General features: G+C 39.7%; 1 long non-coding RNA gene across 1 annotated transcript; it reads right to left on the reverse strand.

Annotated features, from left to right (window-relative positions):
• Window positions 1-13,368: 13,368 nt before the first annotated feature.
• Window positions 13,369-26,454, reverse strand: LOC140255169 (uncharacterized). Its single transcript, XR_011904414.1, has 4 exons — window positions 26,311-26,454; window positions 18,249-18,331; window positions 16,482-16,529; window positions 13,369-14,006 (listed from the first exon to the last, which is right to left on the reverse strand). It is a non-coding gene; the product is annotated as an uncharacterized lncRNA (long non-coding RNA).
• Between the last annotated feature and the right edge of the window lie 45,635 nt (window positions 26,455-72,089).

A 72,089-nucleotide genomic window follows, 5' to 3' on the forward strand; every position in this document is an offset into this window, starting at 1 on the left:
TGCCATTTAACAACCAATAAAATATGACAGGCATATACAATTCTGCCCGAGCAGGAAAGGAAATTTTATTGCTCAGGTTTTAGTCACACATGCCCTACATAAAGTTGTACAGTCAGATCAGTATTTTATTGTTACTTACCATATGTGTTACACCCTGTAGGCATGAAAGAACAAGTTAGGCAGAAAGCATTTGCCTTATCTGCAGAAGAAGGAATTGTTTCAAATGAGTTTATAGTCAAAACAGCCTTTAGAAACAAAACAAAACAAATCAACACCTGGAAACAATTATCCAAGATCTCAGAGAATAAAGTAGCCAATATGACAACCTCCAATTTAGAATCTTCTTTCTTGAACACATTTCCTCTCGCACACTGAAATCTGTAATGATGTACTACTGAAGACCTTTGAAATCAAGGAGTAAAATGCTATTTGCTAATCACCCATACCTAGACTAGACCAGATATTAGGAAGCAGTTCCTTACTGTAAGGCTGTTGAGACAGTGGAATGGGTTGCCCAGTGAATTTGTGAATGCCCTGTCCCTGGAAGCACTCAAGGTCAGGCTGGATGGAGCAACCTGGCCTGGAGGGAGGTGCCTACAGCAGGGGGTTAGAACTAGGAGATCTCACACGTCCCTCCTAACCCAAACCATTCTATGGTTATATAGCACCCACCACAACCCTGCAGAACTCCAGGCATTCTGGATCTTCTTAGCCTAACACAGAGAAAATATTCAGAACTCTATGTATCTACGTGCATAATTGTATGCGGGGATAGATCAGTGGTGAGCAGTGAACTCAGAAGAAAACATTTGCTCTCAGTTCACTGTTTTAAGGTTCCTTGTACTCCACCTGGTGAGAAGGCAAAATAGAACATAGTGATCTTGATGTACTTCTATAGCTAGAGGAGGATTTCCAAGCCAGTTCCACTGGCTCATTGTCTTGGAACATGCAGATTATACTTTCTTTAATACAATAAGAATTTGTTTTTATTGATGTGTTAACAATCTGCAATGCATTGGAAAGCTATGTGTATGAACCTATGTGGGACTGTGGGATGCGAATATATAGATACTGAAGGCACATAGTAGCAGCAATATCCAAGCCCCAAGTTCATAAAGCCTGGAAATATCATTCTTTGAACTGGCTGGTGCAGAATAGCAACGTATTTACTGCTTGGGGAAACAGCAAGGATATTGCAGGAATGGGCTGAAGAGTTAAGTGGCCTATGGCCACCCTTCCAGTAAGAATATGTTAATGATGGGAGTGAGGGAGAGGAAAGAAACTGTAAATCAGATTCAAGCATGTGACACACCAAAAACGCAGAGTAGTGTCTGAAAGCCAAGTAAGGAAGCTTTTCAAGAAGAGCTACAACGTCTTCCTGGATAGAGCTTCTAATCTCTATTTCAGATAAGCTGATATTGCCCTGGTCTAAGCAAAACTTCAGTACAAGTTCCTTAGGAAGCAGGGTAAAATCTGGTTTTCTTTGCAACCATGTAAGCATATAGAAATAATATATTTGTATATGTATTATTGCTTGGAGGATTTATGTCTGTCTATAGATGTATGAGGATTGCAGAACTCTTGAATATAGCAATATTAGTTGAATATTAATTTTTCTTCCTTTACTTATTTTCAATTCAATGTGATTTTGGATTTCTGAAAGGCTACACATAGTGGGAAACAATCTGTTTGGAAGGCTGGAGATTCTAAGTAGAATGTGGTAATTATAGCTAAACATCCAATTGCCCCTTCTCCCTCTGGGCCAAACACTCCAGTTTTAGGATGTTTTCATTTTAGTAACCATTTGATCTTCCTCAGGGGAGGATTTCATGCTATTTCTTTTAATCTTCTCTGCATACATCTCATAACTGACTCACTGAACTTGATTTTAAGGCCCTGTTTGTGTTTATGAACAAGAGACCATAGGATCTACAACACAACAAATACAAACAATGTTCTTAAATGCCAGTTAAAGAAAATAATATGAAGTGTCCTGGTTTTATCAGTATTCCATCACGCAACAGGCAAAAAACCTCAGGCATCTGATTTAATGATGCTTTTAGCCCCTGCTCACTATGATCTTTGGGAAAGCATAATTCAGAAACTTTAGACCTTTGTAAAGTACAATAGATATTCATCATAATGCCTTTTCAACTAGTGAACCATTTAGCAAGTAATAATAAATGCACGTTGAAAACAAAACAGACTGATGTTTCAATCCATGCATATGAGTATCACAGCAAATTCAATCAATTAACCAGAGAGAACAAAGTTAAACAAACACATAAATCTTTGAAGGGTGTACATTCTATGCAGTAAATAATGCAACACTTCCACAGTCATCAGATAGCTTGCATTGAGCTAAGTCAGTGAAATAATTTCCACTGAGCCAGATTTTGGCACAAGCTTTGGTGCCACATAGGTGTATTTTGCAGCTCTTAACTTGAATGGATTAAAAGTCTCCAGAAATCAAAACTCCTCTATTTGATCAAACTGGATAGGATTTGGGTTAAATGAAAAAAGGTCATGGCAGTCAGCTAAGAAACTGCAATACCCACCTCAAAATATTGCTCCATATCTTATTTTTTTGTAAGAATATAAATAAATGCCAAAACTTATTTTCCACATCCTCTGTTTTAAGTAAGTTCCAAAGAGACATTAATTTCCCAATCTCCTTCTAGCACTGCAATAGCAAAACATGCTGCTGGTGTTAGTCACAGCCACATCCACAGTCTGACCTCAGACAAAGTGGCAAACAAGCCATACATCTCACAGAGCAAAGTTACAGCAGTATCCTAAACTTGCTTACAACAGGGAAATATATTGCAAAAAATAATGAATAAGCATTTGGGAAATTAAGGAAAAAAATAAATAAAACAATAAATAAATAAAACAATAAATAAATAAAACAATAAATAAATAAAATTGGGGGAAAAAAAGAAAAAAAAAAAAAAAAGATGATAGAAGGAAACTAGCATAGAACTTACTGGTTTGGACCCAGTGTTCTGGCCCCATTAAAACCCACTAATTTCAGAGTTGTTGAATTTAAGAGCACTGCATCATATATCTGGAAGCCAAAGTTAATGTACTGAGTGTTGTTATACAAAATGAAATATGAATTCATGTTTATACTGAATATTGTTTTAATACCCTGAATTTAGCAACAGAAAATCAGATCTAATGAGTTGTTTCCATACACCACAAATAGCCCAGTTGCTCTTTTAACTGTAAATTCTGTGAATACTATTTCTTCCCTAGCAATTCAAACAATATAAAATTAAACCATTTTCCCAGCACCTGTAAAAATGTGCAAATGATAGAACTGGCAGTATGATGATTGCTTTACAGATAAGCAGTTTCTTCATCATCTTCAAGGACATTCAGATTTATGGTCTAATCACTCAGTCCTTTAACAGGATGCATTTGAGTTTGATTAAAAAAGAAACAAATAGCAGGGCAGATTTATTAATGAAATCTTCATGACCTTTCTACATAAGGAACTCTCTCAAAATAGCAAGTTTAAAGCAGAGTATGGCTGCCTTGGCTACTTTAGCTTTGCCTGTCTTGGCATGCAGAGTGTTTTTGGTGTGTTTTTTCACATTGGCAAGTGCAAATTTTGGACAGTTATCTCCCCTCCCCCTCCTTGAACTTTAATTGCTTAACCTACATCCTAATTCAAGTTGCTCATAAACCTTAGCCTTTGTTGTAGGTCCGACAGCTGCGTTATGTCAGTAGCAAGTAAAACCTTCACAAAGTTCCGGAATGCTGCAAGACATTTTATAGGTGCTGCAATAAAAGGCAAATTGAATTTACAAAAATGCATTTGTCACTGATTAAAAACTTACAAAGTTAATTGGAAACACCATGTAGGTGTTGCCACACAACTAGAGGTGTAACTGGAGGTTTTAATTCAACAGGAGCACAGGGGATAGTAGCTGTTGATGCTAAAGCCAGCAATCTTATTCATATTTCTTTTTTCCCTTGAACAAATAGAGTATCTACTGGAAGATATATGTGAGCGGACAACATTTAGCAACATTAAGATGTTAGCCAAGGAGTAGTGATCACTTCCTGGCTCAGTTTTCAAGGCCGTATCAAAGTAAAATTTACAAGTATCATTTGGTGTCTGTTAGTAATTGCTACGTCCCCCTGGGAAAGTTTTCTAGGCCTTTCCTCTCCCTCTTCTTTTACCTTGACAAAGTTTACATCACTGTTACAATTACTGCTTCAGCAAGTGAGTAGGGAGGTAACTAACAGCCATGGCAGTCAGCACCCTCCCCCCAGAGCTGAGTGAATTATCTCCACATAATCCACTTAACCTTTGCCATTGTGGAACCTGGGAAGCTGAAGGTATTTTTAAACTTGAGTCTTTTAATTGCCAGTTTATAGTGTCACTAGTCCAGCTCAGCTGGAAAGAGGATGATTGGAAAATAGTTCCATGAGGCAATAGCTTTTCACCTCAGCTAGGAGTCCTAATTATTATTAGTTCCGTGGCTCACTGTCCTCTAAGTCTGCGTGGACAGTGGTCTACAGTGAATCCACAGGTGGTGGAGTCTCTTTAACATAATATTACTCTTGCTTAATACAGCAAGAATGTCACAGGATTTAGATTAGTCACAGTGGAGAATTTGGGTGGCAGAAGTATTGCCATTAATTGTTGATGTGCAGAAAATTCCAAGCTAATGCATTGTGAGAGCAACAGTAGTGTTGAGCAACATAAAAACTGCTTTGCAGTTTCTACTATTAGTCATCTTCACTTGCTAAAGTAATTTTTAAAAATCTCACTGAATCCCTCTATCACATTTCACAAAAACAAAACAAAAAAAACCCAAACCAAAAGTTGCCTCTAGCAAATGCTGCAGGATGCTTGTTGATAATTTTCTAAATCCAAGCTATGGAAAACTTGATTAGAAAGTGTTAGTTCAGCACACTGCAATAATCTCTGATACATCTGCTTTCAACTTAAACAGAATAGTACTTATTACATTGATCAGTTCTCTAGTGTGTTGGATTGTGGGCATGCCCACATTCTGGTCATCTAGTCAAGGAAGTAACCTCGCATGAGGTCTTTCCAGAGATACCATGAAATGGAATTTGTATCTTTGAGAATTCCAGCTCAAGAAAAAGAGCCCCAGAAAATTAAACTTTAACAAACATTGGCTCCTTTGAAAACCTTGATCTTGATTCACTAAATCTTGGGTATTCACTAAAAATTCACTAAATCTTATACTCCTTTGAGATCTCTTGCAAAAAGTACAATGCCAATACCTTTTTACAAGTAATCAGTTAATCCACAAAACTAGGTGTTGTTGCTTTTGTTTTTGTTTTTTTACCCCCCACCTCTTCACAGTTTTAAGCTTCCAAATACCAAGAGAGATAAAGAGAGAACATAGAGTACATAGATGATGTCCTACAGAACATGTCCATTCTTTGCAGGCCTACAGCATTATTTTTCAGCAATGCTAGTAATCATTGTTCAAAGTACTTACATTGTATGCACTGATGCAAAACAAAAAAACAAACAAAATGGCACACTTTGCCAAAGACATTATGAAGCACAGGATGGTGATTCAGCCATCTGCTTGATCAAGGTTCTTTGGTGCATACTCAACCAAAAAGAAAGCTCCCTATGTGATACCTTAGCATCAATTCAGAGATAGAACTACTCTGAAAAATTGTTGGCAAAACAGTACTAGCATTTTTTTCATTACAGTACTTTGAATCTACTTGATTGCCTATTAAGAATATAAAAGTAAATAGGAGTAGTCAAGATTGAAAAGCAACAGCAAAGTTGATCCTTGATCCAAATACTTCATTCCTATTCCTGCTATTCAGTAATTCAGCATTACATAATAGAGACACTGTATTACATTATTTTTATACCAGTAAACTAAAGAGGGGAAAATAAAGATTTCCAAGCATGAATGTATATATCTAGAAAGAAATACTTCTATTCAGAAAGAAAGAGCACCTATTCCATTTTGTTGGGCATTCCTTCTCACCTTCGCTTGTATGTGCTCATGGCTCAATTCTATTCTTTCCAGAGACCTTACAAACTTAAAAGAAAGAGAGGGCATTTCGAAAGATTTTAGGAAGCATCACATCTGTGACTTAGCCCATCTAGCACATCTGGGCAGTTCTGGGCCACTATTTCAGCAGATTCTAATGTAAATTCATTCTTCTTTATCTACATAAGTTGACCAAGTATGTGTGACAGAGAAATAGTAAATGAAATTTTAAAAAGTGAAAATGTCTATGCTACTTTTAAGATTTCTCAGCTAATTTCTCTATTTAAGACTTGAATAAAATGATTAGCAGCAATATGAATGTAACAACTGGACAAATCAATGCAATAGGAAAGGAGATACAACAGAGGTGCAATGATGGAAGGACTGGCACAATAAAAAGGCACTGGAAAGAAAGGGAAGAACACTCACCTGTATCAGAAGATTCCAGGTTCTCAAAGGAAAAAATCCACCAAGAAGGGACTTCCAGAAAGCAAAACTTCCCTGGTGGCAGTCAGCCTTTAAATGAGGTCTAGGAGAGGTGCAGCCAGGCCCCATCCTTTCAGGTCACAATGCTGAATTGCCTTCACCTGTGCTTCCAGGGCTAACCAGGTCTGGTTCAGGCTGTAACTCAGCAGTTCCCATACAATGGCATTTAGCAATTAAAGAACAGGCAGAAAGAAGAGTTATGGCTCTGGTAGAAAAACAAAAGCATGAAGCATAGTAGCCAAAGCCTTTTTTTTTTTTTTTTTTTTTTTTTTTTTTTCCAGGACAGATCCCACATGGAAAACAGACTGTATTTATACTGAAGTTAGGAGCACTCAAAAACAATTTAAGGATCTACTTTGGTTTGGATGATGATGTAAATTTTCAGATGAGGTTTCTCACCTCTGCCACATCTGAGAGTGTATTACTGACTTCCAAGGTAAAAGATTTTGAATTTTTGATATGATTGAAAATAGCAAGCTGACATAGTACACTTTGGTGAACTATTTATCATAGAATCATTAAAGTGGGAAAAGACTGCTAAGATCATCTCATGCAACCATCAACCTATCACCACCACACACACTAAACCACGTCCCTCAGTGTCACAGTGCTTCCAGAATGATTCATCCGTATGTCCTTGTGATTATGACCCAAGGCATTACTGATGTTAGTTTAATAACTTGTCTATTTAAAGGTAGAATAATTCTCATCACTGATGTGTGAGATCAGATTGGGGAAAGCAGTTCACCCTTTTCTTACAGGAGTCTAATACTAAAATCAGGTGGCCAGAGGAAGCCTATATTTTGCAAGTTCCTACAGACATGAGCTCAGCCAGTTTTGATTAATGAATCTGTGTCATGAACTGCCATCCCCTTTATATTCCCACTGCCACTATAATTATTACAATTCATATGCTTCTCCTATGCTTGTAAATACATGTGTGCTTTGTTTGCTCATCTAGCTAGGCACAGCTTGTCTTATGCTAGCTATTTCTCTTGGGAGGAGAATTGTCAACTGCAAAAAACTTCACAGTGTAATTAAGAAATGAAATGTTTTTTTCCAAGTCATGATGCATTTTTTGTATCATAATTCATTTTCATCCGGAAAGTATTGCTGTAGTGGCAGAGGTAGATTGAAATTCTGATTGTATTTCAATGAGTAAAGGCAAATACCACATATTAATTTATTTTAATTTTACTTCAATATATGGAGTGATAAGGGATAGAAGCAAAGGAAATAGCTGAAAAACAAACCACCTTCCAGTGTTATTCTTCAAGGTGTAGATAAAAAAGTAGAGAAAAATGAGGAAGATGTCTGTAATAGGAATAGACATGTCATTAGGCCTATTTCTGAGGCAGAATGTTCAGTGTGGGATGTTTGAAAATGTGTTGACATACCAAAAAACCTCTCAACAACAACAACCAAAAAGAACAACAAAAAAACACCTGAGAAGTGGTAGCCTGCCTTTCCATAGGAATTTGGAGATCATGCTCCGCAGTTACCAACAAATGAAGAAGTTTGCTACTTATAAACCAGTTAAACCAGTGACACAGATGTAGGAAAAATGACTGGAAGAAAGACTGGAGGTCTTAGGGAGAGAAGAATGTACAAAGGGTACTTAAACACCAGAACTACTTTCCACATGACAGACTCATCTGCACCTTAATACCTCATACCACCCTCCATGTCAGTCTAAAGAAACAAAGTAGCCCACCAAGCATTTAGAGGCTGGTTTCATGGATTGCGAGGTGAATTTCTACTGCCCCCTTTCATTCAGGACCTGTGATACCTGATCAGTGTAGGGTTGCTGCAGATTGTGGTTATTGCTAAGCGTGAATTCCTAGGGGATTAACTGATGACTGTCCATCCATACTAAGATGAAAAATATTTTTAGAATGCCTATTGGCTTTTCTGAATGAGGGGTTGATCAGTTATAGCCAGTAACGCTTCTTTTTGAATCAGGGATTGAGAGATATTCTGATCTATTCTTAGCATCAGTGTGCAAGTCTATTGGCAGGAGATAACGTCCACAAATTGCACCATATGTCCATCAATACAATAATAAAACAAACAAACACCCCAAAAGAAGCATCATCATCAAAAACAACACAAATAATTACTTATTTATCTTCAAAATGTCACCTCCTTGCTGCTTTTCTTGTTTGGACAGAGTTTCTCCAGAGCCATCTCCTGTGACAGCTGCTTCCATATGCTGAGCTCCTAATAAATGAAAACTAAATGAGCAACATTCATTCTGGAAGCAAAGTGCACACTGTCAATTTCCAGACCTCCTTCAGTCATCTTTTAAGGCAATTTTAAAATCTCTTATAAAGAATTAAATGCTTTAGAAATGCCCCACAGTCTGTTACTTACGTGGAACTTCTCTGGATTTGACCATCCTGCTGTACTTCCTTTAGCTTCCAATTCTGCAGTAATTTTCTGTTGTACTCTAACCAGAGCGATCAGCTGCATCCAAATTGTGAGCACATCAGACGTCCAGTCCACTCACTGTTTTGTTTGAAATATCTTTATGAATTAATCTTGACAGTCCTTGCTTTATGGAATCAGAGGACAACCAGGTTCATGTTTTAATAAATATAACCAATCCAAATTCTCTTTCTAGAGTGGTAGTAGCTTGCTCAGAGCTGATTTTTCCATAAATTTCTTTCCATGGTGTTATTTTACCTCAGCAATGTGAATATCTGTTACAATTTTATTACCCAGGCAGTTATTTTGGGACTCATTGGCAATTTCTACTTATGGCTTCAGATTTGACTACCCTGCAAAATTTTATATCATCTTCAAACTTTGTCATTTGACACGATGCATCCTTTTTTCTAATTTTTCTAATGTTAGAAATGCACACATTTAAAACAATTTCATCTTCTACTTATCTTCTTTTCATTCCTCACAGATCTTTGCTGTTTTGTGTAATAAAAGTTTCTGTCTGCGGAGAAAATTAGTGACATTAGGAGTATTTCTTTAATCAAATTCAGAGCAATGGTAACACTATTTTCTAAGGTATATGCTATCTAACAAATCTTGCATTTTATTGGCTGTCTCATTTTGTTCTCCTTCATATTTCACATTTATGATATGCTCAGACATACTCCTGTTTTCTTGAGTAGGAATCTGTGTGGTCTTTGATGTAAGACATTATTTATTTGACAAGGAAATATGAGATGGTGCCCTGAATCTGCATTTAATTGATGGATAGAGAATTTTTAGCATTGCAACAAGACAGATTCTCATCCAGTGTGTCAAGGAAACAGCATTCTTTTAATCTGTCCTCCCATGAATTAAAATACACGTATATATATTTTGAGGAGTAATTTAAAATATTTTTTTAGGGTAGTTAGCAGGGTTTCCATGCACGCCTGACATCCAAATGCTAAAAGTGATTGATGCTATTATCTGTTTTTAAGGATATTTTCATACCTATGAGAAGTAAACACTTGATTCTGACAAGTCTTCAGTGAATATGACTTACACTATGAATGAATACTGGCTCTTGGTAGTGCACAAAGGCAAGGTATAAATACAACCCTTTTTCATCAGTGCCAACTTGCTTCAAATTTGCGATTGCAATTAAACCTCTTGCCATTTAAACGCCAGACAATCATCTCCATTTAAAAAACTCAAGAGGTAACTACATTATTCTTACGCAACGTTTTGCACAGGACAAATCACACCAAGAGCTTTCAGAGGCTTTAGCAAAGTGTAGAGCTGTCTTACTCCACCTTTTGCTTGCTAGTATTTCTGTCTATTACCTTCATAGATCTTCCAGCTTATGAAGCTACAGGATGCCCTCTGTCAGAGACAGCTTTCTTTCATCACTTGTTTATCTTCAAAATCCTACACAATACCTTCCTGCTGGTGGTCCTTGCAACATTTTCATATGGAAAATAAGGACACATTTTCAGTCGCCTTTTCTGCCAGAGTTTCTGCTTCTGAAGTCATATATTAAAAAGTTATGTTAGAGCTACAAGAATGTTGGCAAATAACCAAGTCTCTAAACAGTGCACCGAGAATTTGCCTTTGCCTGCTTATTTTCTTAGCAAAAGGAAGCACTAAGCATGGGAATTACACAAATGCCAGCATTTAACCTATACTTCTGCTCCCCTGGATGTCAGTAAAACTTTATCAACTTTACTGGCAGCTGGATTAGGCCACAAAACCAAAACAGAATTACTGGCAATGAGCCTAATCCTCCACCACTGAAATGACTGGGAACTGTGCCACTCAAGGCCATAGAAAACAGACTGAGATCTATTATCTTCAAGCTGATGCCCTTTCTGTTTCACAGAAATAATAAACCTAGATTATAAACAACGTAGGCAACTGTAACTTTTTTTTTTCCGCATCACAGCAACTTCAGTAAACACCATACTGCAGTCCACAGAGTCTATTTGTTCCCAAAGTATTCACACATCCATGCGTATATACATGTATTCATTTAGGAGTACTTTGATATCATTTAATCTTAAATCAGGAGATAAACTAATTTAATTTGTGCAATTCAAGTCACTGACCACACACTTTTGCTTTTGGATTTGATTGATTTACTACTAATAATATTGAGGTTTGGTTTTTTTTTTTCAATTTTTCCATGTTCAATAAAATAACTTCAGAATTCAGCTAAGTGCTATGATTTGTTTCTGAGAAAGGACTAAAAAACTGGCAAGCAACTGCTGATTTTTCACAGAATTTGAAATACTGGCAAATATCCTCAGACATACAAGAAAATATGGTAGTTACATTTACAAGGCATTCCCAACTTCATGGTCTAAGTATCTTCTTACCCTTTGTATCCATACTTGGGAGCTGAGAAAAACAAGGAAGACACTATGAATTCATATGTTTATAATGCTCAGAAAATTCTATTCATGGAAGGTTTGGATTTCTACATTCACACTATACACCTGGGAACAAGGTGTCATGGCTACAACAGCAAAGGCTTTAGAGGAGAGGTGGTATAAGGTTCCTATGAAATAAGAAAATAGTCCCCCAAAACTTTTGATTTCTTTCTCCCTCCAGTTCAGCCACTTTCTTTCCTTCAAGAATTCAGTATAACACTGACTGCAGTGGCTTCCATCATAGTTTTGTTTCTGTCTTCATCTTCACAGAATTAAGCAAATTGGATTTTTTCTAAGTAACAATATGGATTATCACACCATCCCAGCCACTCCTGTTTGCCTTTAATTCCTGTTCGGGTGGTACAGCAGGAAGGATGGTTTGGGAACTGTTTATCTGTTCCTAGGACAGAACCCAGAAGACACCTATACATGTAAGTCCCTGTAGAGGCATTGGTTAATTGTAATTACCTTCTTTTTTGGGCCCTTTAGCAATGTGGTGAAATAAAACACACTCTTTTTTTGCTCTGATGCTGATAAATGCCTCAGTAATTTGAATTTGTAGTATGTATATAATGACAAATTCTTTGACTCTGTCATTTTCCATAATTACAGCAAGACAAAAAACAGTGAAGAAACACAACCAACAGCAGTCATATTCCTCAGAGAGTACATCATACCAACACCTGTGTAAAACAGAACAGATAGTGCCACAGCAGCATCACAGCAGTCCTCACACAGCTCTGCCATGCTTTGTTCAATGCCTTGATGCTGCTTGTTGAGAAGGCAGTGCAGTGCCCAAGACTGACAATTTTGAACTTCATGGTGAACATACAGAATCTCCACAAGCCCAGCAGAACAGCAGCTACAGGATGGAATCCTTTTACATAGGGCCCATTGACTGATCATGAAATGGTTAAGGGCTTTTGCCCTGTACTGATTCCAGCTCCGGTAACCCATGGAGGAACACTGTCAATAGTCAACATCAAAAGGTGCTTACTGACCAAGTCCTGAAATGTTATCTCCCTCTTCCTCTGAGTTATCTGCTACTGAAACAAAGGTTAACAAACTCTTCCAATAACCCCTAACAAAGGTAACCTGCGTTACAACCAGTGTCAAGACTATGCTTGTACAACTATCTGAAAAGCAAATTCTATCCGTTTCTATGATATCTTAGAGAGCTTTCAGAGTCCAGACTGGAAAACCTGCTAGTCTTCACCTATGCAAAGGTTGCAAAATTACAGTCCTACTCCAAAATTAAAATAAAAACGAAGGAGAAGTAATACACAGCAACGGGCTCCTTCTGTTCTAAACAACCTCCCTCTCATTTTTACCTTGCTTGCAAATTTATGCAATAAAGTAATTTACATTTTTGATCCCCTACATCTTTATATCTTTCACAGGAGAACCACTTTCCTTGTTATCTTTATTCACTGCTGCAGAATAAAAAATAAAAAAGGAAAGAAAAAAGATAATGTCCGTTACTTCATAAAACAATGCTGTTTTAAAGCTTTCATTTTAGAGCTAGTGTTAGGCTGTGATGAATTGCTGAATGGTTGATTTCCTGACACTCTTTCTTACTAACCTTTCCTGACAGCTTCTGGATTGCTCTACCTGGTAATTTGTACTATAGTAATGGCTACAGTGAGATGTCTCTTAACTATTTCCCTTATTTTTAACAAGATTCTTAACACCCTCTGTAGGTGACAAAATGCAATTACAGACATGAAGTGTCCCCTCGAGGACGGCTGCTCGCAGATGCCACCAGTACTTTAGTAGTGCAACTGTTAAAAAAATATATATATGAAAACAAAGAATCAGATTCTCTAAACATCCACTTCAAATAAAAATTTAATTAAAAGTTATGAAGGCATTTTATTGATTAACAATCTTAGTAATTAAATAGTGTAGTTGACTTTTTTTTTTTTGGTTGGATTTGTTCTTCCTTGGAGATCTCTAATTGTTGTATGGCTTTACATTTATTGATAACTCTGTTTGATGAATACAGATGCCACCTTTTATGGTAGTCGTTGACAGAGTAATCATATTGTGAGAAACACCAGGCTTATGTAGTAACAGCTGTTGCAGTTATACATGCTGATATCCATTGGGAAAATGTGTTTGCTGCTATCATGGGTACACAATAAATGGAAGGTGCAATAAAGCACAAGCTAACATTTTGAAAATCCTTACAACTCTAGGAACTTTATTGCAGATTACAAGCACTTTGATCTCTGTCCAGTACTTAAGTCTTAATTATCAGACTAATTGCACAGACTATGTTCATTTTCAGTGGTAATCCTTTTGTGATTAGCTTCTGTGTTCAATAACTGACTTATCCTTTAATTAAAAGGACTATTAACCTTAAGGCTGCTGCTGTGGCTTGGGATTAAACCTATACAGAGTTAATATTTAATATCATTGTAAAAGCCTTTGGTGAAAGGTATAGAAAGAAAACATAAGTAATTCCCTCCTTTACTGTAACTTGCTTTAAGAGAGAGCTTCATTATATATCAGTATAACATATTTCACTTTGACATACTACTGGCTTAAATCCATTAAGGATATGCAGGAATATGTAAGCACTTTGAGCCCTTTCCTCATTTACAGGCAGGGCATACTCACATTGGACATTACACAGTCACAATCAGTGGCTGATCTGCAAAAGAAAGATGGGAACAAACATTTAAGGTTCTGCTTTTAGAAGCATTAAAGTATTACTGTATTACTGAAGTAGGCAGTTCTACTACTGCTTACATGACAGTAGGAAATCAGTTCAGGAAAAGAGAAATGCTACATGGAATGTGCTACGGGGGAAAGGGCTTTGTTGTTTTGTCCAGGGCTTCTGCAGTCCAACCATTTGAAAAACTAAGAAGCAAATCCAGAGTCATCAGTGCCCAAATGCACAGACTGCCAAAAAGCCAGGTGCTGCTAGGGGAAGCACTTTGAGTGTTTTCTGGTTTGGAATCTGGGTCCTGATATGAGCAGCCATGCCTAACGTCTGCCTGCAACTTAAGGTTTAACTGATGCAATTAATAACATCTTTCCTTTTGCCTCTATTTATTTATTCTCATAACATCCCCCTCGTACAGCTAGTAAAATATTGCACGCAGTTCAAAAGCAAGCTAGGTGCAAAGTCCTAACATCTGCTCTCCTCAGTACTCGCACTGTCTCATGTCATGGTGTGGAATCTTGTTACTAAGTGATCAAATTAGTAGCATTAGAGTCAGTTTTCACTAAAATTGTTTGCTTACTCTTTATACAGTTAATTTGGAGTTAAGATGTAACAACTGACTAGATGCTATTAATGAATGGTAAGAACTATTAACCAGCTGCTCAGACAAATTGAATGGGAAAATGCATCATCTCCCACTTATATTTAGGTCGGCAACAGTATCTCTATCATTTCAGTGGGACTTTGATTTAACTTTCTAGGAATATAAAGCAACGTTGCCTGCATACAAGCGTATTACTTCATATTACATATTCTTTCAGTGGGTTACTTTTCTTTTACTACTCAAATGATATAATATACAGTGAGGGTGAGCCAACCATACTCTTGCCTGAATGGAGATAAAATAAACACTGTATTTGATCAATAGAGGTGACTTCTGGCCTATGATGGGGAGCATCTGGCTCCAGAATAACTATCTGGTGTTAAGTGCTGACAATGCAGTAGGATCTTTACAAGACATAAATACAAGGGACCTCCAAGCCTAACATTAGCTGGAGAAGTGAGGCAGCCCAGGCTGCATGGATGGAGTGTGATGGCATGAGAAGCACATCCACCCTTTTCCTAAGACAGCTGAAGAATACAAACAGAAATGTCTCCCATTAGATAACAGAACTAGAAGCCAAAGTACTCTGCACTAGATTTCAACATATGCTGTTGTGAGTACCTTAACCGAGAGCAAATCTGACCAAGTTCAGAAAGGGAGGAGTGGAGTAGGGTCAGATTCATTTTCTGGAAGACATTAGCTTTTATATGCTGAGGGGATTTGGGAAGTACCTTGCGTTTAGCTAAGGTACTCTGGTGATTCATGATAAGTTTGTTTTTTCTTACTGTTCTTGTTAGTAATAAGACTACCAATAATAACATCCACTGTCTTTTACATAAGCACAGCTAGCTAGTTTTTAGCTTCATGCTCAGAAAAAAAAATAAAAATAATATAAAACTCAGGAGGGATTGAGACTCCTGGAACAGACACTTCACAACCTGAGAAACAGGAACTGAATTTGGAGGATAAACCTCCATTTTCACTGATTGGAGAGGAAAATAAAAATAAAAATAAAAAAGTGTCTGCCTATTTTAAAGCAGGTGCCTTTCCAAAAAATTTTTGCTCTGTTCCTCCTTGCATGTCTACACATTAGAGAAGCTACCTTCCAGGTAGATAACAGCCCAAGCAGGGTGTCTATGAATTTCTTCAGGTATCTGCAGCAAGACCCAGCAACAGTAGGAGAACCAAGGCATAGCACACTGGTATGAAGGCTGTCACCTACTCTATAGATTCCAAGACGTGTTTAAGGCTACTGCATTCCAGTAACTCAATTAGAGTTAAAGAATTGTGGATAGAAATGGACATGCCCACTTCACAGAGGAATCATAGGTACCATCATGGATACAAATTACTGCCAAAGGTACCTGGTGCTGGAATTAGCTAGCCACGAGAGCAAAGAGACCCAGTATAGTCTTCAGCTATGTACATAAAGATAAAACACCAGGATGCTTGCAGTCAGGGAAGCAGATTCTGTTCTTCCATCTTTTTGTGATGATAAAGACAGAGCATTAGGCTCCCCAAAATAACTCATTCAGTCTTGCTAATGCTGCATACACAATCCACAAGCAAAATGGGAACACAGATCAAAATAATGCTACAAAAGTTTCTAATGTACAGACAATTAGGATGGTCCCAAATAATTGCTCCCCTAAAGTTACAATACACATTGAAGGATATGCACTTTACTATTACTTCCCAAGGCAAAGTTCTGACTGTGTGCACAATTGTGCCCACACTCCATCCATCAGCATGAATCCTGAGGTTAACAACAACAAGCTATAATGTTCTCAAGTGTAAAGGAAAAATCTTATTTTATTATTATTATTTTTTTTAATTTAATTTACAGGGCTATTTACCTGTCCATGAATGGTAAAAATTCATCATTCTCAGCAGGTGTAAGACCCCTGGAAAAACAAACATACAAACCTTACGGTACTATTATTAAGAAAACCAAAATCTACTTTTTCACCTACAGTCATCACAACATCATGAAAACATCTGATGCAACTGACTGGTCCTCAATTAACTCAGCATATTCTTATCACTACCCAAGAAACACCTGATAATGGACAGAAAACAACTCTGCAAACAGAGATGTGTCCAATTTTGTTGTGAGTTGGGTGTTGTTTTTGTAAATTTGTTTTGTATGAATAGTTATATGAGAAACAACTCAAAATATCTTTTTCATTTCTATCATAGCCAATGATATTACATAAACATTCATTTGTATGTGACCTTTCATACCCCTAACCTACTTGACATCCATTCAACTATTTTTATCAATCTATTGCTTTGTCCTACTACATCACCATAGTTCTGTGGCCAAAATGCCATGGCAGCATGAAGAGCACCTTTAACATTAAACATGTATGTACCAACTAAGTAAGCCTTCTACAGGCCTAGCAGTATCACTAAAGTGAGTCACAAAGACTCAGGAATACCGATGTATTTCAGATGATAGCACAAAAGCCCTACATGCTTATTAGAAGTTTAAAAGCATTGTAGAATACAATTAGAGCATGTCAGGGCTTACTATAAATGTAAAACTGAATAAAAGAATTTAAACAAGTGGACAGGTTGTTATCTGGAAATCATTAAGTTCACACTAGAAAATACTGATGAGCTCTACATTTGAAACAGGAACTAGCTGTTGCAAATACATTGCTTATCTACCAAAGTTGCGAAATACTTGCTACATGGTAGCTTTAACTGAATGTTTTAATAGATCATAATTGGGCATTTTCATCTAGATGCTTCCACATCAAGAGTGGCTCTTGGGCAAGCAGCCTTATGTTGCTGAATTCTGATTGCCAGTTTCCACAGGCTGGGATGCAGTCCCTTCACATGTACTAAAGTAGAATCAGTTGCCTGTCAGTGTTCCAGTAGCTGCCAGTTCTTTGCTTTTTGTACACTGATAAGCATCTATTTCCATTTTTCTGATAATCTTACTGTTTCTGTGATGTCATCAGTGCAAGTCAGAACAGAAAAAGTCAGTGGTACAGTGATGTACTGTATGTAAAGTGAGCCATTAAAAGAAAAATAATAATTAAACATTCAAATGAGCAAGCTTGCCAAGGCATGGGAAGAGCTATTCAGCCATCTCCAGGGATAATTATTTTGCTATTCCCATCATAAATGATGAATTCCACCCCCACTGAATTGGTCCAGAGTGGTACAGCACATATTGCACAAGGGAGCTTAGCCATGTATGGACAGACCAGTGGGAGTCTGGTTGAATATAGATTTAATGACTAACACTAAGCATATTTATGTATCTTTTGAGTACCAGATCTTACTTATTCTGCCTTCTAATTTAACTATCATCTGTTATATAGAAATATGTACAATTTAAACATAATCTTTAGATGTTTAAGACCTTCTGAGTAAAATAAATTAAATTGTCAAATGCATTATAACAAAACCATCAAGTACCACAAATGAAACAAAGAATAGTCTCAAGATTCAGGCAAAGGTTAATGTTACCAAAACTTCTGAAACAAAATTCCTATGACTATACACAATGGAAAAGAAAGAAACAGGAAAAAGAGAGGGATAACAAAAGATGCAACGATGGACTCCCACTAATTAATCAGTTAGTCAGCTGCAGTTACTGCAAAACGTACCTTTAGATTAAAAGAGAAAGTCAGAGACTGAATCAGGCAAGCTTCAGCAATGAGATCCACAGCTGGGCAGATCAGCAAGTGTCCTATGCAAAGCAAGAGAAACATCTCCTTGTCAGATCTTGCACTTCACATAGGAACAGAGCAATCAGGAGTTGTCCAATACTACCAGCGAAATTTCCTTACATTTTTCTCCAGCCCCCCCCCCCCCTTTTAAATATAACTAATGTCCCTTCAGGTAACTTCAGAGTGTGTCAAACTGCTCCACTTGGCCTGAAGCGCTTCACAAACCTGCAGAACCAGCAGGATTCAGCACACTTAGCACAGAAAAACATATTGTCAGTATTTTCATTTTGTGATCACCACAGTTCTTTCTGTATTTTCATCCCTATTGCTTACAAAAATAGTGATAAGAAAAATCTGGGATTTCTGCATCTCTGGCCAATACTACTCATTTCTTCATTGCTACAATTTTACAGAAGTTTAGTTTGGTATCTCCAACAGGTGGGGTATCAAACAACTTGCTCTTTCCAACAGCTCAGTTCCCATTCTAAAACACAGTTAGTTTCACATCACCATTTGAATTGCACAAATATAATTTATTATTTTCTTTTTAAAATAGGCGGGGGAGGAAGTCATGTCATTTTTTATGAAGTCTACAATGCTGCTCTACTTGCAGTGTATTCCTAGAGACATTGTATTGATTGAAAGAGAACTGGCTAACCTGAGATGTAAACAATGACCGGCATTGGCCTTAACCCATGTGGTTAATATCACTGATTTGTCATGCTGAGTGATGTGAAAAGAGAAACAATTGTTTGTTGATTATTGAACAGCTCAACACAGGGCACATTTGGCATGTCAGACAAGAGTCTATTCTAATGAGCTAGAGCTGCAGCCAATTACTTAAGAGCCAGTGCTTCCTCTACAAGCTATTCTGTACATCTTCAAGATGTTTAACTAAATTCCAGATCAGTAACAGATTGCAAATAAGGTGGTTAGTCTCGTGAACCTGTGCATACACACTCCTTTAGCATCATCTCACATGCACTTGCCTGCTAATGGAGCCTTTCACTCTCTGGTGATAAATAATTAACATATAGTAGAGCAGTCAGCTTAAGGAATGCTACACTCTTTGTAGAGTGTGACAGACTAGTGTAGTTGAAACATCCCCTTGTACTTTTTATTTATTGGATTTAAGAATGAACATTATCAACTGCTAGAGAAGAGATCTCTGATCTTAGGTTTCCCATTGTAATGACACTCTTTTTCAGCCCATGGTTCAAAAGGCCATTAACACCATTACCCTCAAAGATGTATTTTTAGATTTTTAGTTACTGCTGCTCAAGAACTGTTTTAACTGTCAGTACATCAATAGAACAGTTTCACTTCAAATATGTTTAAGTCATTTCAGACTTTATACAGCTTAATCTAGAACATCTAACCTGCTCATGCAATTGTGGGATCCTTGGTGATAACAGCCTATATTTTGTGCCCAGATTACAGCAAGAGAATGTTTTCCAGTTGTCTATGTGTTTTGTTAGATCAAAACAAAAAAAGCTTTTGTTAATTGCCAAGGTACATGCTAATAACATTCAGGGGTCTGCACCCCTGAATTCAGGTCTGCACCCCTGAATGTTATTAGCATGTACCTTGGCAATTAACATCTGATAATTTCTGAGAGAAAAGACTAACGAGAAAAAAAACTAACATCACATTGGTGTGGGGACACATACTTCTCATAATATTGGGAGCTGTGGACTATGTACCAAATAGATGTTTTGGAGTAAAGCTTTGACTATCAAAGCATTTTTGATTCTTATTCTTTGACATTGCAGAGTAAGAACATTTGTTCTGGAAGCTCCTTTCCTTGTAATTTTAGTATGCCATCCAGAGAGTCAATGATAACAGAAAACCTCATTCAATTTGAGATACTTTTTACCAGAAATCCTTCTTCCGGCAGTTACATTGTTTCCCACCTTACAGTTAGACTCTATAAATAGTTCTTAAATTGAATGGTAAACAAATTTGAGCTTTTGTGAGCCAGATGGATCTAAATAGGCTCTGTGACTAGGAAATTAAGGGTACATCAGTATTGTTTCTGGTTTGGGCACATATGCAAAACAGCATGCTGCTACATACAAACATGCACAAAAAATACATATCTACTTTTGTCAAAGAGAGAAGGCATTCTATATATATTTTACAACTAAAAACCTACTTTAGTTCACTTGCTGCAAACAAGTTATTTAAGGTATGCCCACACCATAACCACAGATATTAAATTTAACACTCTTCCAATTTTCCTATCTTTTCTCCACACACACAGCATACGAAAGATTCTTTTAAAAAAAACATGTTTGTAATAATATGTTTTGCGTTCTGTGGTTAAAGCACCTTTATATATTTCTCCTGATGAAATATTTGCTGCCTCCAATCACCTGGGGAACATTACCTTGATGAAGCCACTGAAATATGCTCCATCAGTCTCAAAGGGCTTCCCTAGCCAACTTTTCACCTCCTTCTTGCCAATTAAGCTGCCACATTATGTATGATAGTGAGGGTCACTTGTTTTTTCCAAGTGTTATTCTGAATTGGTGAAGATGACAGAAGCATAGCAGCCTAGTGAATAATTAGAATGGATCTTAGAGCCCCAAACCTCAATCCTACACTGCCGCATGCCAACTATTTTTTACCTCAGCTTCTCTTCTTCTGGTAGGGCACATATATTTTTGTCAGGAAAAATACTTTGGTATTCTGCACTGACTGTTGTTTTATATTAAAAATTTACCAGATAATAATCAACTAGAGAGATTTTGTTGAAGAAATATATAACTAGAAGGACTATTTATTTATTTATTTATTTTGCAAGGCTTACTGCCATAGAGTAAACACAACATCTCTCTTGGATCCTGCAACATTAATTACTCTGTATCCAGCAACTACATATGATCCTTCAGGTTGAGAATTTACATACTTCAGTTTATGGACAAGTTAAAATAATAATAATAATAATAATAAACACAGTCCTTAATAGTTTATGATCAAGAAGTGCTACTCTATCATTTTAAAGTAGCATTCCCCACTGCAGTCAATGACACCTAATAACTTATTAAAATGTTATTTCTTTTTTCTTTTAATTACCCGACTTTCTCTACAGTTTGACCACTGAACAATCTCAGAATAACCACAGAAAAACACAGAACTTAGTGGAAACAGGATTTAATAGCGTCAGGTAGTGACAAATAATTGCAATTGTAAAGAAGACTTTCCAAGAAGAAGAAAGTTACCTTAAACGCTCAGGATTCACCTAGGACATTTAACGAGAGGGCTCAAAGGGAAAATTACTAACACTGGATGAAATTCTTAATGAAAGAGCAGAGTGCCTCAGCTCAGCTAGCTTTCCTCATGCAGCTACTAACAATTTTTGCTGCAGCAGTGATTGCCAGAAACAAAGGAGAAATGGGACAGTGGTGGATAGCAGGGAGTGACCTTTCTCTATCCTTCCTTCTCCTCATCTTTCAGGTTGGGACAATGCCACATCTCATGACCAAAGCCCTTAGCTGCACCTTAATTCAGTACAGGGTGAACAAACCAGAATGTTTGTCACCTAGATCTTGCAAAATAAAAAGTATGAAAATATCAAGTCTTCAGAAAATGCTCAAGTGACTTCTAGTTATCTTCTTTCTTTTAAGATTTATCCATGCAACTTTCCCCAGACTCACATTGTTCTTCCTTACACTCTTCCTTAACCCCCACCCAACAAGATTTCCAGCTATGAGCAAATTGCTTCTTCTCAACTCCGCTGGAAACAACATGATTCATTATGTGCAGAAGTCAATGGGAAGCACAGAGATGCTGCAGACCACACACAGAGGTTCTGGACAGATTACAGTTGAATCACAACCTAGACCTCAGGTCCGTACCTACTTCGAGCTGCTGAGAGCTGCACTGACACACCCAGAATAAAACATACAGGAAAAAGTCCTCTTGTTAGGTGTGCTACTCTAAGGCTATTCAGTGAGTTGTCCCTTTTCCCTAGAATTTTTGATCAGCATCCTTCTGACCAGGCCTTTTCAGAACTGCTTTCCATGCAGCAGTTCACCCTCTCCACCTTGGGTTGCGGTTTGCAGTTTCATTTTTGTTTCCCTCCCTTCTTAATACAATTTGATGAAATGAATGACAGCAGTACAAAAACTCTGTGCAGACAAAAAACAAACAAACAAACAAAAACCAAAACCCAAAAAACCCAAAAACCACAAGAATTCCATGGCAGTATTCATGTACTGGTCCTTTAAGATACTCTGAAATGGCACAGTAAGGGCAGTTGGAAGCAGGTAACTTGGATATAATGTTTATTTTAGAGTTAGTGATAAATCACTGTGAGATAATAATGGGAGCATATGTCTCCAACAGCTTTTCAGAAAAGGTGTTCTATTCTAAATGTAAACTAGTGGACCAAAGAGATAGTGAAGATTTATTTCCACTTCCCTGGCAGAAATAGATTTCTTTCCTTAGCATATTAATGACGATACATTAAAAATGTTTACAAAATACCATCACTTGAAATTATGAAACGAATGTAATTAAATTGCCTACAGGCCCTTAGGGCTGTGAACACCAGCTTAAGTATTAGTGAGACAGATTGCAAGCTAGGAGTCTGGTTGTTTCTCTCATGCTGGGGAGAAATGGAAATAGTATCACAGCTGAGAGCTCTACCACTGCACTAAATGTAGCACTGGAGTATGGCAGAGAGGAAAACTCTCAGTGATAGTGAGAACCAACTGAAAATGCTGCCAACGTGAGCAGCACTGCCAATTTGTATCTCTGACCAAGGTTATTCAGGAGAGCATTTGCCATCATCTATTTTCCAAGCAGCCTATGTTGTAGTTGCTAGGGTTAGACTGAAAATGGCCTTGCTTGAAAAGGAAACAAAACCAAGAGGGTAAAAAGGATCTTTGTAGGAAATTTTCCCACCTCCTTCACTCTCCAGCTTTCAGGGTGATTGTTCTCATCCATGTTAAAAGCACCACATGGTACCCAGCAGAGCAGCTCACCTGGTGAAAAAGGGCACAAAACCCACAGCCCTCTGCTTAAGCTTCCACCACCTCCAGCTCTGCTGAGCCCCAGGCAGCATCTTCCAGCAGCAAGCAACTGCTGCTGAGTGGGAAGGGGCAAAGTACCTACTTCAGGGCAGTTTGGCACACTGGACTTGTAACTGCTGGAGTGCCCCTTGGATCAAGAAGCCTGATCAAGAGCTCAGAATGAATAACTGTCACTTGTAGGCTCAGAAGCTAAAAAACATGGAAATCAGGAGAGAGAAACTGTTTATACACGATATATCTACTTCTGCATAATGTCGTTGATGGCATCTAAATTTTCTTTTGAATTTTACAGTATCTGTAATTAATGTGGCAGTTCTTATCTTCTTCAGCTCCCACCTAGAGTCTTCTGGGGAATATCATTACAGAGAAAAAGCTGTGAAGCACTGTTTGAGTCTATCTAAAAAAATACAGAAGTGCGAATGCATATATTCTTATAGACATGACCTCTGCTAGACATCTCTGCAGAACTGCATGGTGGGCAACATTTAGAGAATAACTTACTCATAAAGAATGAAAAGAAGTTTTCTACAGAGATATTGAAGAACATGCTCTCTCTCTCACAGTTAAGACAAAGCCATCAAACTGAAACAAAGCAGCTCAGCAACAGTACAAGTAACTCATTAAAGAACACGCTCTCCACAAGTAAACAAATTTCTGTTAATCATTTTTCACTCTTTACAGTTTGTGAACAATGCACATTCCAAAGGTGTCAGCTACACATACAGTTGGAGCCAAAAGATCTACAAGAAGGGCAGGACATGCCAGGAATAGGAGGCCTCAGCTTTAACTTTGAGCTTTTTGCTGCCCATCTATTGTGTACTTCTCAGTAAGTCAGTGCTTTTTTGTACTCATGTATAAACTGGGAAAAGTAGTGCTTATGAGCCTGTACTTCAGGACTATCTTGCTGTTTGAATAATTAATGCTCAAGCAGTGCTTTAAACAGGCTGTCTTTCCAAGGTTTGCCTAGAGAGATTTGTTCCATGTTGCCTAAGAATGAGCTTTCTGAAGTATCCAGAATTAATTCATATTTAATCTCTCTTTTTCTGTCTATCCACATGTACAGTAAAAGGTAATTTCAAAGCTGAATGTTTTAGTGGCAGTAATCTCTCCTGAACTCCAGTGACAGTGATTCCTTCATTAAGCACTTGCCCCACTTCCTGGGAAGAATCCACCCACTGAGATTAGGGTTCAGTGTGAACATTATGTGAGAATGTGGTCAAAGTTCCTACAATATAGCATGAACCCCAAAGTCCCTAAGGCAATGATGCCTTATTCAGTTCAGGATATGAACACCAGGCATACTGGCATTGACTCACACAGTGAGCAGTGAGGCTAAAAGCTGACATTAAGTATTTCCTTTGCTCCCTGGAAGCGTCCATCCAGTGAATCTGGAGTTTCATGTAAAAGGTAAATAAGAAAGTGTGATGAAATATAATGTAACGCAAAATTCCCTGACATGGTACGGGCTGACAAAAGGTCAAGTTTACAGTTTCATCAACTCCCAGTTGCAAACACTAATATCAGGTACACATGAACAGCTGAGTACTGCAGGCAAACACTTTATAGAGAGTGTAGATGCCACCATAAGAGTTTCATGATGTATAATGGACCTTTTTATAGCCAGCCCTCATCAAGCAGGCAGTGCCTTTCTGTTTCTTTGATAAAAAGTTTCAAGTTTCCTTTCCACCTTCTTCCCATAAGCACCCATAAAGGATTGTGACCATGGACTGCCTTCTCCTTGGGCTGATATTACCCATGGCCAACAGTGTAATGGGCATTTCAGCGTTTTACATCTTATGTGGTCTAAACAAAACTTACAAGCTACAGTTCCCTTGATATTTAATTGCTTTCCAATATGGTCTGTCAGGGTCTTCATCAGGCCAGTATACATAGACCAAACTGCAGAGGCAACCAAGGAATGGTGTATGTGAGAAACTGATCAGTCATCTCCTCTTATTTAGGGAAAGAGTGGGCACATGCAACTAAACACCACACCCCAAATTTCATCTTCTTGACTCAGAGCTTTCTACACTTGCAGCCACTGTTGATTGATAAGTTTGTGAACCAAAAGATGCATCATACACTCAGTGTCCACCAGGACAACAAAGCTCCCATCTGAAGTTATGAGCATAGGACAGAAAATCCAAACAGAAACATTAAAGTATATATAAACAACTGCATAATTAAGTTGTTACAGTTTACATATTAGAAACACTACTATTAAGACAAAAGCTGAACGCTTCACCAAGATCCACTGTCTTAAGAGAAAATCCAAAATGCTCTCCTGGAACCCACACTACCAAGTGTCCTCCCTACCACTGCTCTTCCTGAAACCACGGGGAAACCTTTTGGCATGGATCAGTGGATGAATACTGAAGACCAGAACACGCTGTTCTGGGCTACTTATCACCACTTTCCTGAAATACTTTTACACTTAATGTCTCAAAATCTTTTGTATCAAGGGCAGCCATTCGGGTACTCTAGTGAGAATGAGCCTCAAAGGGCTCTTTTCAATTAACAGGGGCACTTGTCACAGAACTCCAAGAGGGGTAGCTTCTACTTAATAACGAATACATCAACCTACAGCTACAGAAAGGAGAACAGGAATGTCACTATTATTTAAGAGGTTTTCCACATAAGCAGCAAAACAAAGGAGGGAAAAAATCACTTTGCATTTTTATATGTTCAGTACTCTCCTTTAATTGTTGTTTAAAGACTTTTAAAACTGCACACAGCAAGATCACTTACTGTTAACAACAGCACTACTTTGATTTTCTGTGTTACAGCATCAGCACCTTGACACTGAATAGTTTTTAATAAGATACATTAAGCTCAGTTCTTGTTTCATAATATAGCTAGCCTCTGTAAGATAATAGCAAAAAATGAATAACATTCTAATGTTTTTTAAAAAGAATATTAGATCATTTGTGGAAGTTACAAAAAACCAAAAACACCCTTACCAGTCTTTGTCCTCGGTAAATAAAATGTTTTCAGACTTCTCCAGGTATGTTAGAAAGACACTTAACAGCACTTTCCAGGATCCTTAGAAGAACACATTCTCTTTTCTGCATACTCAGCACTGCAGAAATTGAGCAGGAAAAAGATTACTTTACACTTTCACAGCACTACTATCTCACTTTAATAGGAGGACCAAGCCCTCTGACCAGCTTTTCTTATATAAGATTTTAGGACTGCTGTTCCTCATTTAGCCTTATGTCAAGGACAAAATGAAGGTGCTAGGTGAAGTCAGGTGGCAGCACTTAACTTCTAATTAACAGGGCTCCTTCCACACCCAAGTTTTACCTCCATCAAACAAATATGAAGTGCCAATGCACTAGGTTCCACAGAATGACCATAGAAGTAAATATTTCTGTCTGTTAAAAGCATGTGTCAAATTTAGGTATTAAGCTCTGATGCTAATCAGAGTAAAAACTGAAATCATTAAGTAAGTCCTAGCCTTCGTGCTTTACACTGGCAGTGTGGTTCAACTGACTGAGACAGAAAAAACTTAAAAATTATGGCCTCTGAGCCAGGCCGTGAACAGGTCCAGAAAGAAGGTAGCTTAGCTACTCCAAAAAAAATGAAAAGTTTATAGGATTAAAAAGGTGGAGAAAGAACTTCCTCTTCCATTTTGTGACCTTAAAATGAAAAATACTGCTGGTGTGAAGTACCAGAGTAGTTAAAAACAGTCCACAAAGCTTTGTAGGTCAACTGGAAATGCTGTTTTGAAAATAAAATCATTTACAACAGCATAAAATGTACCCTATTTTGAGTGAGTTACATGAAGTTATGACATCTATATCATGCTTTGAAGACTCCATAGAGAGGTGCGTGTAAGCAGACTTGTGTATTTTCTGAACATTTGGATATCTAGTTTTGATCACTGTTGTACCTTTTCTCATTCTATGTTCCAGTGCTCCTTTGAGGCTACTCATGTACCATACTGGCTTCAAGTGGTACATCTGTTCCTTCATTATGCTCTGCTCAGGTCTTTAAATACCTGGAGCAAACCCCAGACTCCAGATTTACCTATTTTAATATAGCTAAACTATCTCTTCTCTACTTGGCAGTCACTGTTATTGCACAGACTTTGTAGTTGAAGGTCATAAATTTTTCTTTGTGCCCAATAAATGCACTCTTTCAATAGGTTAATGCTTGTGCGCTGCAATTATTTCAAACAGGTGGGCACTCTGACACTCGCCATTAGCCAGTCTGCAACACACAAATGTATTGATCAAGCCCAAGATGCACTCCTGACTTGTGCTAATCAATGTATCAGTTCTCCAAGGGATTTTACAGTGTAATGAGCAGGAAATATAAACACCACTGCTAAGTTTCTCTCTCTTCAGGGAGCAACTGAGTGCACTTATAGAAGAGCTGATGTACTGATTCACAGCAAAGTGAAATGACATCTCCAAATAAAATTTTAATCTTAAGTATGCAGGTAAAGCTTTGAAGAAGACTGATATGTAAATCTGCAAAGTTTGCAGAATTACAGTGCTTAATTTACAGCTGTGGAGCTAATGTGCAATGGTATCTTTTTTGTTGGAAGTTTTCCAGCATTAACCAGAGTTCAACATGGCTTCAGACCCACCAAGGAAGCCAAATGATGCAACAGGAGAAAAGAAAAAGATCAGGAATTAGTAGTTTCGAGCAATAGCAATTCATATTTATGAGTCCAACACTGTTTGCAAACACTAGCAAAGCTATTCTCTGCATGCAGTCACTGAAGTGCAGCTTGCAGAAGGATCGCATTATAAACATAGCGCATTCAAATTTAGAGTTAAGACTGGGGATCTTTTTTTCATGTTAAATACGTTGAGCCATTCTCCACTGGACCTTTCATTAAATATTATATCCAGTCATCTGTGTCATTTTCTACCTTTACTAAAGTTCTGTGTTGTCTCTGATAAGGTGGCAGGTAGAGGGCATTGATAGGCTATAGTTAGGATTCTGGGTCAGTACAAATCAGTGTTAGCCCCAGGGAGGTCACAAGGAGTGTCTGGGGTTACTTGAGGTTTAGGCAATGCAGAAAAAATGATGCAGATATAAAAAGTCCTCCAAAACCTCTTGCTTATGGTGTGCCAATTAACCTGGACTAGGTGACTAAAATATATATATTGTTATCAACCCCTTCAGTATTTACTGTATTCCCATAGTTACATCCATCTTACAGTGACAGGATGGGGAATCTATAATTCTCTTTTTCTTCTAGATCTCAAAGTACATGCACTAAATCTGACTGTTAAGCTTTTACATGTCTTTAAGCCCAAAATACATGAATCAGGCATCTTTAGATATAGGAATCCTTATTTTGCATAAATCTACATCTAAATGCTGTAACCAGCTGACCCATTTCCCATTGTCCACTCAATTTCATGAACAAAACTCCTTCTGAGAGGCACAAATGGAACCTAGGAATTCTTAATCCCAACATTCAGTGTGTAATCCACTGGCACAGCGTGAGTCGTATCTTTTAATGGCCAGTGTACATAGATACAAGTGTACAACAGCAAGCAGCTAATGGGTTTACTCTTTTAATGGAGGAAGTCCTGGTTGCTAATCTGAAGGCCCTGGGTTCAAGCCCTACTGATGACCCAACTTAAATTGTTGTTTTATTAGGCAAAGACTTAAATATGATTGATATAATTTAAGCTATTTAATCTTCCATTGTAGAATGATTAAGATTGATCCATCTGTTCTATAATCAAAGATTAATAAAGTTATGAAGCTAATAGTATAACAAGTGTTTTTACTAATCCCAAGTTGTTGGGATAGTTCTCATCTGGAAGCAGTGAGGGACACAGCAGGAGGAACAGTCCATCTCTATTAGGAGTGATTAGTACAACTTCAAGCTATAATTACTAGGATACATTTACACAGGAGACTGCTACCCAGCCATTAAGTATCCTTAAGAGGATGATCTTTTGTACCAAAAGGTCCAGCAGTTTTTCCGCAGTTGAGAAGTTTATCTCCACTGAGTGCCTGAAGGGTGACTCAGTGCTTCAAATGAATGACAACTTTTTTCCCCCAAAGTGCTTGGAAATATTAAAAATAAATAAATAAAATAAGGCTTCTAATTAGTCCCTTAAATTTTAGATGGGCCTGAAATGGTCTTTTTAATTTAGCATCAATCTTTAAGTGGAATGGCCTTTTCTCCATTTCTCTGCTGTATGCAAAGCCATTATCATATACCCTTTTCAGCTTCATTATTACCCAGTTAACCAAGTCTTGTGCTCCTGGAGCATGCCTATATTCTGAAATACAACAAGGTGCTGACACTAAGAGACAGCTCCAACTGTTTACCTCCTTACCAGATCTGTATCACAGGTGGCTGGAAGTTGTATAAGGCAGCTGATTAAGGGATGACTTTCACTTCATCTGAGGTTTCTGATCAAATTCCAGTTAGTAGCCAGAATTCTTTTTAAATGTAACACTTATCTCTAATAAAGTTCAAGCTTGCATCTTTCCCCTCCCCACCCTTCAAGTTATTCCTATATAATATTCCAGCCCAGTTCCAAATCAGCAATCCCTTCCAAATTTGCTACAGCTGCAGAGTTCATTAACACACCTGTTTTCTGGCAAGGTCGTCATGAAAATATTGTTTCAGCTCCTCAGATATTCTCAGGCTTTTACCAATGCCATCTTTCCAATAACTTCCCCATTCACCTCACCTAATTATCTCTTGTCTAGCCAGGCTCTCGCTCAGCTCACTATCCTTTTCCAATACAATATTTACTAACATCTATGCGAGGCGCCATACCAAATCCTTAACTGAGCTGGGCATTCCAGACATTTTATTCACAATCTCACACAACTTTTCAGGCATTCTCAACTTTTCGTAAGGCTCTGAAGTACTTCTTATGTACCACTTTCTGGAATTTCTACCTGCCATCTGCTCCTGGATGTTTTTTCCTACTTCTATGATTATGTTTTATGCTCCTAAACCTTCATTTAAAATAAATAAATAAATAAATAAAATAATAATAATAATAATAATAAAAAACAGCAAACAAACAACCAAACCCCAACAAGCTCTGCTTAGTTTCAATGTGGATGCTTACCTGTAGTTTGCACAGTGGGAACTGTTCTGGCAGGTTTTTCTAAGAGTTTGTGATTGTGTGAAAGTCTTGGTTTCAACTTCAGTTTCAAGAAAAGTACACTTGCATTTCTTGTGGCAGAGAAGAATGAGAGGACAACAGATGCCAATTCATCTGACAGAAAAAAAAAAAAGGGGGGGTGGGGGGGGAGAAGAAAGGAAGGAAATACTGTTTCTTTGAAATTCTGAAAATCCTTAGAGCATAACTCAAATAGGACTCTTCAAGGTAGAACTGTGGAAGTAAGGAAGAAATAAGGCTACAAATTAAGACAAAAAATGAGAAAACATAAAATATGAATATCAAATATAGGGTCACCTAACGACGACTTGAGTGTTTTTCCAAGCATGCTGCCATCTGATAACTGATATCACACTCCATTTCAACTTCTTATTCAATTTTCTTGAGAAAGAACTGAATAGAAACCAACCCAGAACTATAGTTTGTTTTGGCATCTTGTTTACTCAGCATGTGGTAACTTTCAAAGATAAAATACTGCTTTTATATTTTCTTTTGAATAGCAAACTTCGTGTTTTCCCCACTTACCTTTCCTGGCTGCAAGCTGCATCCATTTCTGCTGAACAAAAGTTTATCTCATGAGCAAAAATCAACACTCATGTCTATGTCTAGAAAGAGAAATAAAGTGGAGATAGTTCCTGTTCTTTTTCACCAATCACAGAATCATCAAATGGGCCTTTATCACAAATTCAATTATATTTAGAATTCTGCAATTATCTTACTTTTCATTTTGACCGACTTATTCTGTTAAATGACTTCCTCTTTTACTCTGGTAACAGTTTTTGTTTGTTTATACCTGAAGAGCATTCCTAAATTGCACAGATTCTGACATAAGCATTACAGTTAAGCCTTTCTGTTTATGGGGACATAAATCCAGATAGGTTTAATTTAAGCAGAATATCCAGCACTTTCTCAGGCATCACAATAAATAGCCAGTGAGTCTCTTGTAGTATCATACAAGTGCTCACAGATCTACAAGTGGATCCAAGAAACAAATGTGGGTGGGTCAAAATAGGTACAATACAAAGCATGGAACCATAAGTTTCAGATTAAACAGAGATGTCTCTGTGATACAACGTTTCTCTACTGCTTTGACTTCAATAGAGAGAAAAATGCTGACAAAGAGTAAAAGTTGCTACAGAAAACTTTGCAGAAAACTGTGTATCCTTCCTGCTCCTCCTTTGGAAACTGCAGCCTGCCACTAGGCACTATGAGATCTGCCATAAACTGTCTCTGAACTCAGATTTTACTGCTGTAGGAAACCTAAGATTTGTATCAGGATATGGGGTGCATCCCACAAACTGTATCACCAGCACTGACCTTCTCCAGACATCTTATCTATTTGCCTGAGTATTAAAATCACAAAATATTCAAGTGTTCCCTGGATCTCTCTGCATAGACTTACAGTTAGGATTATGGTCTTAATCCAGCAGAAGAGAAGCAGTCCAGTCACCACAACTCTATTTAGACAGAGTGAGACTGAGGACTTTTGTTTCAGCCACCCTATAAAAAATGGAAATAAATGAAGCAGTTTATTCTGCAGAGGTTCTGCATGGTCCCCGGGGTGAGTGCTACACTGCCGGCCATGGACACCCTTGTGTTCTTCAGACAGAAATGTCAAGGCTGAGCTGCAGCATGAAAGCTCACAGCCCAGCCCAATGGCTGAGAGTCAGCCAAGGTGGAGATTTAATGCAGGATATAAAAAGCCAACTGGTAATCTACAATGCCTATATGCTGCCAAGCCACTGAATGCCTCCTAAAGACCAAATCATTCTCCTAACTGTGACCAGAATCACTCAGTTTGTTGTGAACTTTAGTTTCATCGAATAGGTGATGGTAGATATTGGAGTTTTAAATCTATTTTCATTTCTGCATCCTGTCTTTCAGTGGAAAGACTTTCCATGGCAGTACATTACAATATAGGAATTAAAATAGTTTATCATCACGGCTGCATAAAGATATAATCAGAGCTACTCTGAGCAGAAAAATTGCTAGTCAGCTCACATTATAAAAACTAAATATTGGATCAAAACGCCAAATATTTTGCAGAGTTTTCGCTTTCTTTCACAAAAGAGATTAACTGCATTCAAGGTGGGCTCACAGACAGGTTATTCTAAATTGGACCAAAAATCATCAGCCACCTACAGTCTGAATTTGACCCCATTATATTAAACAAAGAGCCCTCAGAAATAATTGAGCTGGGAGCTGCAGAACAGCCTAAACCCCTGCTGGCTGACAGTGTCCAGCAGAGAACAAATGAACCTACTACTAATGGTAGTCAACAGCTTCTTCAGAGGATTGAACTTATCAACTTCTGAAGAAAAAACAATGTTCTGTATGGTCCTTAGGCAACCGACATCATGTAGAAACGTGGACATACACTGAGCTACCACAGCTGCTCTGAAATCAAAAGAGCAGTGAAAATTTAGATCACAATTTTGCCATCTTGCCGTCTTCATGAAAAACCAGTCCCAGTATCTTTCAGCACATAGGGTCCTGCTTACTCATGCACTGGAGATGGGGGACCCTGGTGAGCCAGCAGCCCAGCAGAAAGCCCTGCGCCAGGCTCTGAATTTGTCCTTCTCCAGTCATGGCCATTGTCTGAACAGATGAGGTGGGATCTGCTTTTTTCCACTTTTCCCTTTTTAACATAGAGGAGCCTTAAGTGCCTCCTGCTTTAGAATAAATTGTGCAGGTCCGTTGCCATGTAGTCTGCAGGCATAATAAGGAGTGCTGTGAATGTGCAGGCACAAAAGCCTTGATGACTTTCTGGCAGTGGTCACTGCTATCAGCTAAAGTTGTGACATCCATATCACAAGTTAATGGAATAAAAACAAGCTTCCTACCTAAATTAGTTGGGACAGGGAGCCCAGCTGCTATGCAGTAAGAGAGAATTAAACAAGGCCTGCCTCACTTAGACTCTACAGCATATAGTGATTTCTCTCTGAACACTGCATCTTTGGAAATGAAGAAGCCCCTGCTTGTCCTCTGGCCCTGAGCTGTGGGGCCTGTCCCTGAGAGATGTTGGAAGGGGTAGGCAGCACATAGACTTCTTTGAAAAAGCCAGCTGCGTGTGCTGGAGAAGCCTTGTTCTTGTGAGAAACTCTTTTTTTGTATTTAAGTGCTACGGTGAAATTTTTTCCTTGACAAATTGATCAGTTAAGCCCTCCTCATGTTCTTCCCAGTGGCCTTCTGAGCACAGGAGCTCGTGTTTCAACCCTGCGCTCCCTCACAGCCTGGTACACAGACAGTCTATCATCGACACTGCACATGTATGGTGCACCGATAATTCTGGTACCACGTAGCAGGTCACTCTGATTAGGGCTCTTTTGCCATACACTGTGTTTTGTCTTTTTTTCTTCAACCAATTGGGGGGGATCTCAGAATTAATTAAATCTCTTGATGTACCAAGACAGCTTGTGGAGTAAATGGTATGATATTAGAGACACTGAACTTGTTCGTTTGATTTCCTCCTTGTAACCTGAGCTCCAATTTAGTGCTGTATCTTCTACCCTCTTGAAGATTAATTACTGCACCAGTTAGCAAGTCAGCTCACCTGCTTTCAGCTGTGAAGAATGTAAGCCAGGGGAAATGTAACTCAGGTACTGCTTGGGCTTTGTACATGACCACTGAATATTCAGTGGAAGATTTAGCAGTTAAATACATTTAGCACTACAGTGCTCCTTACTTACAACCATCGCGAGCCTGCAGAAGCTGGTCATGGCATGGATAAGGCACTATGACTGACGTTTAAATTCTTCATTCAGTGTTCCCAACTCCACTCCCGATATCTGAGGAGTCTGGGGGCTCGGCAGTGCCCTGGTGACTTGGCCAAGGGTGCACAAGTGGCTCTGAATCCTGCACAAGAATACCAAGGCATCCTGCTGGCAAACAACTCTGCTCCAAACGCTGTAGTTTTTTGAGTAGGGCCAATATACAGAGAACTTAGAGAGACTCCACGTGATGGTGCAAGACAAGAAGCTGGCAGCAGGTCCGTGTGCAAGAAATAGAGCTCTGTCAGAGAGGGGAAGCACAAGGAGAAAACATAATGAGCTAGAGTCTTTGGAGAACCAAGGAGGATAAGATGCATTCTTCCATTTAGAAATGACATGTTCAGGGAGGTTATTTTGTGCACTGGAGAGTGAGGAGAGTGACTTCTTTGAAATGTTATCAACTAAAAGAATACGAATTTTAATTTCTCAAACACTGAACCAAACTTATTTAGCTATGGAAATTGGCTTATTCATTCCCATCCACTTTCTTGTCCATAATTGGTGTAGATCTACCCCTAAACACAGCTCAGGTTTAAGAAAATCTTGGTTAAGTCCAGCAAACCCAAGTGCAAGCCACAGACAGGTCCAAATTCTGCTGTGTGAAGCCCAGATGAACCTAAATCTGCACCACAGCTTCCCCAGAGGTCATTTCCTTGCTCTTAAGAACTCAGACAACTCTGCAGTCACTCCTTCCAATCTCGGTGCTGGATCACATGTGACACAGAACTGCAATTCCATGCCCTGACAGGAATATGGCAACACTTGTTTTACATATGAAACACTTCACTAGATCACTGCAGTTCTTAGCATCACTGTTACTTTTGTAGTTCCCACTGACTGCATTCTCCTGCTTAATAGCATCAATATTCCCACTTTTGGTTTCTGAATTATGACCCTTACACAACCTTTTCACCACAAACACATCAGTAGTTTCTTCTCAGACTACCTCATCCTAGGAAGGCTAGGATGGTGGCTTCTTAGGGCTAATGTCTTTTTCCAATATCTGTTCCAATATCTATCAAACCTCTACACTATTTCACCTCATAGCTCCTAAGGAACTGCTTACAGCATCATCAAGACACCAAAGCAGTTGCTTCCAGGAATACTGTGAAGACCAGTATTTGTTTTCTTAAGTTTCTTTTAGGTTCCTCCAGTTATACACCCTAGAAAGTCATCCAAGCAGAAGCACTGCTGTCTGCTTTAGCAGGGCACCAGGTTGCCTGTTACAGACAACATGCAACAAGTCTTGCATTAATTCAGACGTCCATCCCTTATCTTGACATCTGAAAATGGCACCTTCTGGCAGCTTCCCCTTTGGTATTGTCTTTCTTTTAAGGATGATATATAGTAGCAATTTTGCTTTATCTGCTAAGACCACCAGCAAAGTGGCAATCCTGTTTTTTCATTGACAGTGTTTTTGATAAGTGATTTGGGCTTTTTTTATTGCACGGTAATATTATGTCTGAAAAACCCAATGCATGTCTGAAGAAAAATAGGGATCCTTGATTTGTGTTGCCCGTGTGCATTAGTAAGCATTTGTGAATTTTATATATTGATTCATGCTTTTGAAAATCTGCTATATTTTTTTCATATGGGTTAAAACAGGCTCTATCTCTGTGTTGCTGTACATTAACATCTTACATTTGAGTTGTGCATAATTTATTCATGCCAACAGATTGAGTCTGACTTTCAGAAGAAATTTTTAATTGTGATGGAAACCCTGAAAAGCAGCCCATTCTAAATCTAGCAGTTGTTTTTTCTTAGAAATTTGCTGTACTGAACAACCCAATTTGAATTCTGCTCTTAATAGAATATATATATATTCTTTCTTTCTTTATATAAAACCTATGAAAATACAGTCTCAAATCTACTAAGTTTTCATATTTCTCAGACAGACTCAAGAGGCTTCCAAATCATCTTCAAAAGGTGGTAATCTACTGCCTAACGTATTTGTTCTCAAAGGTAATTGAGATGTTTTAGAAAATAGGGAGGAAATTATGCAATATATTATTTATAAACCAAGAGTAAGCAGTAGAAAAAGCTTGCTCTACCCCTGGCTCTGAAGGACCCAGCTGCTCTGGCTGCTTTTAGTTTCTATCCTGAAGAGGAGGAGCAGAAGAGCAGCAGATCTCAGAGCTTCCCTTCCCTGGGGTGAGCGGTGGAGGCTAATTAGGCAGTCTCCAGTGCAGGGCTATAGTAGAGTAGCTAAGGTAGATACTTGTCATTGCTTACCATCTTAATAATGCACTTTCTTACCGCATCTTTCCTAACATCTCTCCATTACTGTACTTCTATGCTTTGAGATGAAGAAAAAAGACCAGCAGCCCTGCAATGTAAAATACCTCCTAATGACCTCTATGATTCTATGATTCTATGATTCTATGATTCTATGATAAAACGGATTAAGTATTTGATTTTCCCAGTGCAGGTATCTCTATGACTAGATGCAAAATATGTGTTCCTCCACAGTGCTAAAAGAGGAGACTCACAAGTATTCCCCCTTAAATTACGTAGCACAGTTCAGAAGCTGGAAGCACAAGTATCTGTTTACAAGACCCGTCTTCTGGTGATCAGTACAGCTTGTGCAAGCTTTCTGTTGTGAGCATATTAGTGGGCAAAAATGAAGGAGTCCACAGCTTGCTTGAATTACAGGTGTCACTAATTCTCAATCTTGCACCGTGTGAAGGTCATTCAGCTGCCTCTCTTGCCCGAGACACATACTCCATGCACCTGCATGAAAAGTAATGCCCAACATGCAATAGAAGAATGGAGTTGTACCGTGCTCTGTGAAGCTTTGTGAATTCAGCAAACTTCAAAATAAAGATGTGCAGACCCTGCTTTTGTCTTTTGAACTTCACGAGGTTACTCCCACCCAGCTCCAAACCTGTCCAGGTCTCTGAATCGCAGAAGAGCCTTCTGGTGTGGCAGCCACTCCTCCCAGCTTTGTGTCATCAGCAAACTTGCTGAGGGTGCACTCTGCCCTTCCATCCAGGTCACCAACTAATATGTTAAACAATACTGACCCTAATCCAGTACTGACTGCTGGCAAGAACCACTAGCCTCCAACTAGACTGTTCTGCTGATCAGAACCCTCTGAGCTTTGCCATTCATTAGTTGAAAAAGATAAGTGATGTTCCTCAATGGGCTGGTGCCACCAACCACCACCAGCACCATAAGCAGCTGACAGCCTTACCCACCCCACAGCACTTGTTGATCTGTCTACGCTGTTGCTGATGCAAAGTGAAAGCAGCTGTAATACTGCTGACAAAGTCATCATGAAAGTGTTGCAAAAAGGACTGTTCATTCAGAGAGAACCTGTGAATTTCAAAATTCAGGAAATTATCTTTCTGAGTTTAAATATGATGGTAAAGGCTGATCTATGGATGCTGATAAGTTTAAGGTTTGTTTGTTTTTTTTTTTTGTTTTTTTTTTTAAAGAAGCTTTTACCTCTCATCCTCATATGTTATACAGCACATGATCTCCTTTTGTTCTGCAGAGTTCCTATCAAGATGATTTGGGGAAGGTGTTTTAATTTCTTCCTTTTTACCAATGGCTGAAAAACCCACACAAATCACATCCCACAAATGCATCCATACTCCTTCCCAGATTACAAGCACCTTTGCTTCTTGGTTTGGAGCAAAGTTAGCCAGTGATATTTTCCTTCTCAGGCTAAATGGATCGATAGTTTCATACAAGGGTCTTGTCTGATGTTTGTTATATTGATAACAACAAACATTAATAGAGGGAAACAGTAGTTACAAGGGTGAAAGTAGAAACCTGTTTAGTCACCACACACTTAGGTGATATTTCATAGAGCCATAGAATCATGAAGGTTAGAAAAGACTGCTAAGATCATCTAGTCCAACCATCAACCTATGGCCACCATGCCCACTAACACACGTTACCAAGTGCCACATCTACCCTCTTCTTGGACACCTGCAGGGATGGTGACTTCATCGCCTGCCTGGGCCACCTGCTCCAATACCTCACCACTCATTCTGAGAAGAAATTTTTCCAAATGTCCAAGCTGAACCTCCCCTGGCACAACTTCAGGACATTCCTTCTCATCTAATCACTGTTACCTGAGAGAAGAATCACCACCTCGCCACAACAATTTTCAGGGAGTTGTAGAGAGCAACAAGGTTTCCTTTGAGCTTCCTCTTCTCCAGACTCAACAATTCCAGTTCCCCCAGCCGCTCCTCATAAAGCCTGTGCTCCAGACCCTTCATCATCTTTCCTGAAAGAAGCCCAACAAAAGCATTTATGAGCATGATTTTCACTTTCCAAATGATCTTTGATGAAGAACTGTACAAATATGCCATCTTGAATACCCTGTTTTTGTAAGTCCCTCAGTTTTTTAACTTATCAAAGTAATAAAGAACATTATTAATAATATATCATAGCAAAAATAATTGCAAAAGATAAAATATTAGTATAATAAGCAGCTGAAAGGAAAATAAAAATGTTGAAGAAAAGAGTGAATGTGGCAGTTAGGAACATGTTCTAGTGGTCTTGGCAGGAATGGGTCGATGGTCGGACTAGATGATGTTAGTAGTCCATTCTAACCTTAGTGATTTTATGATTCTAGTAGGAGCACTCTGCCAGAAATTGTGTTTTTTTTATTTTTATTTTTATTGTTATTTTTGTCATTCTGACTTTTCAGTCTGGTAAAGAATAAAATGTCTGAATTTTCCATGGAACGGAAATTCTGGCTGCCTTTTCACACTTTAAACAGGCACTGAGCTTCACCCCTCTTTTAGGAAAGTGTCTTCTGATTTTTCTGTTTAAAATTCTTATTTCATGTCTCTTACAGCTGATAACAATTAGAAGGTTTCTGCATTAGGCATTAGCACACCTGCCTTCTTGGGAAATTTGTGTTTTGATGTGGATCCAATCTCTGCTTGTGGTTAGTGTATTGGCAAATGCAGCGGTATTGTAATGATGAACATCAAGATTGTCCTGGAAACTGCAGCAGCGATGACTTCAGTTCAGTTAGGGAAGTGAGGTGCTCAAGTACAGACATCAGCCAAGGCTGAGGTCAGGCATCCATCCCTACCAGGTCTGATCCAAGCAGTATGCCCAATGGAATCCCAGCCCCTGATGTCAATGAGAATGCAGATTTATTGATGGCGCAAAATGCCCCCAAACCATCTCATCTGATGAAAGCAGAGCCTAAAATTGAAATACAGAGAGAATACTGCTGAGAATAGCAGATGACGTGAGCTGGGTGGGAATCCCAGCCCAGCCCTGGCAGTCACTCCAGAACTGCTCTGGAAATCTGGAAGCACGCTCCAGTTACACCCTGCAGACTGTGGGGCTGCCCAGCCCTGCAGGCCCATTCCCAGATATCCCATGCTCAGATTCATCTGCACACATAAGGCTGTGCCAGCTGTGGTGTGGGTTTTACCATCAGAATGGTGGTGCTGCTGTGCAGGAGCATGGGGGCCAGGACACACTAGGGGTGATGCTGGAAAACCACTTGTGTTTCCATAAGGGGCTGACGACACGCTTGGTACAATGGGGCTTTTCCTGCCCTTTGAGTGACTGAGCATATTTTGCATGTTTTGCCCCATTGACAACACTTAGAGAAATTAAAACTCACCGTGTGGCTCACAGGTACGGTGGGAAAAGTTCCTGATCACCTTTCCTCCCACAGACAGATACGGTCTCCTCCCACTTCAGCAAGGCAGTGCAAGGCTGTTTTATTATAGCTCTGTCACTTCACGCAGTCCAGTTCTATTTCAATAATAAAAATATAGAAATATAACTATCATCTTTGTTTTGAGGTGCCGAGTTCTTAAATTGCCACGTGTGACAACAGTTATGGCAGCGAAATCGTTAAAATCATGTAAATGCTTAAACCGCGTAGGCCTGGGAGATTATAGTTTCATTAGAGAAAAGGCTATAAAGTTAGACCTAGGTAATTACCTTTCCCATTAATGCTAGAAAATTCTTTGCTCCACTGAGAAGTGATTGTGGTGCATCATGCCTTCTGTGCTTTTACATCCGAGCGGCAGGAGCCTTTATTTCATCAGCACAAACTGCAAGGAACCAGCGGCAGCCTTCCAGGTGTACTTTGCAAATTGGGGTTTAAATGTGGAACACATCAAATTAAAATTCAATATTAATTATTTTGTCTTGCTAGGAGCCTGAGTAGTTTAAAGCAGCAAGGGTAATTGTCTAACTCATTGTATGTGTCTACAGCGAACTTAATCATTATGTCAGCTTCCTAATAAAAGGTTATTATAGAAACAAAGATCCCAATTTTACATATGGTAGGCAAGGGAGAATTCGAAGAGCTAGTCTCCAAGGTAGACTTGAGGTTCTTGACAAATGATGCCCATGCTGTGATCAGATACTTAACAAGAAATCTCGTTATTAACTAGGCCTGTACAGATAATTAGCACTTGAGCTTCAAATTTTAAATCTGGCTTGAGATGTATAATTTATCAAAAGCCCTAGCTCGCTGTCAAAGTCCCATAATAAGGCAGCGTTATTGATGAATTGAGATTAAGAGCAGATTGAAGAGAAAATTAGGCCACTGGTTAGTCCGAAAGGTCTGATTTCAATATTTGCGCTACTAATTTGGTATTATTTTGGTAAATGGATGAGATCCCCAAGTGCTGCGTGGTATAAAAGAATAAACCGTGTGTCGTTATTCTAACAAAAAAAGTACTGTTTGCCGAATGGTGAGTTTTGCAGCACCAGCAGCCTGCTTAATAAGCTTCTTTACGGGATAAGCGTACCTGTTTTTATTGCATTAATTTATTGCAGCACATAGAGAGCACTGGGCTTTTAGGCAGGGTTGGAAAACGTACCTTCTTCACATTAAAAATTATATCACATTAGGCTAATTATGACAGAGCATGCCAAGCCCTAATTTAGCCATTCCACTTATATCCACGCATTGTCTTTCAAGCATTCTTTACCCCGGAATGCAGATAAGTACCATTTATGTATTCAAGCTACATAAAAAGCGCAATCTTGTTTTAATGATCGCCAGTAGCACTTCATTGTGAATGGCTCCAAGGAAAATGAAAGAGTTACTGTATGCAATCTATCTACAGTAAACCACAGCTGCAGAGGTGTGAGATACACAATTGCGGCCCTTAGCAAGCTAGATCTTTTTGATACACGTCACAAAACATCATTTAGGGCAATATCTGACTTCCTGAATTACATGAGGCCATGCATAAGGTTGAGATGAGTTCCGTTTGTTTTGCTCAGGGTTTAATTCTCAGCCCAGGCTTACAGATCATCCCAGAAAGGCACTCTGCTTTACTATATACCAGGTCTCATCTACAACAAGGGCAACCACAGATCGTTGTATACATCCGACACATCACACCAATATCCTCCAGCAAAATAATAACGCCAGTCGCCGCCGGCTTCTAGGAAACATTGCACGGAGATCCCCTCCACCACATTATTGGCAGCAGCTCCCTTCCTCTCAGTTTCCAGCTGTCCAGTGGGGTGTGCCAAGTCACAGCAGGACCTGAGGAGTGTTTGTATTCAACTGTGGCACTGCACTTTATGGAGATTTGCCATGTACGTTGTGCACTTACAGACAAGTGGGATTTCCAGGCCCGGCGGTGCTCCCCAGTGCCAATGCCGAGGTGGTTTGATACTCAGTAAATTGCTTTGGGCTGGGAGCTGGTGACAGAGCAGAATGCATTGCGTTAGGTTTTCTATCAATAACATCTGAACGCCACTTACAGTGGAATTGCTTTCATGCTGGTCTTGCCTCCTAATTTTAATTTTAGGACTGATTGGATTTTGCAATCAGGCACTTCTGGCAATGCTGGGAATCAAAGCCCTTTCCTCCTTTCTTATAAATAAGGAACTATTAAAAATACAAGGAACAAATTATAAACAACTTCAGCTGCTTTAACAAGCCATTGACTGATGTGTATTTGCACCAATATGGAAAATACTTCATCTTTTTGATATATATGTTATAATCATTTTATACAGCTTGAGATAATTCATACTTTCAGATTTTACTCTACCATGCACAGCAAAGAAGCACTTTGCAGGGCTGATGGAGTCCCGCAGGATATTTAGTAGGTCTGTAAGCCATCCAGACAACAGGAGCACGCAACTCTCAGCAGACAGAGGGCCAGCTTGTACTTCTGTGGCAGTTTTCATTCAGGGACTTCCAGGTGTTACTCTGACCCTGTTTACTCTGAGCGTGCTTCTGCTGTGCAAGCTGGGGCCAGGAGACAGCTCTCCTCGAGAGTACACTTACTTCAGTGTAAGAGGGAGGAGCACCAAGTGTCATTTAGGATAAAAGTAACCCATAAACTATATTCTAACTTTATAAATTAAGGGCATTTCATATCTTTAAGTGACATATTCAAGGGTGTGCAAAGATTTTTTTTAAAAATGTTTAGGTATTTCCAAACTCTGAGGGAAAAGGAACACATCTACACCAAACGAGGGTGCTGTGTGTGTAAAGCTGTGCCCTGGGCCCATTTGGAGCTCACTGATAACTGTAATGACCCAACACCTGCCTGGCAGTCCTTACACACGGGGCACTTCTGCAGAGTGGAAGGGGAGCTGCATGCACAGTGTATGTTTCTATGTTTGATTGCATTCATATAAGAAACAGAGCAACCATACATTACCTCCCACGAACCAATGTAAGAAATGACAGCTGCCCTACCGGAATTGCAGGCACGCACCTAGAAATAAAGGAATTAATGAGTACATAAATAAACATTCGTTAAGGCGCATCCAAGCGGCTTTCACTGCAGCCCACCTCGCCTCTTGGACGTTCCCCCCTCCAACCCCCCCGCACCGGGACAGCCGCCCGCTCCCTGCCATGCCGCCGGCCGCCGACAGGGGGCGCCCGCGTACCGCGGAACCGCGCGCTCCGGGGCGCAGCCGGGGCCGGGCCGGGGGGCGAAGGGCCGGGCTGGGGCTCAGGGAGGCGGCGGATTCCGCGTCCGTTCCGCTTTAGCCTTTGTCGGACCGCGGTGCTGGGAGCTCGGGTTTGGTCTTCTGTGGAAAAAGAGGGAGAACGGACGCCTGGGATGGAGGCAGGGACAGCTGTGGTCTGAGGCAGAGTGTGCAGCCGAACTTCAATAAAATAGAAGTTTCGTGCTACAGAACGAGCTAACATAATGCATGGCTTTTGCTTATCGTGTTGCGGCCTTTTAGTTGCAGTTTGAACGGACCAGCTATTTCCAGGAGACTTCCTGCTTTTGGGGCCTTCAGTATTCCAGCAACAGAAGAAGGCAGAGAACTCATTTTTTTTGTTGTAGGTGATAGTAACTGATAGCACCACTCTGTTAGACAAATGAAACCTTTGCACTTCCCTAATTTCTAAAATGTATGTGGAGTTTGGCTTCTCTCTCTCTTCCTTCTCTTTTCCTTTTTGTTCTTTATTTTGGTATCCTTTTAATTAAATGATTCAGGAAGACGACTGTCCGGAAAGCTCTGGGCATTTTCCAAGTGGCAAATGGCTATAGTGTGTGACAATGCACGGTGGTTGATGAGTTAGTTCTAGAGGCTTCTGAATTTTAATGATGTTGGAGATGATATTGTGTGTCCTTCAGCTTGTTAGAGTGACACCAGCACTCCATAAATCATAATACCTGTGTATTGTAAAATCAATACAAAAGTGCTATCTCAGCGCTAAACCTTAATAAGTTTTTCAGTGCTCTAACAGCTTAAACTTTGCTGTAATGCCATTGGACCCGTAGGTTAGGATCAGAGCATGCTTAATTTGTTTTGTAATAGAGACTTTTCTTTAATGAAGGACCGATTAGTAAAGCTTTGGTTGCCACTCTGGTGATCAGTTGGCAGAACAGCCTCCGCAATTAAACTCGTGTATCTCTGTCCTGAAGCAAAAAGGCAGGCTTAAACAGTCAATAAATGTTAATCCAGTCAGAACCTGTCTGTGCCTTTGAAGGCTGCTCATGAGGGGTTTTTCAAATCACATTTTTTTCATCTTGTTTTAAATATGGAGGTCCCCATAGAGCTGGGACGCAGAGTACAAGGCCTCCCACAGCTCCGTAATAAGGTCTGGCGTACTAACAGCGCTCCACACAGATCTGTCATCTGTGTGTCCCTCCTGTCCCTGTGCACCTATCTGTGCCTTTACTGGTCAGGAAAAAAGTAACGGTGGTGGTTTACATTTCATGCATTCGTGAGAGTGAAAAGGCTGCTTTAAAATCTTCACACAAAGCAGGTTACTATGGATGTGCAATATTTTAGTCGTTTACAAACATCCCCCCCAAAACTCTCCCCATTATTTTTTTCTTTGTGGGATGAATCACAGGGGAGGAAGTTTACATTTGTACATAGGCTGCAGAGCACATGTGGGGAGAGGGGAGCTGCCAAACAACTGTGCTGAAAACAAGCAAACAGAGAAGTTGAACCTTACCGAGGCTGTTGTTGCTCTCTGGGATAGGATAGGATAGGCTTCTCCCAAAACACTGCCAGTTAGTTATCTGTTTTTCAGTCTTGCCTGCTTGCTTTCTTTTCCTATGGAGAGGATAAAAGAGTGAGTGGATAACTAAAAGCAGAGGGTGAGTTAGCAGAAAGTTGGCTGGTAGAGAGGGAGACATGGGTGAAAGAAAGATGCAATTCCCCATCTTTAAATGCTTTCCATTTGGTGCAACACAGCTACAAACTTCCTGTTTTCCATCTATCCATTCAGCTGCACACATATCTGTGCACAAAGCATTAACGTACATGGAGAGCACATTACATTTAGCCTAATTATAACTGGAATCTCCTTCTTGCTTTGTGTAATTTACCTTTTGTTCACTGTTGGAAGACTGAGAGCTTCAGATAATGACGTGAAGGGAGCTGTGTGAGTCAACCTGTCCAGCCTGTGCCAGGCTGGGTCACATCCAACCTGCAGTAGGCATTTAACAATAATTTGAAGCTGCGATACGGAATATACTTTGTCCTATGCTTTGCTCCGTTTACCTTTTCAGTCTCCACCCTCCTTTCTGGTCACTGAAGTCAGACCAGTGTATGACACAGGTATGTGCCCTGCTCACCTGTTGTGCCCCTGATGTCAGCCCAGTGCACGCACTCCTCCTTCCCCCCAGCAGCCAGCAACGTGCAGCTGGGGTGCAGATTGATTTTGGTCTCCAATTACTCTCCCGTGATCTGAGCAAAGGCATTGACAGCAGAGTTTGGGTTCCTGTGCAGGCAGTTGAGTGCAACCTTGCAGAAATCAGAGGAGATTCTTGCTGAAATACAGAAATCAGAACTGCTGTCCGCAGTCTCGGATTCATTAAAAACATGAGCAGGGCAAGTGAAAGAAAAAGGGTCAGACAGCATCTTTCAGATGGAACAGAGCAAGTGAATGGACTCCAAACACAGAAAAGATACCTTGAAATACTTGGGGGTGATTATCCAGTGCATAGAGCCCCAGAGGCCACACAGTCCTGGGAAGAAACAGTGCAATCAAATGGCTATTAGCATCCTGGAAATCCTACTAATGCACAAAAGACTCATAAATTATAGTCTTGAATTGTAATACATCCATTGTTGTAATTTTAAACCTTCTTCAAATGGGATGTGGTGATAAAGCCTTGCATTTCTTTCATTTTTTTTTTTCCACTTTCTGCCACAAAGAGCTGGGCCACCTGTCCCCAGCTGCATGTAGTCAGTCGTTTCATTTAGTCAGCACATTCTAAGATCTCAGAAAGCAGGACAGGAGCCCACAGGATGCTGAGTACTGCTGAAAGCAAATCAACACGAGCAAACACCTCTTCAAACCAAACGGCACACGAGGTGTTTGCTACCACTGAAGATTTGCTAAAGCATAAAGAAATGCACAGCACACTGGGTTTTGTTTACTTCCCAACCAGTGCTGGCTCTTGATGAGTAACCGTGTGGTCACAGCGACTTCCTGCAAATGGAGAAAACCCAGAAAATTCAAATAATTCCTCAAGGTCACAAATGGAGCGTGTGCCTAAATCAGCACGCTGTGTTTCCTGTGCCCCCTCACACTTTTCGCCCTGGCATGCTGTTAGGATGCCCACAGCAGCTCTTCAGAGCGCTGCTCCCTCAGCAGCTGGAAGGGGTAAAAAGAAATTTGGATATAATCCTCACAACAGCTACAGTGGTCTGGGCAGCTTCAGTAATTGCAAGACACACCAAGGCTCTCCCAGAAATCCACAAGTCTGTTGTTTCAGTGAACTCCCAGGGCCAACCTTGGGTGGCTGCAGGAGGTGAAACTTTAAGTAGACTGTGGCCTTATAAAACATCAGCAGACACATATTTGAAAGCCTAATGATCAGTTTACCTTGGCTTAATTGGGTTTATGTGTTCAAGGATATCCTGGCAGGGAAAGAGGCTTACTGCTCTTGGAGAAAATTAAAGCTGGAACAAAATTCTGCTGATGTGATGGAGAGCCTGAGAGCATCTCTGTGTGAGAGCCAGCTCTGGCTCCTTGCACTCAAGGAGGTGGGTTGAGCCCAGCTGTCCTACTTGTTCACCTCTCTTCTTCAGGTGGTGGCAAAGCTCTATGCTCAGGAAGCTGGGGAGCTGGCTTAGGGCTGCTCTCTCCTCTTTCTCTCAGATTTCATCTCACCCTTGTAAAAAAGAAAAAGAAAAAAAAAAAAGAAAAAAGAAAAAGAGTCTATGATGAATAGATTTTTGAATTGGCTTATAATTGCTTATTCTACTCTATAATATTAATTTTCATCTTCAACTGTTCATTGATTGAAGAATACTGGATGTGGATTGTTAGTTTTCTTCATGACACGTATATTGAAGAATGATTTGAAGAATATATTAGTGCATATTGATAATATTTTTCACCTCCTATATGCTTGTAGAGAATTATTTTTATTTGCTGCCCTGGGAGAAGTGAAGCCAGCCTCTACGGCTTCTATTTTTACTTTTATTTTTATTCTTTAACCTTTCTAGGCATCTTTTCTAATGATAACTATTATAAAAGCCCTGAAGAAATTCAAAGCTTGCAACAAAATTTAATCCATGTTGAAATGAAGAAGACTTCCTTGAAGAAAAACAAGCCAGCTATGCCCATCTTACCCATCTTCCTGGTGTCCTTTCAAATACTTCCACTTCTCTGTCCGTGCTGCAGTATTTCCAGGTGTGTGTTGTTGGTATCCTGAGTTTGGGGGTCTTCTACTGACCACGGTGATGCTGAAAGAGAGCAATTTGCAACAAGGTTATTAATGTTACCCAGTTCACCTTAATGCCCGTGGGTGCAGATGGAGTACACCACACTTCTCAGCAATGCGAGTGTGGAAATTTAATTTACACTGGTTGACCCACAGCTGTGAGAGGCCCCTCGGTTCAACCCATGGTAACAAGCCTCAGGGAGGTGACTTTGACACCAGCATTTGCACAGTGGAGGAAGACACTGATGGCTTTCCCACCTGACCCAGACACCACTGCAGCTTGGGCGGGGGGATCAGGGTGAGAGGATGGCACCAATCCTGGGGCACAGCTGTTCTGGGGACTCTGAGTTCCAGTGCTCCCTTCTGAGCGTCTCTCGTGGGGCCTTTCCATCAAGGCTGCTGGATGTCCCTCAGAGCCAGGACCATGCCCTGTGAAATAAGATCAATGTGCAAGTGCAGCAACTTGCTTTCAAGCTTTCTTTGGGAGGGTTTAATTTAAAGCAAAATAAAAGCATCACAAGGCTGTATGCTTCTCACCTCAGATCATCGTATTTTAACAATTAATTCACTGCAGAGACTGCCAAAGAATGTAACTGCACTCGTGTAAAAATTCATTCATTTTATTGCTGTCTTCCAAGAAGCAGCAAAACTGATTTTAATGAAAATTTGTATTTAGGAAACAATCAACAAACCACACACATAACCACATGCACAGCTCGACGTGCTGCTGGGGTGAGCCGTGGCATGCCAAGCTGCAGCCTGAAGCTAATTTTTTACAGCCAAGTTATAAAGCCCTGAAAAGGGGGTTTTATTGTGGAAATGCTGACAGAACCAGAGTGGTGCTACTGGCTCCCTCTCTAATTAGTCCAAAGAATGGAAAGTTATATTTTGCAATATGTGGTAAGCACTATTGTCCTGATGTTGCTGGCTTAAGCCAGAACTGCAGGCTTAATTTGGTGTTACATATTCTATTAGAAGTTTGAAAAGGCAACGTGGACCCTTTTACTGTCATGAAATGTGAGGGCGTTCAGGCAGCAACCTTGATTTGTACTTTCAATTATATAAATATTAAAAGGTGCGGTTTGGATTTGGTTTTGGTGACAGTAGCGGATTCCTGCTGTGTTCAGTCTACTTTGAAGAAGACGTGGAGTCCACATGGTGTTTCTCGCATGTTTTCCAGAGACTACTTTTAAATTCCTTCAATAAAAGTTACTTTTATTCCCATTTAAGTCTAATGTTTACAGAGAAACATCCTGCCAGCAGATGAAAGTAAATAAAAGACAGGAGAGCAGTAACATAAAACACATCTCTCCAAGGTTCCTCCCAACTCACACGATACTATGATACTATGATGATACTATGATTTGTTACTACAAGGTTGTTATAGTGTCCCCGTGATCAGGCAACATCTGTGCTTTGCCATCCTCTCAGCATCAGCTGATTGCTGATAAACTATGACTGTTCTTTTACATCCTGTTGTCCCACACTCCACTATGCTGGCCACCCTACATCCAGCAACGGTCACTTCTCCAAAGGTGGGACAACCATAAGAGAAATGGATAGCTGCAATTGTCAGATTGCACAGGCACACAAAGTGTGTCTTAAAAACACATTTAAATATAGGAAAATGGGTTGACTCTCAGATTTAAATGAGATATCTACCCGATTAAGTGCTGTTCTGTACTTACATTTTGCTCATTTGTTTGTGTTTTTCTTCTCCTAATACAGTATCTATATTGTACTAAAAACTATTACCCACATAACTGCTATTGCTTCTATTGTGTCCATAAGGGGAGGGTCACATTAAGGTTCTAAACACCCCCATACATTAGTTTTAAATATACCATTATTATGTGAAGTGCCTACAAATCCCTGTTAGTTATAATACAGCCTGAGCAAATTCTGGTATTTACACCTGAAATCAAGCCATGGTAAACTCCTTGTTTCAGGATAAAACTCCAACTTCATATCAGCACCTCCTGTCATCACCAACAACATTCTACCTGGTGTTACAAAAATTACTGGAGTGGTGATGAGAAATTAACCTATTCTCTTCCTTCCTGTTGCTTCTTTTTTTTCCCCATCCACTTGCAAGGAATGCCTCTGACTGGTACTTGACAGTACTGCAAAGGCTTCAGCACTGAATTTAGCATGACTGTTGATATTACACTAAAGGCAACAGTGGATTATTCTGTAAGTGGTAATCCTTAACATGGTATTTTGTGCTTCTTCACCAAAGCAAGGTCTCCATCTTCCTTTTGTCTCACAGGAGGCAGCCTCTCAGGAATGAACTGATGGGACGAAGCATCACGATTTAACCAGATCTGACCCAACAAACAGTGTTTAGAATTAGATAACCATCTCCACGTGCATTAAGATCTCCAACCTACAGTAACTCTGTTAGTCTGCTGAGAAACCAGGCTGGCTCTGATTGAAATTACCATTTTGATGCTCTGACCCTCAGATCTCTTAATAAAGCAGAAAACGACCTGTCCACTGGTCCTCCTAGCTATGGTGAGGCAGAGTGGCACCAGCTGCAAGCCAGCACAGTGTTTAACTTAATCCATGTTTCCAAATACGGCATCAATACAACAATAATAAAAAATACCTTCAAAGAACCCAGTCCTAATTTACAAAGACACTGCTGTCATGGACACGTGCTGGTCTTCTGTGGGTCAGCGGTGTCCTGCCAACATGTGACATCCTCTTGTGTCAGCTCCAACACCCAGGTGCATTTTAAAATCTACCCAAAATTATGCACGGCAGTGTTCACCCAAATACTCTGCCCAAAGATAAGCAGATACAGATGTCTGGCCACTGTTGAATTATGAGCCCCTCTGAGCTTGGAGGAGATGGAAATACAGTTTAAGGATTTCTTTCAAAGAATAAAATAGTTCTAGGAAAGGAGAATAATTATTTTTGGTGTTAATCTGCACTTCACATAGGAAGTAGAATCAATAGTACTTTCTTCTAGGGCATCCTATGTCATCTCATTTACAGGAAAGAAACACCCTCATTGACAGAGAAGTTATTCTTAAGCACTGTATTGTCATTCAGTGTTAAGCAGTAGGTAAAAGACAATAGTCTGGTATGAAAGCCTCTGTGCACAGAAATGGGATTATTCTACACCAGTTTACATCAAGCTGAAATTTGGCTCTGCATTTCTGGAGCTAATATAGGAAAAAAATCTGTAAGTTGCAATTTAATGTGCCTAAATATCTTTAGTCTGGAAATCCCATAGGAGGAGAAGTTCATGTGAGATTTCCAGTAACTCTTGATCTCAGCCATGTGGAAATGTGCTATAAGCAACTTTCCCATGCTATTTACTCTTCCAGATCCAACTAGTAAGAGTCATAATAATTAGCATTTTTACTACAGTACGTTGTTACAGAGGATGAAAAACGTGGTTAAGTAAGCAATGAAGAATTGTATGAAACATTTCGATATAACAACAAACCACTAATCAGAATTTCAAACATGAAGAGTGAGTCCTGTTAGACTCACTTTCAACCAAGTTTCAGCCTGGCTTGTAACTGATCCCAGCAGAATGCAGGGTGAGACACAATGGAGATGACCTGGTTAGGTGTATGCTGACAGCACCATTTCCCAGGTAAAACTGATGTGGCAGGAACTTCTATTTGGCAGAAGAAATAACCAGTGAAAATAAATTCTCTTTAAGGGGTGAGACTGGTAAGACAGCAGAGCTCTCATCCAGAAGTGTCCCCACGGGACACCAGTCCCAGCCTTCTGAAGACCTGGGGACCATTTGGTCCTTGTGATCTGCAAAGCATCAACCAGCAGTCTGAAGATAGCAGAGAAATAAGCTGCTATTTAAAATGCTCCCTTGCTTTGTTCTTGGAGATGCATTTTCTATTTGCATTGGTATCAACCACACATAGCAAGATGCTTTTGTGAACACAAAATTAAAGCAAAGCAAGGCAGGTTGCATGCTTTTTTTCTTCCTTGAAAATTCATTTTATACTTGCTACTTCTCAGGAAGAGTGTGAGCTATAAAATTTTTATGTGTGTATTAGAATGTTAAAAGCACTGTAGTAACAAGCCCTGAGTTTTAAATAAAATATAAGTACTGAATCCTCTATTAGGAATGGTGTAGTGGAACCTCAAAGGCTCACTCTAAAAATTAAGGACCAGTAGCCATAAACTCAAATAAAACACCAGGAGCTGGAAATACCAGAGGGACTACCAATAGTAGCACTGCACATACTCTCCCAGCCTATCCTTTCCCTACCACTTATCCCTTTGCAAAGGAAGCACTAGAAGCACACCACTCTTATCTAATGGACTTCCATCTCCATTTCATGCACAACCTCCATCTCTGTAACAAGCACAAACAAAAAATTTAAACGTCACAATTCCCAGGAGTACATATTGAGTGCCACACACAGACTGATACGGTAACTGTTCTAGCTCTGTATTAATCAACAAAGAACAGCAGACAAAATATGCTATGATAAGCAGAAAATTAATTGCTCCAAAAATGAGTAGAAAGAAGCAAATACTACTGTGCATTCCTTCTGTTCCTTCTGTTAAAATTTTAATGACACATTCCAAATGCTTAAAACATTAAAAAAAAAAATAAAATGTGGAAGGCTGTAATCTACACACTTTTCTTTCAGGGCTCTTTAACAAATCTTCTAAGCAGTCCCAGAGATGTTAGCTAGGCCATTATACGTAATGAATCTTGGCATAAAAGAACAGCACAGCAGCAGCTACACATGAAGCAGCATGTACAATAAATTATCTCAAATGCAAACCAAATTCCCCTTGTTTATCATGTATATAAAGCACCAGTGCTCAAGATTCCCTCCAGAAGTGCTGGACTGTGTGTAATATTACTCATAGCATAACAAGGTCTCGTACTGTCATTGCAATTGCATCTTTCCTCAGATGATGAAGTGCAGACGTGTGGAGATGGAAAGGCTGTCCAAGGAAATAAAAATATCAACAGGTAGACCATAGACTAGGCGATCTTCCCTGTGCTGAAGTACAAGGTTATGCACCCTCTTCCCAATGTGATGGTGAGCTGGAGCTCAACCAGCTCAGGGAGGAGAGCTCCCTGCTCCGGGATTGAGGTGAAACCAATGTTATTTGAGAAATGTATGGCTCTGCAGCCATCAGCTCTGCTGCCCTGAGGTGCTTAAAGCAACACACTTGGGCTGCACGTTACATTTCTGATGACTGAGGAGTTAATGAGAGGCACTGAGTGTGAAACCCATCATCAAAATGGGATCTCCTCTGTAGTCAGTTTGACAACACAGGGAAAACGGAAGCATCTCTTTACCAGCTTAATGTAGAGTGAAAATGATAATTAATTGAAAGCTCTCAGAGGTTTGAAATTTTGGAAACAATTCCAAGAGAGCGAGAAAAAAGTTGCTGAAATGTATAAGGTATCTATTGCATCTTTCCACAACATGTCACATCCACTAGCAGACCCATGATTTGTGCTTTGCTGAGAGGAAAAACAGTCAGTCATTATTGTGCACGTTAATAAGTACAGTGTATCCTGCTCCTCGTATCTGACATCTGCTTGCACAATCACGTGTAGATGACAACCTGCTATCATTTTAATTAGTCACATTTGAGCATCTATGGCAACCTTTCTGTTACCATATACCTGCTTTTTTGAAAATAATTCTTCAGTATAGATGCTGCTGCCAAGCAACAAATAAGAACACAGAAAAAAAAATAAACATTCTCACAAAACCCACCTTGTTTGGGTACATGTTACCCCTTGCAGCTGAAAGATCCTGTGAGAATTTGTGTATCAGCCATGTTTGTTTCCAGCGGTGGGATTTGTACATAGCAGCAAGCCTCTGGATCTTGTTAACTCAGGGCAAAAAGTCATGCTTTGGAGCAGTTGCCCCAGCAGGAGGATAAAAGATGATGGTTGGTAATTACATCAGTTTTGCACTGTTGAGCAGATGTTCTTGCAGATAGATTTTGGCTGGCATTTACAGAACATCACCAGTGAATCTCATGATAGCACTGGAGGAATGCTGCTACAAGTGGATGGAGCTGCACGCCTGTAATAAGAAAGATTACAAACAGAGGAAATAAATGGAAAGAAGAAACAAGAAAAAAGTGTCTCAGGAGCTGAACTACTTCAGAAACTGTTTTTCTTTTTCATTTGTAACCTAATAAAAATAATACTTGACAAAATAGATATACTCTTGACCAACCTGAGCATGGCCCAGGAGATTTATTTGGACCTCAGTTTAATATTGGAATTAAGGAAGATGTGATCCCAATTTTCAATATCTGAAAGGACATAGTAGCCTATACAGGGCCACAGCTGTGGAAGGAGACTGAGAACTAGACAGCAGCAAAGTAATAGAAAGATAAGCCTATCCCTTACCCTCATGTGGCTGGAAGCAGTTTGAAGAAAATGGGACAGTGGGTAGAAATACACAGTAAGTTTTCCCAGAAACATAACTCAGCTTGACTCCTACAACTCAGCTTGACTCCTCCTTGACTTTACAACGAATAGAAAAAAAGTACAGTGAGGAAAAAGACAGTGCTTACCTCTTCATAGCTTGTTCCAAATGCGTAAAAATATGAAATAATTATGAACCAATGTTACCTCTTGGGATGGAGAAGCATCATTTCCTTCAGTACATAATTGGAAAGTGTCTTGCCCAAACCCACCCAGAACTCAGTGACAAAAGAAGCGTAACTGTGTCTCTAGTATCTAGCAATCTCTAGTTAGGCTTCTGGATAGGATCCCTTTTAGGTGTTGGGCTTGATGTAAAAGGCAGAATGGTGAACACATGCCACAGCCTATGAAATTCTTATGTATTTCTACCAACATGAGCTCTTGAAAAATGAACACGTTTTTACATCAGATAAGTCCATGTGTTACTTTCTGCAATTTTTTGCAAGATGAGAGGTGAAAACGTATCACAACTGGAGACAGTCTCCTGATTTGACCATACTTTGGGATGTCAGCATGTCTGTTAATTGAAGGATTTATTGACAAGATGCACTTTAAAAAACAGAGCATTTACAATTAGATTAGAATCCATTCCCCTTCATTTTACCTATCTGCAGGAATGCTGACTTTCAGATTCCTCTCTTCCTTGTGCTGGATGGCAGATGCTAAAAAAAGCCACAAACCTGTCTCCATTGGCAGGCACCAGTCTGCAGAGCAGATCTGTGCTACTTGCTCATCCCTTTCCAAGTTAGGAATTGGGCTCTGCACAGTGTCAGGCAAAGTTTCCTGTGCAGAGCCAAGGCTGTCTGAAGTAAAAGACACTGCTGCTACTATATACCTTTTGTGAGCCTCAGGGCTCACAGTGGGACTACGCTGAGGCAGAGGGCTCTAGAAGGAGAAAGCAAGCAGACTGTCAGCATCCCTGCACTAATAGCACTGATCAGATGGCCACTGCCACCTACTAGTTGCACCCTATGACTGCAACTCCTTTCCTCTCAAATCTCTGAGGTAGGTATGCAGTTATCAACTGTGGCACTCAGACATCTAAAGATTTTAGTGTTCCTTTCACAGCATCAGGAAGGCTGGAAGACACTTGTCATGTATTTCTAAGCATGGCCCATAATAAATATTTAACCCAGCAGCTGGAAGAAAACAGAAAAGATTTGCTCCCCAGTTTATACTCTTGCATTAATCGCTTATTTTCCTATCATGTTGGAATTCTCCATGTAGGGCATAGGTTAATTATTCTTCAAAACGGATAACAGTCATTAGAATATATAATATAATAATAAACTTAGCAATTTGCATGGGTGCCATCTAATACTGCTGTGTTTTCCTCACAGTCTCTTCCATTAATAGGCAATTGCAACTCTTTTTAATCTTGCTTCTTTTCAACTCTGTTCAAGTGCATTGAGATACCAGCTAAATTGATACTGTTTTTTTGTTGTTGTTTTCCTGGAAATCTACAGTCTGAAAAGAGAGCAAAAGTTTGGTGGTAACTATGCCATACTGAAAGGTACCCCAAGAAAACAAGAAGCTAAAGAACCAAAAAGAAAAGGATAAAGAGCAGGTTGAAGATTGCTTGTCCTGAAAAGAAAAAATATGGTTGCCTTTATCATACTGTGATCCAAAGGAATGTCTTAAGTACATTCGTGACCTTTTTTGAAGAAATAGTGCTTGATATTCCATACCGTCACCTGTATTTGCAATAAATCAAATAACAGAAAAACAAATGTCACTTATTAGAACGTTGAGGCTTACTGTTCAAGTGATTAACTGAGAATCATTTGTATGATTAAATGCTGGAAAATAATCTGCTTTCACTCTGAACCTATAGCATAGATCTCATTACACAGAAGTGCTGCATATTAGTTGAAGCAAATTAACATTCAAAGACTTTCTGGAGTGGCTGCTAATCACAGGCTGTTAATTACTGTCATTACATTCGACTGCTAAGGAGACTAACCACAGAATCATTCTCATGATCTTGGTATTTGAAAGTGATCTTCGCCAATAAAAACACGTCAGACATACAGAAATTGCAAATTGCTGAATTTGCTGATGCAGTTGAAAATTCCGCTGACTATAAGTACCCGTCTGTGATAGATGCATTCTTGACACAGTTTCAGTGTTTGGACTTAGAAAATAATGAGTATCAATGTCCTAGCAGGGGAATATGCAAAGATAAAGGAGCCCTTTGTATCCTTAATTAAGGAAAGTACTAGCAGAGCTCGTTCACAGATAAGTGACTGCACATAATAATCATGTATTTATGTGGGGGACTGTTATGCTATAGTACTGTAGCAGCAATTAGATTTTCACAAAGCAGTTTTAATAGAAGACATACTTAGATAATAAATAAACAACTAATTTCCGTGGCAGATCAATTACACAGTGCTTTAAGTGGTCACCATTCTAAGTGAAACCTATAGAGACAGATTTGCACAAATGCAAATATACAGCTACATGCTTACAAATGGATGTATTATTTACTTGTAAACCAGGAACATACACGTGTGAGTTTTGGGAAAGATACCTCTATAAAAAGCAGTCTGATCTATGACTTGCTAGAAAGAAAGATCCAAGCTTCCTTTGCCTGAGGGACTTGGTACACCAACCAAGAAACAATCTCACCAAGAGAGAGGAAAGGACACCCTGGAGAACATCAATGCCCTGCTCAGATACCTGTAACTTGAAGATGTGAAACCATGTCCATGAGGTCTTCCAGCATCTTTTCTTAGCTGGTCTGCTAAAGACCAAGTTAAGAGCTTTACTGTAAAAAGTGCAGGGAGAGCCCAGCTCCATTTCCAGCTGTATGACTCAAGAAAAAAAAACCACAAAACATTATTCCACTTTCTGTAATAACTTAATTTGTCTAAAGAATTTGGAACTAATATATGATCTCTACAAGTTTTTTTTCCACATAACTAAGTTGTGCTCAAAGCATTATTATTCCGTGGAAAAGCCATATTACTGCTGATGTTTCTTAACAAAACTACGGTTCAACTCTTTTTCAATGAATGGGAATTCAAAAACTCAACTGCATTTCAGAGAAATGCAGCTTCTCGTTGGATATTATCAGCAACCTTCACAGGATGGGGTACGTTGGGAACAAAGGCTTATGAAAATGCATGCCAAGCAGCATATGTATTCAGCAAGTCCTTCACACTAAATGAATGTTCTGTATTGTCCGTGCCCTGCTGATGGACAAATACAGGTTGTGATCCAAATCCTGCCCTTGGATGTGCACATGCAGCAGCTCCTGTTGTGCCTTAATTAAATAAACACCATTTATTTTAGTTAAAGCCAGTGAGGTAAATTCAGACCACATGTTCAATTCAGCTGACACAGATGACACTATAACATAAAAGTTAATAAAACACAGAAAATAGGAAAACACAAAAGATACATATAGATAACCTTTTTTCTTCAAATGACTTATAAACTGAGGATTAGCTGTGACATTAATTCATACAAAGGTCAATGATCAGACAGCACATATTAAGAAAGTGTATATTAAGAATGTGTACTTACAATATTCATATGAAGTGAGTGAAAGGCTAAGTTCAGAATCCCTCAGGAAGTAAAAATGATCTGTCCCTGGAAAAGAAGCAAAGGTGGTAATGTCAGTCCACTGTAATTATTATAGACTTGGACAGCAGCTCTCAGTTGTCAGACTTCTGGGGGCTTACATCACAGCCACAGTATTATCTTCATTAAATAATAATGGAAAAATCTCAGAAAAATGATATGTTCTTTTGTGTTTGTTTGTTTGTTTCCCCCCAGTTTCACTGGAGTAGCAGTTTTGAGGTCCAGTAAGTCAGAGTTAAGAGGTTAAAAATATTGATTGCATCTTTGGACAAAAATGGAATAGTTTAAAGCAAAGTTTTTCCCATTCTCAGGCTGCTCTATCTACTAAATTCATTTCTGTGAGCTTGTCTTGTAAGCTGCCATTAGGTTTCAAAAGCAACAGCCTAGGTGTCTCTGGCAAGAAGTCATACATGGCAAGCCCTTTCGCGTTTCACATGTTTAAACAACCTCTTTCACCCTCTCTTCACCTCCTTGAGATCTACAAACCTCATCCTGAAGGGTGCTGGGAAGGAAGAACTTCCCACCTGCTGAGTTTCCATGATCAAGCTGAGTCAGTTAATACTTGAGGGCTCACGTGATCTGAACTACCTCCTGAGACTTTCTGCTACCACAGAAGATGGCATTCCAGGTACCTGAGCTGCCCTGGCTGTTTTTCAGTGATAGTTACCTGTGCTATTCCCCTGCCTCACTCCATCTTGTGAAGCGAGTTACCTGTAGTCCCACTTACTGCTCTACCAGTTTCTGAGCATCCAATGGATGTTTCAGGCCAGCTCTACACCTGGAGGCTCAAGCCAGCCATTCTGTTCTTGACTGCCTTCAGCCGGACCACCACCTGCAAGCACAGGATTGGCATTGGGGATTCCACATATAACTGTTATGAGATGGTCTTGTCAAAATGCCCTGCTGCCCATCAGCTTACTCAGACAAGGTATAAACTGAGTCCCAGCCATTTCACACAGCCAAAGCAAGCTGTAAATTCTGACAGACCTCAGTGTAGGGCACACGCTCCAGACATGGCCAAGAGGAAGAACTTCCTGGCTTAGTAATCACAGCAAGGAAAATGCAGCTTTCTCTGGGGGGATTTATACCCCTGAAGCAGGTTAAGACCTGTAACTGTCATTTGCTACAGTGGATGAAGAAGAAACATTATGAACAAAGGACCTTTGGCAAGAAGCACCAGTAACCATGGGAAAAATCTTCAAAGATTAAAAAGAATTTTACCACAGAGAGAAAATTCACATATCTGTGGAGAAATAAAATGAAAATGCACTCATATCACTACTCAAAGTGTTCATTAGAACAAGAGTCCCAAATGTCCAGCACCCCCAGCTACACAATCCTTTTGCTTCTAGCTTTCTACAGCTCACCTGGTTCCCATCTTCCTGCCTCATGTTGTGCAAAGCTTATCCTCACTGAGATGTACTGGGGGCAATGGCCCTTCTTTTGAAACTAGCGTGGTGGAAGCGTGCTTGACCAGACTGGCATGTGACACTACTCCACCTGATACTCAACCTGCCTGATCATGATATTTAGAAGAAAATAACCTTGTTGTCCTTTTGATCCACCCTATATACTAATGGAAATCTTGTCTGCTACCTTACTTTTAAATATCACTGACAATTCTATTTTAAAGTACAAACTTAGGAATTTTCTTCTTAAGTAGAAGAAATTGTGTATTATTCAAATGTTCAGTACCTTAACTGGAAATTATAGCAGAGTGTTTCAAGCTTTTGAAAGGTACAGAATATGAAATATATTTTCATGTGTTAAATTGTTTCTTGATCTCGTTGGAGACTCCATTAGAGTAGTCTCCTCACAGAGTTCAAGCAATTAAACACTATTTCTCTCTGCATAACAGTAAGTAATGTGTCTTTTCGGTTAAATGTGATTTCTGTGTGATGTAGTTATACAGATTGTTCTCAGCAATAAATCTGCTCCTGCATAATTGATTAAATAACCCTTTGCTAGTTCATCTAGGTAAAATATGCTTGAGTATTTTTTGTTAGAGTAGATGCCCTTGGAGAATGGAAGCAAGAAGGAAGGTATCAGTGCGACAGCTGATAGTGCACACAGAAAGGATCTGCATATAATCCTATATATATGGTATAATCCTTCAATTGCAAACAAAATCTTGCCTGGAAAACACGGAGGTTTTGCTCAAGATAGGCTCTCAGCAAGTCTCTGAATAGAGTAGTTAGGGACTGCAGAGCAGGCAGTCAGCCACAGTCATGCACAAAACACTTCAGCCAGCTCAGATCGCCTTCTGAGCACGCAAATCAATGACAATTAAAGTGGATTATGAAAAAGCAATAGCAGATAGTTAAGTCTTTATGGGATTTAAGTGAGCTAAAGGTGCAGGGCCAGAATCTTCCTGCATTCATATTGGTTGGAGATGATAGCACTAAATGAGGCATATTCTCTCATTTCCAGGGAACTTCAGGTCTGTTCCTGGTAGAAGATCACTGTAATAACTGGTAGGGGGTTTAGACTATCAAACTCCTTTGTTACTGTGATTACAACAACTCAACTACCCATATAGATAGGACATATCACTGTGGCAACTCTTCTGACTTTTTAGGTAGGTTGAGTCAGATTGAATGTGCCCTTGGTTAGTCTTTTCTGGGAATGATTTTACAAGAATCTGAATGCCACAAGCATTGCCTGAGAGCACAAAGTAGGTTGAGACAAACATCCACCTACGATTACTTTATCTCCAAAGGCTTTCATTCTTTAAGAAGGGAGTGTAAGACATATGCAGAACCATTTTTCCTCAGATATATTAACCTACATTCCTGTAATCAGCTCGTTATGGACTCGCTGTATGGAGTGTTTCTCTGGATCACTGCATTTAATCTCTACCAAATTGCTCAAGTATCTATGAATTTGTCTAACCATTTTTAAAACTCATTTATAATTTTGGCCTCCAGCATATTCTATGTCAGTGAGTTCCTTGGGATCATGGGGCTCAGCCAGCACAAAAATTCTGACCCACTGGCTTGAACTCAAACCACAAGAACAATGACAATCTTAGGGAACCCTTCATATATTAGCAGTGCATTTAAAGTAGGCAACATGCATAAGGAGCTAAAAATAACCAGGCCGTTTGCAGATGATCTCCAGCAGAAGATTTATAAGCACATTTTAGGAAGTAGGAGAAGTGAATTTTCACATTTATGAATGAATGCAACTGTGCAAAGCCACATATAAAAGCAAATAGATTTAAAGGTTCCCTGCTGCAGCATGGCAAAATTAGTGAAGTGCTTTCAGCACAGAAATAATGAATGTGCTGAGGGCTCTTGGCTGCAGGGAGAATTCTGGTTCTGGAGGTCTGCACATGCTGCAAATGCTTGAAAAATATCATAGGGAAAAGAATGGTAATTAACCAGATAGCGATTATTTTAAAGCAAAAAAAGGTCTGAGGTTTTCCATAAAGATACTGAAAGAAATCTTGAGAGTGACAGAGGAGACAACATCTGAAGAGACCGCTGTGAGAGATTAAGAACTTCAAAATAAATCAAATCCTCAGCCAGATATTTGGACTCAACGATGTCTTTCCAAACATAACTCTAGAAACTGAAATAGCAGAAATAACCTACAAATCACATAGATGTAAGAAGGGGCTGTTACTTCTGCCTGCTGCAGTCAATAACTACTCCCTCTTATCAGCGATCAAAGTATTTAGCAATGCAAATAGTGACATTAGGGAACAACATCACTGGATGGATGCTGAGTTCACTAACAGCTACATCATTTTCCACTGGTACATAGAATAACAAACCTGAAGAAGCATTGTGCTACAAAAGGAAAACTAGATCTGATGTTTTCATATGTGCAGCTGAAGCATTTAATCCCTGAGATAAAAACTTTAAAAAAGAACTAACATCATATCAAACAAGTCTGAGTACAGCACTAGAGATTAGGAATCAGAGTTACATTCACTGTATCTCAGTACAGAACTATTGGAAATTGATGCCAGAAGAACTCAAAAATCAAATGGAGCATAAGGACTTGTTTTATGGCACCTGATTGCTCTGCACAAGTACTTCATATAAGAAAGAATTTCCAAAAGCTAGCAATCTACCTCAGTATCACAGCTAAAACATGTTGTGTATGAAAACGAGAGTAAGACCTTTGTTGCTAAGAAGGAGCAATGGTTCCTAAATCACCCAGTCTTCAGAGCTGAGTGACAATGGCACTGAACTATGGCAGCAGCTAGGAATGGTGGGAGATGGAAAAGCCAAAGTAGGGGACAAAGGGAAATGCAAGTTTAGAGGATGCAGCAACAGTTTGTCAATATCTCTGTCGACTTCTCGAGATGCAATTCTTCATCTTCATAATGAGAAGCAACCTCAAAGCATGGCATTTTCTCTGTGGTGGGCTCACTCTTTCTCCCCAAATACTTCAGCGACCCTTCGTTTGTCACTGGAAAGCTACCAATCTGTCAGTCACAACCTCTGATGTCTCACCAGTAATTCTTCCTCTCGCTGTCCAAAAGCAATTGCTGCCTTCACACCACTTGCAGCAAATCAATCTGAGCTCTTTGCAACTCACCAGCTGCTTCCACCTTCCCCAGCTCAGCTCCTCCTCCCAGGCCACCCCTCAGTTGGCTGTGATGGCTTCAGGGGACCCTGTCAGTGCTGCTCTGCCCTCAGGCTCTCTGGAGGAGCTTAATAAAGCTCTCTCCCATGCACTGTGATCCAAACAATCCAATGGGACACCTGAACAACTTCAAAGCCCATGTGAAGATGACATTTCAAAGCCTACAGCAAGTATTTGTATGACAGATGCCTCACAGCTCAGAAATCTCCCTCACTGTGCAATGCAATAATAGCATTTTCATGTAATTATTGAAAGCAATTCCATATGGTTTTGTTGCCTGCAGAGCGCAGCAAACCCCAAGCTGCCTGGAGATAAGCTGGCCTAGCCTTTGCTCACTGCCATGCTCTGTGGTCACCGCAAGCAGGGAAGAGAACTTGGCTCAGCTCACTTTCCCTGCTATTTTCCCTTCATTTTCACTCATCTCTGCAAGCCGATATGCTAGGTGGAGCAGCACTCCCCCCTACATACAGGACAGCTTAACCCAACGGACCAATGTCAGGGCTGCCTAATTGGAGACTGAATCCACATCACGGGGACAAGAGGAGCCTGCACGGCCACAAGGGTGGTGGTGGCATAACTCAATCCCACAGCTCCAGGCAGCCCATGGGTATTCCCTAGGACCCCCAGGGGCAGCATTGGACCTGCCTTCTTGCAGCACTCCATCACACATACACAAGCGGAGGGACAGCAGCAGGGAGGTACAAGAGAGTTCTGTGCTCCTTGTTAAACTCAATGCACATTTAGGGCAATATTCATCTTCCTACTAAATAAGATTTTTATAAAGGTTTGTGTCCACGGAAATATGCAAGAAATAAATATGTGAGAAAGACACATTCTGCTTGGAACTATGGGCCTGCAGTGCCAAGCGGGTAAACGCTTTCTACTCAGAGCAGTATTTTTCCTGTGGCTGCGTGCTGCTGGAATGTTTATCTTTGCTCGAGTTGCCTGGCTATCGCAGAGCTACTTGAAATGATTCATGGGTCTGACAGATGTCTGGTACAGCTGGATGTGTCCTTGATTATCCCAAAAGTCTGGACAACACTGTCATTCACCATTGCCCAAATTATCTCTGTATTGACTGCAGAAGCCTCTGTGACAGTACCGTAATGGCTAATTACCCAGGATACTTCTGATACTTTCTTTATAACGGTTTAGGAGATTTAAAAAAAATGAAAAATAAAAATAAAAAAAATTTAAAAAAATAAAATAAAATAAAATAAAATAAAATAAAATAAAATAAAATAAAATAAAATAAAATAAAATAAAATAAAAGGAGGGAGAGGAAAAAAAAAAAAAGAAAGAATTGGAGCAAAATCATACTGATAAAAGTTATACCCTTACATGTTTCAAAACAATATATACCTTAGTCTACATGAGAATATGCTGTATAGGCTAATTAAATCTAAGCTTTCTATTTAAAATGGACAACAAAAGAGATAAAGAGGAAAATGTAAAGAATCCTGACAATGATAAATCATGGGCAATAGAAGGAGCTATTAGCCAGGAGAGAATTGTATGTAGAACATTCTTGGGGGAAAAAAATAAAAAAAAAAGATGAGCAGCCATTTGGCTGCTTTATACATTGTTGGGGGAAAAAAAACAAACAAACATTTTTGCATAGCAGATAACAAAGGGTAGCATGGGCAATGATGCTAAATATGTATATGGCTATCTCATGAAACTGCCCATAAGGAGCTTTGAAAGCAGAAATCTCCCTTCCTCACATTCTCATTTATTGCATTTTGAAAAATACAGTTTCTGCAAAGTAGAAATGTTTTAAGAAAAGGAGCAAAGGAAGGTAGGGTACAAAAATCTCATTTCTGTGAAGATGAGGTGTTCCCAGGGGAGCACAGGCAAAGCCTTTTTCAACAAGCCACATGGTATTTAGCCACATCTTTTCCAAGTCTACCAGAGTGCAACTCTGCTCTTAACTGCAAGACTTAACAAGTTATTTCTGACTGCTCAGGACTTTCCCTACTTTGATTTCCCCTTATACCCTTCCAAGCAATCTAGCACTCAAAGCCATATTGCTGACTGACTTTTCGTCAGGTCAACTCAGAAACTGTGTTTTTTCATAGTGTTCAACAAAACATCAGACATACAAGTGCCATGTCACCCCATCCACTGAGGAGTTGTGGAAGGGGGATGCAGTGTGCTAACCTGAGGGAAGCCCAGGCCAGCAAGCTAGACATGTTCAACAGACAGACAAGCTCTTAATGACAACACCTGTGGAGAATTACAGCAAATCCCTCATATATAGAGCTATCTCTCTCCTTTTCTCTTCGTAACTCAACCTAGATTCAGATGGGATAAACACTTCCTGCTTTTCCCCCTAAGTCTCAAATATTTCAGAACTTATCCCAAAGCCATAATGGCAGTTGATCCCATGAAGCCAGGGGTGAAATTTTCATTGACTTTAGCAGACTGAGGATTTACCACAAGTTCTAGTTCAGCCCTACATGCCGAGTACATTGAACAAGAAAAAGCCACGCCAGTGCCTTTCCAGTGATGAACAGTTAATTCAGTCCTGATACCAAACCAGAACTTGGTGACCCTAGTGCATCAGTCTTGATGCTACCTTAGTGATATCAGTACCAAAAAAAAACACAGAACCTCAGCAAATGAAATACTTAGTGAATGTCATCTTTTCTTTGTTCAGCAAGTTCTTCAAAGAGTTTATCAGTTTATGCATCTTATATGAAGTCATTCGCTAAAGCACATCTATACATGAACAAAAATGACATGTAAAACATCTGCTGTTTAAAATACAAGATCTATTCATTCTTCTTACTTGGATAGCAGATCACCCACTGCGATGGAATAATTTTTACAATTAGAGTTCTGCTACTCCCACTTAAATTTCAAAAAACTTTCTTTTATCATTCAATTTACTTACCACTCATTAATGCAGAAGCATGTCTATTTGTCAATCTGCTTAAATAACTGTAAAAATAAAGAAAAAAAAAATTTCAATATTGGAGGAAATAACCACAAACAGTCCTGGGAAAGAATACCATACATAGTTCTAGCACTGTAAAAGGAAAATAGCCCACGTTGAATATGAAATAAAACTGGGGCAGCTCTTCTAGTCCCATTGTTCAAGTTTTGGAGACTCAGAAGAAACTAGGGGTGAGTAAATTAAATTTCCAATTCTTGCAGTTTGAACTAAATCCTGACTACTGCAAAATCTTACAAAAGTAAGTCTGTTACATGTATTTCCAGGACAAATATTTGGTAATGTAGACCTACTGACGGTGTGCAGTAAATTATATGCCAGTGAAGGGCCTGAAAACATATATTTGAAAGTAAGGTTTAGAAAGCTTCGGCTAGAATTAGAGTCTAATCCCAAGGATTACTTGTGTTTTGTTTTTGCAAAATTAGCACTCAAACAATGAGGTTTCTGAAAGATTGTTCGATTCCCCTCTGCAGTCCACTGTATACTGTGCAGCAACAGACATGTATCTGTGTTAAACCAAGAGCTGCCTTCAGGCATTTCACAAGACACCCCAGCCTGTGTGTACCTAGGGGAGCTGGGTTGGTAGGTAGGCAGGCTGGAGGTGTGCCCGCTGTGAAGCTATATTAACCCACAGGTAATTGCAGTCTGAGTTTGGTACTGGCAGCCCAGGCACACACGTGCTATCTGTAGCATGTTCATTTCTTTCAGCCATTGGTTTGGATTCAACTTAGGTTCTAGTCTAAATTCTAGTCTACTGACTAGTCCATGTGCAAACAAGGTTCTCACAAAAAAAGCAAAGACTTGCTAAGAAGAGATCTTTTTCCTCATTCCATTAGCTCAATTTTAAATTTGCAGCATATCAATACATTAGAGTTAAATAGAGTGGCTAAGCGTATAAATGAAAACTATCAGGGAAACAACACACAAAAATTCAAGTACTACTACTGCCTGCTAGAAGTACAGACACTTTCCCAAGTGCTCCTTTCAAGTTGAGAAATTGGGAACAGATTAATTTCTGATATTTGCTCTGATACCACCTAGCTAAACAACAGATGAATTATGCTGAGAATAGGGGAAAAATAACAGAAAATGTATAATATAATGACATTTGATGACTTCATGGTGCCTCAAATTTCAGCTCTGACTCCCTTGATGTTTTTAGAACAGTCAAATTGCCCGGTAGAATGGCCACATAGTTTTGGATTACACATACCTCATATAACTGTGTGTGAGATAAGACCCCATCTTGCAAGCTGTCCTTGAACAAAACACGTTGGATCAAAGCACTGACTGTTGGTGTCTTGATGTGGAAATGCAGAGACTGCATCTGAAAATGAGAAAGTTTTTTTCTGGAAATTTTATGACAGGGTTTAAATTTAAAAATAAAACAATAACAAAAAGCACTTGTACTTTATGCAATTCATGAAGAGGTTTGAGCACTTAAATGAGAAACACTCATGGTCTGAAATACTGATTTCCTCACATGGTTGAGCTGCAGATTTTCGACACTGCTTTGCTTTGTAAGGGGTAAGTTAGGGCAGGATGCCCTAATTCTGTTGAGGCCCAGCATTCCTTCATCCCAAGAGAGATGTGAAGTCTTTGAGTCTCAATCTGCCTGCTGGTACCTCCTGGGGATGCCAACTTCCCTTTGCCTGAGAAGCATCTGTGGCCACAGCTGGGGTTAGAAGGATGAGGAGAGGCTGGCACAGAGTAGCACCCAGTACATCCTCAGCCCTTGAGCTCATTCTTGGTCTCACACGTGCCAGTGGGGTGGAGGAGCTGAGATACCTCCATGGCAGGCACTGCCCCTCACATTTCACTACCTTTTGCTTTATGTTATTACTTATATTCAGGATGGATTTGGTTGTTAAATCCCACGCCTCCCGTACTGGGGAAGAAGTGCTTGACAGAATCACCAGCTAAGTATTCAAGAAGAGCACAGGCTCTGCTCTGTTTTCCTGCTGAATTCTTGAGTGAAGGTGCATGAGACAACATGCTTTAATTTTTTGTACTTAAAACATTTTAGCTGGGTTTTCAAGAGAAGGTTCACAACACTTTCTAAGAAGATTGTGTCCGGAACCCCCAGACTCCTCTTTAAAAATCTCGACCTCAAGAAAGGAGCAGTGTGATCCAGAATTTGGAGACAACAATCATTCTTGTTTTCACTATTTCAGGTAATGACATCAAGGCAACATCTTCTCAGTAGTTCCAATTCTGAGAAGAATCTTTCTCTAAAAAACCCTCATGGCCCTCATTGCCCTGTAAACGGGCAACATCAACGTATTCCCCCTTACCTTGTGTCCCATTGCAGATAATGGAGCTAATTGTCGTGCCACAGTCGCTGAAGGCTGAGAAGAAATGCAGATTGGAATGCATGACAGGTTGTAAGCATAACCAAAATAATTCATATCTCCAGCAACTTCTGTTTCAGGAACACAGAAAAGAGGAAAATGTTTTCAAAATGAGCAAGAACCCGAGCTCTGCAAGGAAGCGCTGTGCCCTGGTCACATCCCACGGCAGCGGCTGGAGACAAGCGGCGTGAAATTTTGCCTGTGCTTCCTGCAAAAATGATGCAGAATGCGAACCGCAGTGCCTGAATTCACTCTGCAATAAAGCAGGAGATTAAAAATATTAATTTTAATAAAATCTTCCCTTAGTATGCAGGAAATACGCTGCTCACCACTGACTTAAAGTTTCATCACAATTTTAATGTCTCAAGTATTTAGCAAAGATATCTGCATTGAATAAGCATATAATGTTTGTCATTATTGAATCCTAGTAAACATGACTCTGCTGCTCATCAATTTTGAAGTCTATTTTTCCTAATATAATAGGAAAGGTCCTTTTCAATGAGCACTGCACTGGTTTTGTTTGCTCAGAACATACATTTTTTTCCCCATTTGCCTCTGAAAGCTCTTCTGTGAAGGGCAAAACTAAAATTCCGTACGGAAAATGTTCACAGGTCCCCACATATCTCAGCACTACAGCCTCTAACAAGATAGCTGCAACTTTCTTAATAGCTGTCAGACATTTACAATTCCAATGATTAAAAGTTGCAAATATAAACTTCACCACATGATATTTTCCAATAATGCAAACAGCCCTAGCAGCAAGGGTAACATGAAATTCGAAGGAGACTGTGATTACATCTAATCTGGTAAAGAAATGAAATCATAAGCGTGCTTATTTCTTCCAACAAGCAAAGAAAGCAAAATAATACATCAAATCCCTGAGTAAGCAGTCACAAAAGACCTTTAAATAACTCAACTTTCTACCATATTTTATTATCCTTTCCTAGCTTTATAGCATTATCTGCTACAGAAATGCAAGGAGATTTGTAAAACACTATAGCATTTAAGTCATTACATTTTATAGCTAATTTCTAATGTGGATTTGATTTTTTACGAGCACAAAAAGAATCTAATTTGCATTAGTGACAGTAACTAGAGAAATTTAACACCTGGCACTGGTTGTAGCAGAAATTGAATATTAGCTACTTGGGTGCTAAAAAGCACATTCATATCTTCAAGGGGGATTTTTCATTTATTTATGCTGTACTCTCATGTTTATCATTACAAAAGTGTTCTTACATCATGATGGAGGAAAACTCTCAGGGATGTAAAAATACTGTGCACTCGATAAAGGCAGTTTGCTGCAGCAGCAGCAGCAAAATGAATCATTTATACACTAAAGAACGTGCAAACCCAGGAATAAATCTCCAATGAGATATTAAATTGGAACAGCAGCAATGTAAGGACAATTCATTTTCGCTAGTGACTTTTATTTATTTATTTTTCTGTAGATGCTACTGCATCCTTGGAGCAAAGCATTAAACCCAAATTAAACCTCTACTTAAAAAGCAAAACAAGACAAAAAGAAAAAAGAAAAAAAAAAAAAACAAACAACAAAAAAACCCACGACCCATAGCTGACATGAAAAAGAACCACATTTCTACACGAACAATCCACGTATTCATAAAGTGTGGAAAATTAGGAGCTGTGAAATAGGCAAAGCTGCTGTAAAATGATATGGGAAGTGACATTTTACATAGCCAGCTACAATTAACACATTGATGGCATTTTGCTGGGCTCCTTGCAGTGATAATGCTGTTGTCAAATGTGTTTAGTGCACCAAATCTCCTGGAGCCTTCAGCTAGGCAGCAAGCTTTTGACAGATTGAAGGTTCGGAGATAGGCTATCATGACAGATGGAAACTGGCACCGATGTTCAGCTTTCGCCGATCACAGGGGACCTGCCCCCCTTATTCTTCAGGGCTCAGCTCTGCAACCTTCCCCCTTCTGATGAAAGCAGGGGATGGCATTGTTAAATAGTGCATCTGTGTGAGTTAGACTACTCTGATGAAAGCATAAGGCAGACGCTCTGTGAAGCAAAAGACAGCCTCTGCTCTAACTGCATTTTAGATAGGCTCGAGGAAGGCTCCAGGGAGCTGGGATAAAACTTTGGTAAATTTCAGACAAAAAGAAAAAGCCCACACTAGCCATTAAACGTTACTTCTTTGAGATCTGCATTCCGAGGCTGGGGGAGCCCACGCGTACAGCTGCCACCAGCTATTGTGCCAGACTCTCTGTAGGACCCTCTATTATTGTTTCAGTCATTTAGGGAGAGCTGTTGCTAAAAAACACACATTACAGAAGCCCATCCAAATAGGAGGTGCATAGCAGGGGCAGGAAGCAGCGTGAGAGCCAGACTGTGCACTGTGTACATCCAGCTTGCTCGGAGGCTAATTCAATTATTAGGAGAGGATGTTCTTGCAACTGGTCTGGATTCTCAGATGCAATGTTAAAACCAGGGTGGGAGCTTGTGTTATTGAGCTTTACACAGCTGGGCATAAACAGGCAGATAATACAGTTAATTAACCTTTCACCTCTCCACACCTTTTGAAGGAAGGAGTTTGTTATTTTTTGTAATCAGCCTCTAGATATTTCAAGGGCTCTTGTCCCAACTATATTTGCTTCTTTCTATCCCCAACAAATTCCTGTTTGATTTCTTTAAACTGGGCTGTAGAGCCTTCTTTTTGCTGTCTTAATCTTCAATTCCGCTCTTGCTGATGTAGTATTTGGAGCAGCATACTGCAGCCCATTTGAGGTATGATAATCAGCTGATTAGCTAGTGAAGTCGTTTTCCCTGAGGCTCTTTTGTGTGCAAAATCCTCACACTCAATTGACATGTGGACATCATAAAGCTGATGAAATGCAATTGTAATGAACAAGAGGGAGAGGCATCTGCAGCAGTGTAAATGAAAGACCTTTCCCTCTCGACATGCTAATTCAGAAAATCTGCTCTTAACTTGTACTCCCTCCGGATCCCAGTGGATGTGAATCTCCATGAATGCATATTCAAAACAGTGTATTAGCCTCAGTAGCAAGTGAAATTCGAGCCTGGATGGACCAGTTCTAATTTCAAGACAGATTATGCTGCATCAAACGTAGTAATGATTTGACAGTTCATTTGTGACGAGAGTCCCGCAGTCAAGGTTTAATGCGCGGACAGGCGCAGGTGTGCTGCAAGCACCAACACCATCCAAAAGCTGCTGCTTACAAAGCTCCACACATGAGGAAAGGTGAAATGTGGTTAAGAAACTGATAGCACCTTCTTTAAATCTTCTCTAGCCATACCTTTCTTACTACGTCCTCAAGCTGGGGGCCCTGGAGCCCTGTGAGAAGGGACCAGGGAGGGCAGCCCAGTGTGCTATGGTTGGTCCAAACCAGCCCCAGGATAGAACCATGTAGGAAACAAGACCACAGGATGTTTTTGCTTCCTAACTGTGCTTTCTGAGATTATTATTATTTTTTTTAATTCCTCTGTATGAAATTTCTTTAAGGGAAAGAGATAAATTTAACCCCATATACTCCCTTTGGTTGTACATATTTAAGTAAAATGCATCTCTGGAGCCTGAAAATTCTAGAAACAATATCAAATGCACTCTTGTTAGTTAAAAATGTATACAATAATTTAAGCATGAAATAGTCATACACATATGGCCTTTGCTACACAGAGGTTTAAGTACTAATTAGCTGACATTCTGGGAGCCTACAGTCTCCACCCAAGCTCAAGAAGTGTTGCCACTTGACAGATGGTCACATCATCCAATATATCTTGTGCTGTAGGACAGGAGATTGAACCTAAAAGAGGCTGTCCCTCAGCTTCCCCACCTTCCCTTGTGCTGACTACAGGTGTAATACACAGGCATAAGGAGGGGCAGGGAGCAGGTTCCCATTCAGAGATCTGATCTAAATCCAAAGTACATCGGGCACAACAGGATGCTGGTGCCCATACTATGAGAAACATTTGCTGTAACAGAGGTGAAATGCATCTTGACCCCAACAGCCCTTCCACTGCAAATGTTTGGTTGTGGTTTTACACCTGTTTACTCTCAGTAAGACAAAACACATCTTCTCTTTGCATGGGCACATCCTATAAAGATTCAGTGCACAATTCCAGATCTTTCACTTTTCATTTCACAACAACATGGCTAAAGGAGCTATGAAACTTCCTTGCATCAAGAGTTTCCACTCTTAAAAAATTCACCATAACTACCTCAGCATACACCCTAAATATACACCATCTAGAGCAGCCGCTGGTTGATCAGAAGCCTCTCAAAAACATTTTCCCTGTTACTACTCTGAACAGACTGAGTTATAAGATAACCTGCTATTTTCTGTGCTTTTTCTCTTCTGCAACTTACTTGGAGATAGGGGAACTAGGATGAACATAATAGCATTCTCACTGCTCTATTCACTTTCCTGTTTTACTTTCTAAAGAGGAAACGTAGGGTAGGAGGTTTGGCAAACTGCGTAACTTGAAAAATCCTGGATATTTTGGGAGATCTTGTACTTTAATTTGCCAGGAACAGTTCAGAGAAGGGTGGTTTCTCCCAGCTGACCTCCAGTTGCCTTGGCTGGTTTTATTATGGCCAGCTGGCTGGTATCAAAACTCCAGTACAGTTATGCTAAGACCTGGGCTCCGCACGAGCTGAATGATTGTGTAATTGTCTTTGTATTACAAGGCAGCATAGCCACCATCTGTGATGGACCAGGGAGAAGCCAAAGCCCTTGCTAAGAAATCTAGATCAGGGGTCTTCATAGACATAAACCCTGTGGGAAATGCCCTGCTCATAGC

This window comes from Excalfactoria chinensis, chromosome 7, assembly GCF_039878825.1.
Source record: "Excalfactoria chinensis isolate bCotChi1 chromosome 7, bCotChi1.hap2, whole genome shotgun sequence".
Lineage (NCBI taxonomy): Eukaryota > Metazoa > Chordata > Aves > Galliformes > Phasianidae > Excalfactoria > Excalfactoria chinensis.